The sequence below is a fragment of the Cygnus olor genome, chromosome 4 (assembly GCF_009769625.2).
Source record: "Cygnus olor isolate bCygOlo1 chromosome 4, bCygOlo1.pri.v2, whole genome shotgun sequence".
Classification (NCBI taxonomy): Eukaryota; Metazoa; Chordata; class Aves; order Anseriformes; family Anatidae; genus Cygnus; species Cygnus olor.
In genome coordinates, this window is record NC_049172.1 from 8,365,403 (window position 1) to 8,437,491 (window position 72,089).

The following is a 72,089-nucleotide window of genomic DNA, read 5'->3' on the forward strand; positions in this document are numbered from 1 at the left end:
TAAGTATCACTGAAAAGCCTACCTTGGGAATATTTCTTATGACTTTGGTACAGTCTGATAGTGGATATACTTGACTCATATAGAACTGAAGAAACCAGAAAGTCATCAATGAGATCCATAAACTTAAGTAGAGACCTTTTAGATACCTTGAAAAATAATTAGAGCATCTCATCACTAAAACCTATTTATTATTATTATTATTTTCATTTTTATTTTTTTTCACATGTACTAGAACCAGTCAGTTGCCTTGCTCAATATGGGATTTTGGAGTGATTTGTTTCTGAGTTTTGCAGTAAAAAATTATAAAATACAGTAGATTTCAATATGAAAATGGATATTTCATGAAAAAAAAATCTAATGAAATAACCAACATTTCAAATATGCAAAGAATTAAAACAACAACAACAATGCTTCAAGTGACTGATGTGGTACAAATCTTTCCATTGTTTTTACAGGACCATAAATTAATATTTTTTTTTTCTGAATAGATGTTTTTCCACACCTATTGAAAGCTGCAGTGTCATACAGGTGATGAGTTTCTATTTAGGTGAGCCACTGGTTTCTACAAAAGGGGTAAACATAAACACAGCCTGGTAACTCTTATTTGAAATCCCCCTCTATTTTACTATTCAATTAACAGTAACTATTTAGCATTAAGCAGACATGGTGACTAGCAGCCATCTACTGAGTACTGCATAATTCAGGTACAAGGGCCACATTTGTGATTCAGCCAAAGTGCCTCTCTATCACAGCACTAAAGAAAGCTGAGCAACTTAACAACAGAGAGACATCATTAAGAAGCTGGACGGGGGTTTAATAGCAGTAGAGCTGTTCTCACACTTAATAAATGGACTGCAGGTTTATATGCTACATGGCCACATTTGTTTCAGTGCTCAGAGTTGTGAAGTGTTTAGATCTATGGGATTATGTCAGCTTCACCACATAAATAAGTGAGACCCTAAAGAGCTGTGCACTTTTATAAGTTCTTGAAGAGTATGTAGCAAGAAAATATGAGCTACCCCAGCCCAGAAAAAAAAAACAAAAAACAACAACAAAAAAACTTTGCTCTAGCTAGTATTTCAAAAGGCAAGCATTTTTCTTTGCATTTACTTCTATCCCTGCAGCCATAATGAATTATTTAAGCAATATCTATATCATACAGGATTTGTGCTTTTATTTTATTTATTTGTCTATTTTATCACAGGCTACTTACAAGGGCAAGTGTGCTGAGTCAACACAGGTGTAAATCATTGCAGTTTTATTTTAATCAGTGGAAGTAGGCAGACTGACACCCATCACAAAGCTGACCCAATATATTTAGTGCAGAAGAGTTTTTTATTGGGTTATTTATAATGGACTTGTTTATTGCTATTTCTCAAGAAACAGCACTAGCAAGGTGCACTTTCCTTTTTTTTTTTTTTTTTTAGCTCTCTCATTTCTTTTTAATATCAACAGAAAACCAAGACATTTTCTGTGCATCTAACCAATCTTTAGTTTAGCAGACAGTGCACACCTTCAGAAAGGGCTCTCCAGGTAAGCCTAACACTGTGAAATGTGCTGCAATACAGAAATCTTGCAGCTAGTTCTGAATGACCTGATAGAGCTACATAGCAGGGCACTTCACAGTACAGAAACGTCAGCTTGGTTTTTAAAAGCAACAAAGTTGCATCAAGGCAGCCTTCTGCCAGGAATAACTGGGTCAACAAAGCAGCCCACCAAGACAGCCCTATGGTTACCAGTTCTAGAGATCATTGTTTTGGAGCTGGGTCCTGCCTCAGCGTACTGCTCTCTCTCTCACTTTAAGGTCTAGACCCTCAACCAATGACTCTATGCAGAGCTGAGAGATCCACTTTTGTTCAGTCTTACTTAGAATTTAAATCCATTTATGGGCAAAGATCTCTGAAGTCTATGTCTGAGTACATTTCTACTCTCATTTTCATTAGACCATAATGGGTTACAATAAGTTTAATGCTGTCAATTCCATGATAGAAATGTGCTAACATTTGAGAGAAACTCAACTGGAGGAAAAATAAAATAAAAAGCCACACTGCATTCTGCATTGACAAATCTGTACTACACTGGAAACAAAGCAGAGGAAAGGCTATCAAGATTGTATAAGTGGCTCATACACAAGAGTGTATAAGATTGTTTCTAAGATCTAAGGTAAATGGTGAATGACAGTGTTGGCTCATATCAATACTTTCTTGGCACTACGAGACAAAACGTGGTCGGGAGACAGATCATAAACCCAAGAGTCATTAAGTTTGAGTTAACTGGCAAGAAAAACTCATGAAACCTTAACTGGCTATTATTTTTTATAGCAGCACAAAGAATAGGGAAGCCACAAACATACAAATCATAGCAAGTAGTCTGGTCCCTTGCATTGTTTTGTGCTGTTTGGAAAAATGAATTAAACATTATTTGTAGAAATTAAACATCTATACAAATATATAGATCACCTCTGTGCCTCATCTCACTTCTGTGCCTGGCAATATCATAGAACAGATCCTCCCGGAAGCAATGCCAAGGCATATGCAAGACAAGGGGGTGATCTAAGATAGCCAGCATGGCTTCACCAAGGGCCTGACCGATCTTGTAGCCTTCTATGATGGAGTGACTGCATCAATCAACAAGGTAAAACAATGTCACCTACCTGGACTTCTGCAAGGCCTTTGACACAGTCTCCCATGCCATCCTGAGCTCCAAATTGGAAAGAGATGGATTTGAAGGGTGGACTATTAGATGGATAAGGAATTGGCTCGAAGGCTGCACCCAGAGTGGTGGTCAATGGCTCTGTGTCCGGATGGAGGCTGGTAACTAGTGGTGTCCCTCAGGGTCTGTCTTGGGACAGATGCTTTTCAGTATCTTCATTAATGACACAGACGATGGGATAGAGTGCACCCTCAGTGAGTTTGAAGATGACACCAAGCTGAGTGGTGCAGTTGATAACAAAGAAGGAAGAGATGACATCCAAAGGGATCTGGATAAGCCTGAGAACTGGGCCCACATGAACCAAATGAGGTTCAAGTCTAAGTGCAACGTACTGTGGCTGGGTCAGGGCAATCCCAGACATGAGTCCAGACTAGGAGAAGAACTCACTGAGAGCAGCCTTGCAGAGAAGGACTTGGGGGTTCTGGTAGAATAAAGGTTCAATGTAAGCCAGTGCATGCTTGTAGCCCAGAAGGCCAACTGTGTCCTGGGCTGCACCAACAGAGGGGTGGGAAGGTGGAGGGAGATGATTGTCCCCTTCTACTCTGCCCTTGTGAGGCCCCACCTGGAGTGCTGCGTCCAGGTCTGGTGCCCCCAGCACAAGAAGGATGTGGGCCTGTTAGAGCAAGTCCAGAGGAGGGCCATGAAGATGATCAGAGGGCTGGAGCACCTCTCCTATGAAGAAAGGTTGAGGGCATTGAATGGGGTTGTTCAGCCTGAAGAGAAGGCTTCAGGGAGACGTTGTTGCAGTATTACAGTACTTAAAGGTGGCTTATAAAAAAGATGGAGAACAACTTTTTGCTTGAACAGATAATGACAGGACAAGGGTGAATGGTTTTAAACTAAAAGAGGGGATATTTAGACTAGGTGTTAGGAGGAAATTCTTCACTCTAAAGGTGGTGAGGCACTGGAACAGGTTGGCCAGAGAAGTTGTGGATACCATGGAGGTATTCAAGGCCAGGTTGGATGAAGATCTGGGTAATGTGATCTAGTGGGTGGCATCCCTGCCTATGGCGGGGGGGGAGTGGAAATAGATGGTCTTTAATGTCCCTCCCTACACAAGCTGTTCTATGATTCTATGAAATGCATTAAAAATGTTAATGCAATAATACTCTTTTGCATAAAATTAATGACTGAAGGATCTGAGCCTAGATCAGTGTAATATAAAATATTTAGATCTCCAGGTACTATTAATAAATGAGAGCAAGGTGCATGACGTTATTTTACTGCCTTGCCATAGCTACCCTTCCCTTCCTTGCTGTAACACACGCAGGAGGTCAATAGCTTGTCTTTGGTTATTGCACATTAAATGAATCATAACTATCCTGCTGATATTTCCAAGTCTTTTGAGACATCTTTCCTTATGTTATGAGTTTTGGGGAGTGGAACTGTGATGCCATAATTGTCTAAGGTCAAATAAGGCTATGATTGTTGCCTAGGTATTGCTGCATTTATCCATAAACAAATTATGAATATGAATTCCAAGGTCCTTTGAAGTACGAATATGTGAGTTTTCTGCCTGTTTGCCAGTTTATCCACAATTTTCCAGTAATAACATGACACCCACAATGATTAATGCAGGTCTGCTAACAGATTCAGGTTTGTTGGCCAGAAATATCAGCAACTTATTGTAATGTTGCAGGATGTCTTAGCTTTGAGATGATGGAGCAGGAATTAGAGGTGGTTGGAAAGGTAGTCATGTCTTCATCCAAGCTAATCACTCTGATTTCAACTACTCTAGCTTATGTTGTTCACTAACAGTGAAAGTAGGATCAAAATCTACATATTTCATTTTAATACAGTGTATTTAAGGAAAGTTCAAGACAGTTGCCAAGTCATCATATTAGTGAAGTGTCTTTAACTGTAACAAGCAACAGGAGGTACCAGTGGAAGGGCAGAAAAGCAGGGGTGCCTATTAATTCCATGCTCTACATATGACGACATTTTCTAAAACATGGAACAAATCTTGAGTTCTAGTTATTCAGGACCTTGAGTCTTGAAGAAGCTTTTGGCACCTGAAGAGCATGGTCAGATCATGGTCACTGTAAGATGAAAATAGAGAAAAGCAGAAATTCTGCCAGCCAGTGTCTTTTCAGCTGCTGGGAAAGCAAACGGAGAAGCAGGGTTTTCGGCTACTAATATTAAGCCTAATATTATGTTGACTATGACTTTACATGTAGATACACAGGTACCTGCATATTCCATGACAGTGTTTTCACAGAGTATAGCTGGGTGCTTCAAACTAACATTCAGCTGAATTCAAGTCCAGTTATTCTGCAGCTCCTACAGCATTAGATTAAAACTAGATTTAGAGCAAGATCCCAGGGGCTACAAGAAATAGAGGCTTGTATGCTGCTGCTAAAACTAATACAGTCATAGTTTATTAATGTAGACAGTAATGCATAATGAAATGTCATTAATTCTCACATGTAATATTGGTTTCTAATTTGAGGAATTGTGTCCAATTATCTGTAGTTTAGTTATTCAGATTTATAACTTGGCAATTCAGAACAAGAAAGTGCTGAATTCTTCTCCATTACCTGAGAAGTCTGAAAAATAAAATACCTGCTCCTTATAAAGGCAGCCTGTATATTTCTCAAGTCTTTTTGTTCTTCTGGATTTATGATTCCATTCTCCAAAGCAGTCACTGAAAAAACATTTGATAACTTTCACTGCAGAGCTTATTCTAGATCTTTTTTCTTTATATTAAGATTTTTATCTGTGAAAAGGCATTTTATTTCAGTGCAAATCTTAGGAGCTAATTTTGCAGGGCAAAATAGCTTCTGAAAAGAAGCATTCCTGAAGAACTTTTGAAAAGAGGCACCTGCCAGAAAAATTAGTCAAGGGTGCTGTCAGCCATGCAGGTCACAGAGTTAACATTTAGATTCTCCAACCAGGCCTTTGTATCAAGCAACTAAGGATGTATCAACATTTTGTCAGCCAAGCTAATACTTGTTACTGTCAAAGATCCTTTCTTTTTTTTTTAAATAAAAATAAAAATGCCCACTGTCATTTCATATATTCTGCTCCCTACCTGAGCTCAGGGACACTCTGAAGCTTCTCACTGAAATGGCTCAAGAATTGGACCCTTTAAATAAAAATATAATTCCTTCTCCATAGAAAGCACAGCTGATCTCAGCTGCCAGGCTTCCTCAGCCTGCTCAGCAGGGAAGCATGAAGATGTCAGGTAAACATAATCATGCTATTTGTGGAAAGTGTGAGATGAGAAAGAGGGAGGGTAATGAAGCATAGACAGAGCAATTCAGTTTCCCAGCCTATTTAGGTAGATTGTCTTTCTCTAATTGTTTTTCTCCCTGGAGGTACAAACACAGAGAATTTCGATACCATAAAGTTAAGCTTTATTATTGCAGCTTTCAGTTCTTTCACAAAGAAATATGTACTGTATTATAGAGGAACCCAGTAGCAATGCTATAGTTAAGGATGCGTCAGCAAATGTGCTGCAGACCTCTATTTTTCCATGAGATGTAAAAACTAGTTTTAGGCTAAAATTAAGCATATAAGGTGGGTGTCTAGATTCATATCAGTTTATGGAAAATAAAAATAAAAATCTTAAGTTTGTTCTTTGGTAGTTACACATGATGACAGTCTTTCAAAAATAATAAAATACCTTGAGACAATATAATCTATACTATAAAAAGCTGGATAAATACAAGTTACAAGTGTCATTTTGGAAGTGTTTAAGAAACACTGCCCCTGTGGCGTTCAGTCTTTATCTATGAAATTAGTTTCTTCTCACTGTGGCAGAATATCTAAATTTTAATGGTCTTTGTCCAGCAGAATCTAATGCAACAAAGCACATATTTATCTCATTAACACTTAAATATGTGAACAGTTCATTTGAAATCATCAGGACAAACTGTTCATCACCTTGCAGGACTGAGTTCTGAGAAAACAAAATGCAGGCATATTTTAAAATTCAAACAGACATACTTAGGTTTTCCACTGCTGTATTTCATGGTAAAAACTAGCAACTTTAATGACTAAGGAGTTTATAAAAAGTCTTTAGGCAGGCAACAAATACTTGAAGAAAGTTTATTCTAAAAAGTAAGGTCAGTAAGCACATACTTATATACTACTTAGATACTAAGTATGCACTGACATCCAAAATTACAGCCACACAAATGAAAGATAACAGTAAATTACTAAACTTTAAAGTAACAGAAAACAAAGCAAGCCCCAAAGTTAGATATAATGAATGACAGGAAAGCAAATTAATAATGAAATAGACCTAGCTCTTACATTGTCTGCTTACGACTAGATCTCAGAGTGCTTTCCAAGCAATTTGATAACATTACATAAATTTCACAGAGAAGGAAAGCAAGGCATATGCAGAGCAAGAGATTCAGCCAAGGCCATCCATCAAGGCAATGACAAGAGTTAGGTGCCCAACAGACTTGGCACCAGTTGAATCACTACTCATATTATGTGGGTTTTTTTTTTTTTTTTTTTTTTTTTTTTTGGTGATAGTTGAGGCAGTTCAGCCTGCCTCTCAACCACAGACCACGTGCACAGCCATCCGAACAGGCCACCACCTAGCAATGACCTACCACTCTTCAGTTGCATCTTGCTTACCACCTGATCTTACCTACAATAAACAAGAGTCAGACTGAAACTCCTTGGCTACTTAACACTAAGTACACAAGGTAAAAGCCTGCACCCTGGAAGAAGTGATGCACAACAACTTGCTGTCCTGTGCTAAGTGGCACTAAGTGGTGTGCTCCCCTCAGTAAAGCTGGTGCCCCAAGCCTGGCACATCCCCAGCCCAGCCACTGCTTGCCAAGCACCTGGGTTAGGGTCAGGGCTTGCACACCTGCATGCAGACACAAGGCAGAAGAGGAGCGCAAGTCCAGGGAACGGAGCTGGGAGTGCTCAATAGGAGGGAAATGGGCACCTGATGGTCAGGCTCCTAGGGTGAAAGTGGTAATGCACTGTGAAAAGTACATTTAAGCTAAAATGATGGGTCTAGGTGCAACAGAATGAAAGCTGAAGGATGAAAGATATTGTGAGTTGCTGGCGGAGTGATGCAAGTATGGGCTAAGATGGTGTGCAGGAGGTAGTACAGTTGGAGAGTGTGTGATAGCATGGCACATCATGTCTGGAGAGAGTTACAAGGAAATAGCAGCAGGGAGCCTGTAGGGTCTCATCAAAATGCTAATAGATGCCGTTATTTAGAGGACTACAGTACAGACTATAGCGAAATACAAAACCTGGGCTCCTGAGTGTACAGCTGAGGGAGTCCTTTGGGTGAGCTGACCCTAGATCTCAGGAAAAGAGAGTAATGAAAAAGTGTCTCATTAGCGCTGCATGTCTTTGATGGTCTTTGTATTTGAATTACATAATCCTAGATCAGAGAATAATTTTAACAATTCTCTCCAAAACTATTGGCTTGGGAGGGAGAAGTACTTTTTTTTTTTTTTTTGGGGGGGGGGGGGTGGGGCGGACACAAAACAAAACAAAAAGCTCCAATGTCTAATAAGCACAGAAAAAGCTACCGAAGGTGTTCAGAGGAAAGAGAACAGATCAAACTGTTTCACTGTTGGAAGGACCTTGACATGAGGACTACACTGTTGCCAGTTCTGAGGTCCACATTATCTCGCAGTGCCAAAAAGTAGAGAGTAATGAGGAGCGCTCGGTATTCTACCCCATCAGAACAGGACATGCAGCATTGCTCTAGATATGCTGCCCAGCAACATTTTGCCATTGCTGTATTGCTCTGGCACCTACATCATGTAACTTTTTAAGACAATGATCTTTCAGCTTTTAAAACTGTGAAGCACTTGGAAACATAAGCAAAATCCACAAGTAGAACGGTGCAAATATATATATATATATGTTTTGTTTTGTTTTAAATTAACTTTGCTCAATAATTATTGTGATCTATGAACTATACTGAAAAAGCTTTTCAGTAAGATAACTATGTTCAACAAGGGTGTTTGCAGAGTGCAAATAACAGAGTCGAGATTTCTGCTATTTCTGATTTGTTCTTTCAGCTTTTGCCTCTCACATTCCCTTTCTCTTACAGCATCTCGTTCCCAACCACGAACAAACAAGTCACTCTGAACTGCATTCTCATTGGCAAAAGTGGCAGGGAGTAAAGAAGCCTTCTCACTCAAATACTTCTGTGGATTGCTAGGCTAAAAATATGCAGGATGCTATGCTGCAAATAGTATCATCCAAAAAGATGAAACTTCGTGATTTATGGCTTGCTTTCAACAAGAAGCACTGAACCCTTGCAGTTATGAACAGTATTTCAATCTGCTATGTATTTGGTATGCATGCATAGGTAAATATATGCCACACACATCCTACTACACATCTGAGAGAAAAAAATACAGAACAACAAACAAGTTAAAGAGCACCAGTCCCCCCACTATTCCCTGACTGACAGGAAAAACAATAAGCAGTTCAGCAGGTGGCATCATATGTATGGGGTGAAACAGAAATTTATGTAACGATCTGGTATGTCATAACTTTTTACTTACAGTTCACAGAGGAAACACTCAGTTTGCACAGCTAGTTGTCAATATTTGTCTGAATGTTTTGATGGAGTAACTTCATTCCCTGCAAGGCAGCGTGCACCAGTAGAGTTGTAGGGTTTGCATAATATCCGTTCCAGACCTGGAAGAAATAGAACATTTTTCTTGTGTTTCTACTACTTCCTATGCTTCTACAGAGGCAGTTTAGCACAAAGTATTTTGTATACCTCTGGAGCACATCTCCAGTCACTGTAAATAAGCACCATTCTCTGAAGTTATCAAAGGTGCACCTATGTATACTAGCTCATGACCAAGCATCTTCTATTGCTTTTTTAAAAAACATAATAAGAATTACTTCACAGATTAAAGAAATTGCTAAGAATTTTTATAGCGGATAACTTTACCAGTATACAACATTTTGAAATAGAACTGAATATTTAAAAAACATAATTAAAACATTACTCCAATTCCTTATCAATTCTATAAATTTTTGGGAAAAAAAAAAAGTCAATTAAAAAAAATTAGATAAGAGATATCATACTCAGTGAAGCATATTCCTTGGCGCATCACGGGACATACACACTCATGACAATGCCATAAATTAAAAGGGACTAATCTGAGATTCTCACATTGCGTGTGCACTACTGTCCTGGTTTTGGGTAGGATAGAGTTAATTTTCCTCCTAGTAGTTGATAGGGTGCCGCGTTTGGGATTTAGGATGAAAATAATGTTCATACCATGCTGATGTTTTAATTGTTGCAGAGCAGTGCTTACACCAAGGTAAGGACTTTTCAGCTTCTCACTCTGTCCTGCCAGCGGGCAGGCTGGGGGTGCAGCAGAAGCTGGAAGGGGATAGACGCAGGACAGCTGACCCAAACTGGCCAAAGGGATATTCCATACCATCTGACGTCATGCTGAACAATACATAGGGGTTGCTAGCCGGGGTGTGTGGGGGGGTGGCTGCTCGGGGATAGGCTGGGCATCGGTCAGTGGGTGGTGAGCAATTGCATTGTGCATCACTTGTTTCATACACATTATTATTAGTAGTACTATTATCATTATTATTTTCCTTTCTTTTCTGTCTTAATAAACTGTCTTTATCTCAACCCACAGGCTATCATTTTTTTTCTGATTCACAGCTGTGTGGTGCTTAGCTGCCGGATGGGTTAAACCACAAGTACCCTACATTTTAAAAATGAATATATACTCATTTTCTAATCCAAGTGATAGGGCACAGACCAAAAAACAAACAAACCAACACAACACACCAAACTAAGCCAAACCAACCAACCAGCCAAACAATAAGTATAATGTGGCTCTCTGCTCTGACTCTTCTGAATCCCCAAATCATATTAATATAATGGCAAAGCAATAGTTAAGGGAATAATGGACCAGCATATAGAAAAAGGGTTCTGATCCCTACCTAGTAGCCTCTACCTAGAGCTTTTGTAATCAGAAAGAATAATCAAAAGAAAACATCTTTTCTTTCATGTGCAGATTCTAATGTGTAACTTCCATTAGGCTGCATAGTGCTTGTCACATGTATAATTTTAGCAAGAAGACATTTTGACTCGTGGTTAAGAATATACAGTGCACTGTAAGAAACCAGACATTTGAATCCAGCAGTGGTAAGTATTGATTTTTTAACCAATGTGATTTCTTTCTATATTTAAAACAAAACAAAACAAACAAACAAAAAACTTTAGTAGGCTTTTTTCTTCATTAAGTCCATAGGAACTGAAATAGGAATTATGAAAAAAAAATGATAATTGTTAGGAAGTTAATTTCTTATCTTCCTCCATTTTCTTTTTTTTTTTTCCCTACTGTTTACAATTCTTTTAAAAAGCTTTTTCCACTCAGTACAAATTATTTGGTATGGTACTTTTCACCCTCAGGAAAGAGCCATGGGAGAATAGTGCAGTAATGAGCTGACACTGTCTCCTTCCTGTGTAAAGAACATTAGTGGAAATAAAAAGTGTAATTTGATTTTTAAGTCTTGAACATTGAGTTATAAGTGGCAGTGATTAAATACACTAGCATACACACTAAATGATACCATAATAATGGCCCAGCTTTGTAGCTTTTTTTTTTCTTTTTTTGCTACTCTTGTTATGTATGCTAGTTAGCATTCATTTTCATTTCCTATTGACGTGTATTTCTCATCATACTGGCTAAAAGCTTCAAACATGCATATCTTCTACATTTTAGTGATTGTTTCACTTAAAATTACCATCCTGGTTGCACCAAAAAAAAAAAAAAAGTTTATATATAATCCTGGAAACAAGATTTCTAAACAAAACTATAAGTAAAAGCAGGTAGAAACTCTGCAGGAATCCTATTTTTTGAAGCTGTTTTCAAACTATTCTTTCCATTTAATTAGTGAAGGTAAGGACCTGCATTTGCACAGATTTTATCTCCTCATGGAGACCACCAGCTTTGTTTCTTTTATTAGACAAAAGAAAGTTCCCTTTTTCTAACTTCTGTATTTGCTGTTGTTAGAAACCACATTTATTATGAGACTTCACAGAAGCCAAGGGTAAATTGGCTTCATTTATAAATTGAGAAATATCAGGAAGGGTCACAAAAGCCTGAGTAGTCTTTGCCTTCAGTAATTCAGGATTTTGCATCCTAAATCACATATATTAAAAAATGCTGATTCATCTTATTTTCAGTGTTTTCAAAAGACAGCACAAACTTTTCTGTGCCTTAATTTAGCAGATAAAAACAATATAACATTTCCTACCTACTTAAAATTCCCTGAATTTCCTGCTTTAAAAGTATAGTTGAACATAGAATGCAATAAAGAATATGAGACAGATTAATTCAAACATTCCAAAGTTGAAACTCATAAAATATTTAGAAAACTCAGAAACAAGAAGGAATAATACCTCTAATCTGACCTCTTATTTGGTATTAAATAGTGTTTAGTGTTACTGTTATTGCTCAGGTGCTTATACAATCATCACTACAGGAAATTGCTGAAGGAGGTCTGTATGAAAAATAAAGCCTTACTGTATTAAATACATTTAAATATACATCATTGATTAATACATACAAGTATGGTAATTTTATAGCTCTACATGCCATGATCTGAATACCCATACAGTAAGGCTGAGATGTAGTCTAAAACTTATAGTTCATTTCAAAAATGAACAATAAACATTTTAAAAATTAATGTAGTGAAAATGGTTTTATAGCTATTTATCCTGCACAGCAGTTCATATTATCATGAACATGGTAGGTACTTCAAAAAGACTGAAATGCGTTTTTTCCCAGTAATGGTTCAGAAATCGCACATTGTGTCAGCACCATCATTCAGTGTATCTCTGTCATGACCATATTTTAGTTTATATTTTATTCCTACAATCTGAAATTGCTGTTTTGCTTCCAAGACCATACAATGCTGTCTAGTTGATGCCCATTAGGAAAACTCAGCCTGTGGACATTATTTGTTACAAAACTATCAATACTGACAGCAAACAGTGTCCAAAGAAATAGCACAGGTTTAGTTAGTAAAATGGATGAATCCATTTCTCTTTAGCCTTAAACAGTTTGCAGTCATATATGATATAACATGAACTAGAAACAGGCATTGTGACCACAGTTTAAGACATTGCAGGAAATCATAAAAGTCATAAATCAGGCTGGCACGGCTTAGAAATTCTGTATAGGAGAGAAACGTTTCCAAAAGAGAGAAAGTTGTTACAAATATATATAGCACAGTAGAGTATAGTTTTTTATTGACTCAGTAGGATTTATGATGTCAAAACAGGCAATGATTTTAGCAGGGAGTAAAGTAGGTGTTGTGAAAGACACTAGGAACTTCAGTATCCACCTCTAGGTACTTCAGCTGGGCATCTAAAAATCACAAGTCATGGTTTTGAAAAATAAAGGAAAGCTATATACATTTACAAGGCCTGTCCTCAGAGCAGGTGATTTTTTTTCTGGTGCCAGCATAGATCAAATCCTGTTTTATAATTAATTACTTCATTTTCATATCCTTTTCCTCTATGTAAATATCATTAGCTTTCAAAATACTCTAAAATAGTGAAAAGCAGAGTAAGTGATTCTGTTTGGCAGTGCTAGGAGTAGGGAAAGGTGCATTTTCAATTGTCAGGTGAGATACTATGTTTCCTTACAAAAGCACCAACTCAGTTTTTTTTTTTTCTTAATATTTGTTCGCTTGTTATTTGAAGAAAAAATAGCGCTGAATGGATAAGCTCCCATTAATAAGATGATGTTAGTAATAATTTTCTATTAGTTTTAGTCTTTAATCCCTCTATAAATTTTTCTTTATCCATTCTGGTAAACCATTGTAAAAATTGTCACAATGGCTTCTAGACAGACAATGTACATCACCCAAAATTTAGACAGCCTCAGATACAGAAAAGTTACACCATTTGAAATTTTATATGAGGCTTAGATCATTTTTCCATAGCAGTTTTAGGACTGCTATACAATTGCCCATCAGATGCAATGAAAACGCTACAGTGCTGATGATAGTTCAGCTCTAGTATATGAGGTGTTACACTAAGGTCAGTGCCAAAGTAAAGCAATATAACATGAGCAGTGTTTCTTGTTTCACATGCGCTGTGTTTCAAAAAGGAAGTAGTAATCTATGTTTGAAATACAGATACAAATCAGCAATATACTCCCTTTGTTTTGTTTTGTTTTTCTGTGGTGTGCTGCATGTTTGGCCAACAGAGGAACTACTTTAAGATTTCATAACGTGACAAAATGAAAAATGTTCTGCTTTCTGTGGTTTCAGAGAAAAACAACATGAAATTCAATAACATGAATGCAAGATTTGGATTAGGCACTCAAGTAACCAAGGTATGGCAGAATTCATTTCATCAGTATAATGGTTAACTACTTCAGTAATAATCAAGCTCTGCATTTTGGGTAGCATCTGAACCTGAAAGTCACTCTGAACTAGACTCTCAACCAATGTGAGTCCCTTCAGACCAAAGAGTGTTGCAGAAAACTACCGGTAAAAGTTTTTAAGTGTGCAAAGTTTGGTTGTTAATTTACTAAACATTTGCATTATTGCACATTTTTCATCCAAAGGTAACAACCAGGCCTTCTGAAGCTGTATTCTTGGCTAGCAAATCTGCATGGGTTTATGACTTTCCCTCCAACTTACAGTACCTACATCAGCATAAATATGTCTGAGGTAGGTCTCACCTCCCCTCCAGTATATTTCATTGCTACCAGTCTCTCCTCTAAGCACAAGGACAAATGGCCCTACCCACATCTAGATCAACAACACTCCTACCTGCGACCATACGTCCTTTTTTCCTTTCTCTTTGCAGCTGACTATGGGGAAGATGAGTGTCCAATTACATTTCAAAGGGATTAAAGCTTAAATGGGAAAATCCCAGTCACAGAATCACAGAATCATCTAGGTTGGAAGAGACCTCCAAGATCATCTCTGAAGAAAGAACCGATGGTAAAGTACAGTGGACAATATGCTTCACAAGTGTAGTCCTTTAATTCTATTTGTGAATTTAGAAAAGTTTCTATTATTCATTTCACTTACTGTATATTTTAAATTGTTAACTTAATAGTTACTGTGAATAATTCTAGGACTACATTGTGGTAGATACAGGTATCAAGCCTTTTGATTTCTGTTCCTTATATTGTTCAAACTCTGTGTGAAAAATTCAAACCATTCTGGGCTATAGTAGGAAGGAATATCTCAAATTCAACCCAATATAAGTGAAATCTATGAGATTTCTATTTTCACCAAAACACTAAGCAAGCAGAATTTCATCCAGTTTTTGGAATGAAACATCCATTTAGATTTGCTGAGCATGATACAAATTGCTATGTTTGTCCATATATTTACTTTGCTATGTATTTGATTGTTTTGTAAAGAACTTTGGTACTCCATGGGCAGGAAAAATATATCATACAAGACTGAAATTAAATTGTCTGTTCTGCTGAAGATGAAACATTCTCTTAAGTGTTTATCCTGCTAGAGCCTCAGAGCTCTGTAGAGATAAGCGAGTGTTTTATAATTACTGAGCTTGAGTACTACTGTCAGTTTTATATGTTTAATAATATATCAAATATTAAGATCCATGGGGTGCCATATAAAGACAGAGAAATGAAACACAGACCTCATTAACCAGTGTTTTGTTCTTTACAGGGTCTTGTTACTACAGAACACTGAAACTTGCCCAAAGAGTTGAAATGGTACTTTGTCTGAGAAATCAGCATCTGCAATTGTGTCCGCTCTACTTTAAGCTTTGATTTTGAAAATCCTTCTCTGCTTCTGTAAATGCAATTGGAGATTCATAAGTTGAGAATAAATAATGAAATTGCAGCTACCCACATAATTTGAGAAAAGCTATTAAAAATATACCCAAGCATCAGCCTCTTTTTTCTTTCCATTAGCAATGACACTGCTTCTTGAGTCAGTGTCTCTCATAAGTGACCTTCATATGTCAGCAGCAGGAAAATAATGGATTTTGTCTACCTCAACGTATGGTAGTAGAAATACCAATTACAACTTCAGCAACTTCCTTAACGATTATTGTCACGTACTAATTTAGGGACATGCAGGGCAAATGAAACTCTCTTCAGACTTGCACAGCCATAATTTCATTCCCGGTATTCTTTGTTCCTTTCCTGTATCACCAAAAAGGTGTGGAGCACGCCTGCAGAGAAAAAGCTCATGGACTTGTTTTCTGTATGCTCTGATGGCAAACAGGCAAGTGAATTAACTACAGATGTTCAACTGTATGAATTATGAATTCAAGAACAGAAGAGAAGGCACCTCTCTGAATTTAGGATTATAGGATAACCCACCAAGATTCGCTGTACTTAATTTGCCTGCAGCACAATGGCTAATTAAGGGACAGGGAGACAAGACACAAATGGAGAAAGCATTACAGGAAAATGACAATTCCTTGCTATATAGAAAAACAGCTAAATAGCTAATTATTCTGTGAAAAAAAATTATATTGCAGCTGATGTTGGACAATACGGTTCATATGTTTTTCCATGAGGTTCACTTTTGTGATTTATTAGCAAGAACCCATATGACCTCAGTGAAGAGATGGGGCTCCTTCAGAATTGCCACATTAAATTCCTCACTGACTTCTGTTTCCTACAGTACTCTCAGGATACATTTCAAACATGCACCTTTCTCAAAGATTCAACCACTGTTTGGGCTCTGTTTCAATACTTATCCTTTTGTCAGAAACTTAAATGAATGGTTACTCTCCTGAACCATCCTCACTATAAAGAAAAGAAAATGCCATGATAAGTCCCTGGTGTGGCCAAAACAAAAAGGAGTTTTTCATGGACTCAGAATAACAAGGATAAAGATGGATAGCTACAGGTCAGTCATTAATTCAAAAACTGAAAGGAAGAGAGATACAATATTTGTTTCCCACTTACCTTCATCCAAAAATAGTATTCTGTGAAATGATTCATGAATTCAGTGAACATTCCAAAAGAGTCATGTCATGCAGAAATGCATCAATGTGTCCGGATTCAGAGAAAGTAAAATAAATGGGTCTTTGATAAGAGAACTTAATGAAAAAACTCATGTTTTGATTTTGCTGTCAGGAAGGAGGAACGCAACATGAGTTGATCATCACTTTCAGAAGTTACAAAAGTGACATACGGCTCTGATTATGACTGAAATTTAATTCATGAATCACAGTTGATGACTGAATTTTATAAAAGTGAGGTTATAACTAACACACCAAATGAGCGCAAGACTCCTGGCCAAAAAAAAAAAAAAAAGTAAACAGCAAAGACGATATTCTCCAAAGGGAAGAGTAAATTGCCATACATAATGCCTTTTGCAAGCATTGAGTTTGATGAAAGAAACATGCAATTCACAAGAGAGGTTTAGTATAAATATATTTTTTCTCAACTTATAGGTGTTACAAAAAGCATCCTGGGATCACACAGCCAAATGAACAAGAAGAGTATCTCCAGGCAAAGACATATATGCTACTTCCTGAGCTCTTTCTCTAGAAATATTTTCTGAAGTAGCTTTGAACAATTAAGAAGCATAAGAATACTGTCAAATTCTAAGTAAGTTTCAGGTGAATGAAAACACGATTTCTGAAGAACCTTTGAAGGGAGTACTAGCTCTAAGTGAGGCAGACCCAAGCTGGCATTCATTGACCCAGAGGAACATTATCTGGTTCATTTCTGTTATAGCTACTGTATCAACAAATAGATTTTTCATTGAGGAGGTCAGTTCAAGACACCTAGGCCAATCACAGATATTAGGTTCGTCAGCGTAAAATAGCTTATTGAAATACTATTAAAATGGATAAAGTATTTCCTTTGTCTTTAAAGACAAACATACCAAGGAATCCTTATAGATAATGTACCAAGGAAACCTGGATATTGTTGTGTTTCAGACTACACATCATCCAAGAATAGATACTGAGATATTCAAATACTCGGTAGTACAGAAGTGATTAGCATATTCTGAGGAGCTGGCGCAGACGCAGCGCCTGACCACAAGTTCAGGGGTATCTCAGGCCCTGGCCTCAGCAGGGGAGGCTCAGGACAGCAGCACGACCAGGCCGCACCTGCAAGCTCTCACGAGAGAGGGTGACTGGGAGTGGGCTTTGCCAGGGCCACAGCAAATGCACCCAGGCCCTCTGCCTAGAAAAAGCCTCCAGGAGGGCAGTGATGCGCGGTGCCCAGCATGAGCAGGCAGAGGCCAGCAGTGCATGCAAGAACCACCTGCAGTGTGCTGCACTGGTGGGTGTGAGAGCTCATCTGGCGAGGCACAGGAGTTCTGTCCCTCCTCCCTTTCAAGTCCATCCTATCTACTGGCAGTCTCTGTGACCACAGTTTCTGCCATGGTCTCCACTAGGCAGAGACCTTGCCCCAAAAACACTGTGGTGACCCAAACAGAGGGCCTATCCAGAACTGTTTCTATACAGGTCTCTGGATGCAGGGAGTACCAGAGCCTGCTGCTGCTAGGGGAGGGAGGCAGGTATTCCACTGCGTGAGGTGCGAGCAGGTGGAAGGTCTGCTCAGCGTGGTGGCAGAGCTGAAAGAGGAGGTTGAGAGACTGAGGGCCATCAGAGACTGTGAGCAGGAGATCGACTGGTGGAGTAGCTCCGTGGCGTGCCAGAGGGAAAGGCACCAGGGAAATACCCCACAATGGTGGTGGACCCCCTGCCCTGTCGGGCAGAGGAGGGGGACCTGAGAGATGGGGAGGGTTGGGAGAGGGTTCCTGCTCAGCATCGTGGGCGAACTCCCCTCTCCCCCCTGCTTCCCTCGCATCCCTAGGTCCTCCTAAGCGATAGGTTTATAGCACTGGAAAGTGAAGGGGAGGTAAGTGGGGAAGCATGGGAGGGTTCCCCAAAGAAGTTACCAAGGACGAGGCAGTTGACTCCATGCCTTCAGGCTGCCTCAGCCAGGAAAGAAAGAAGGGTGGTCGTGGTAGGTGACTCCCTTCTCAGAGGAACGGAGGGCCCCATTTGCAGATCAGACGAGCCGTAGGGAAGTGTGCTGCCTACCTAGGTCCGAGACATAAGTAGAAAACTCCCAGAGCTGGTTCACCCCACTGATTACTACCCATTACTCATAGTTCAGGTGGGCAGTGATGAAGTCACTCAGAGAAGCCTGTGAACTATGAAAAGAGATTTCAGGGGCTTAGGGCAAATAGTTCAATAATTTACACTCTGACCTGGAAGTCTCCTGTGATTCAGGTAGATAATCACCCCCTGTGATCCAGGAAGAGACAGTTAGACATCTGCTTCTCCATCTGGAATGTCACAAGTCCATGGGACCAGATGGGCTCCACCCTAGGGTGCTGAGGGAGCTGGCAGAGGTGATTGCCAAGCCACTTTCCACCATCTACCAGTGTTCCTGGTTGTCTGAAAAAGCCCCAGAGGACTGGAGGCTTGCCGACGTGACTCCCATCTACAAGAAGGGCCGTAAACAGGACCTGGGGAACTACAGGTCTGTCAGCCTGACCTTCATTCCAGGGAAAATTATGGAGCAAATCATCTTGGGTGAGATCACATGGCATGTGTGTGGCATCCAAGGGATCAGGCCCAGCCAACATGGGTTCACTAAAGGCAGGTTGTGCTTGTCCAACCTCACCTCCTTCTATGACCATGTGACCAGACTGGTAGATGAGGGAAAGGCTGTTGATGTAGTCTCCTTAGACTTCAGCAAAGCCTTTGACACAGTCTTCCACAGTATTCTCCTGGGGAAACTGGCTGCCTGTGGCCTGGACAGGTATACTTTTCCCTGGGTCAAGAACTGGCTGGAGGGTCGGTACTAGGGCCTATCTTGTTTAATATCTTTATTGATGACCTAGATGAGGGGATTGAGTGTACCCTCAGTAAGTTTGCATTATGACACCAAGTTGGGAGGTAGTATCAATCTGCCTGAGGGTAGGGTGGCCCTTCAGAGGGATCTGGATAGGCTGGACTGCAGTGAATGGGATGAGGTTTTACAAGGCCAAGTGCCTGGTCCTGCACTTTGGCCACAACAACCGCATGCAGCGTTATGGGCTTGGGGCGGAGTGGCTAGAAGACTGTGAAGAGGAAAGGGACCTGGGGGTGTTGATTTATGCTTGGCTGAACATGAGCCGGCACTGTGCCCACGTGGCCAAGAAGGCCAATGACATCCTGGCCTGTATTAGAAGTAGTGTAGCCAGCAGGAGCAGGGAGGTGATCGTCCCCCTGTACTCTGCTCTGGTGAGGCCACACCTCAAGTACTGTGTTCAGCTTTGGGCCCCTCACTACAAGGAAGGCATTGAGGCCCTGGAGCATGTCCAGAGAAGGGCAACAAAACTGGTGAGGGGTCTGGAGCGCAACTCTTATGCGGAGCGGCTGAGGGAGCTGGGAATGTTTAGTCTGGAGAAGAGGAGGCTCAGGGGAGACCTCATTGCACTCTACAACTTCCTGAAGGGAGGTTGTGATGAGGAGGGGGTCGGCCTCTTCTCCCAGATAACTAATGATAGGACTTGACGAAATGGCCACAAGTTGTGCCTGGGGAGATTTAGATTAGATACCAGGAAAAACTTTTTCTCTCAAATTGTGGTCAGGCACTGGAATGGCCTGCCCAGAGAGGTGGTGGAGTCACCATCCCTCACAATGTTCAGGAAGCACCTGGATAAGGTGCTACAAGATATGATTTAGTAGCTTAGTGGGTAGTATTGGTGATAGGAAGAGGGTTGGACTAGATGATCTTGTAGGTCCTTTCCATCCCTGTGTTTCTATGATTCTATGATCCCCTTTTAGCTAGCTCAGAAGGGTTTGCATTCAATAGCCAGAAAGTGTTATACCTTATTCAGCATTCTGAGAAGAAAAGTGATGTGTTTCTTTTCCATGCTAAGAAATGTCACGCTTCTTGCAGGATTTCAGCTAAAACTTTCACCACATGCTGCAATTCCATATATTATGTATTTTTATATAAGAATAAAACCATTGCATACGATGCTTTAAAACATATTTCAGAATGTTAACAAAGTAATAGTCCACTGGACAAATATTTCTCCTTGATTAAACTTAACACTTAGATGGATCAATAAATCTAGTGGTCAAATGCTGTCCGTAGCTAGCTCAGAATAATCCATTAAAGCCAACACAGCCACTTCATATTTCCTTCTTTACAGAATGTCAAAGAACAAGTTTAATTAATGATTGCTTTAGTGAGAGCTGTATGGGAAACAACTGCAACAAGTAAGAATACACTCTTATTGTTCTCATCTCTCACCCATGATTCTCAGTTTTAATGGTGGATATTGACAGGGGAAGTGGTAACTGAGGACAAAATGTGGCCTGTGAAGAACTGTAAGGTATTTCATTCCATAAATTTAATAAGTTCCCCAACACCTGTCACAATATCTAACAGGTCTGCTTGATGTTACTCCATCCAACAGACCTTGGATACTGAGCTACTATACTGGGACTCAGGTATCTGAATGTACATAATAGCTCTGTGCGAGAATGATTGTTTTAAAGTACTGCTTTAGAGTTGACAGTTCTGAAACTTCATGAAAAAAAAAAAAGAGGGATTGGAAAAAAATAGGAAAGATCTGCATAGGGTCTACAGTGTTACCAGTAGGTGTTCTTACTTGCCAACACCCTAACTAGGTGCCTGTACACCCTAACTGGTTATCTGTTTCCAAGACTTCCTGTAAGATTGTAAGCAAGAGCGTGGCTCTAAAGTATTGTGCATATACAAGCTTTGAACGATTTTTTTCCCCCTCCACAAGAAAATTTCAGTCTAATACGGTGACCTAGAAAACTGAGCAGCATTCAGATGACAGGGAGATATTTAAAAAACAAAAACTTAGCAGTATACTAGCAATGGTCTAAATGGAGCATGAGAGAGATTAATGAAGGATAATTTGCCTTCCTTAGAAAAAAGGAAAAATCACTACCATCAGGACTGGAGAGTACCGTATAATGGGTTACATACATAATACATATTACAGTCTCACAGCCAAACAGAATAAATCTTTCCAATTGACAAGAGCCATTTCAGTGGAGTATCTTGCATAGTCAAGCCTTAACTTCCTTGAACACACAGTGAAAAAGTCTTTCACTTCCAGAAGAGGACATGATTTTTTTTTTTTTAATATTTTTTACATACATACACACCAGCATGAAGAGCTTTGTTTTAGCAACATGATTTCAAATTCAAGTGAACTATATTCAACAGATAGGGTAATATATGAAAGCATTCTGAAAAAAAAATCAAGACCATCTGAGCCTACTCCTCATTAAAGCTGACTTGCTGTCAGCCAGCTGGCAAAGCCTTCAAACTCTGTGTGCCCCAGTTTACCTACCTATAAATTGGATTTTAATAATACTGTTCTACTGCACACAATGAGACCTAGTGAATTAGCATGTGTAATGTGGAAAGAAATAAATGATAAATCATTACATAAAGACTAAGTGTTACTATTCTGAATGTGTACAGTGATAACTTGATTTTATAGACTAGTAAAATCATGAGATCATAGGAATAAATTCAGATTATCACGTGTCAGAGGGTTATGGAAGACTAGATAAGGTGACTTTCAGGCTTAATCTTCTAAAATGCATTTTTGCATAACAGAATCTGTTTTAGAAGTGTTTTAAAATAAATGGAATGTACTTCTGTCCAGATTATGTAAAGTCCTGCTGAAAACAGTTCTACCTGAAAAAGTCATAATTTCCAATATCAATTATTCATATTTTTGAATATAGCTCAGAAACCTCAATAAACTTTGAAGCACAGAATTAAAGACTCTTTACAAGGCTATGCAAATGGGAAAGTTTTCTTTCTTTATGTAAAGAATCAGTTAAGCTGTCTTTAATTTACTACCAATTCTTCAGAAGAATATAAACTCAAAGATCTTTCCTCATTAATGCACACTGTAGAACACTTTCATTCAAAAACTGTGTTAACATAGTGCAACAGAGCGACATGATCACAAGTGGGACTTTGATGTAATATCCTCCAGATATTAGAAAAAAATGACACGGTATGGAGAGAATGGAAGGAATCTTGTAAGGAAAGAAAGTACTGTTCAGTGAAGACATCATTTTTGGCCAGACACGCTTGTGCAAAACAGCTGCAGATCCCATGTAAAACTGACATATTAAAGAAATTACTGGGATTTCAGCAAAAGGCCACTACGCTTTGAGTAAGGCTGCAGTAATAGTCTAACACTCAAAGAAAAGTGATGTCAAAGACTCCCTGTCTCTTGGCCAGAGGGGAAGATCCAGAAGATGTGCTTCTACTGATTCAGGATGGGCACATGGATGGGTAACTACTCTACTGCAGCAACATTCAACTCCACATTGCTAACAAAGGGACAAAAAGTCCCGCTTGATTCTGAATGACCATCTGTCACAGCAACACTACTCCAGTGTATGTCTATGCATATGTATATCCTCACTTGCAGATCTGTAAGCCTGTCCACCCTTGCAATTACATTCAGTGTAGGAATTTAACACCACAGGTCTCTTTTCCTGAATACTTGCAATTCAATTAAATATGTTTCTCATTAGGGTTCTGCTTGATACTTTGATTTCCTTTTCTCATTAGGGAAAAAATCTTTGCTTGGCCATGTCTAATTATCAAGAAACAAAGTCACCAGCTTAAAACACTGCTACTTTTATTGAGTAAGGCACAGTACATCTTTTCAGATATTGACATTTTCCCCTGTCTACTAGTTTTATAACATTTCCATTCAGTAAACAAGATGAAAATGAAGACTGTGTTGATAATGGCTTTTGCTTTGGTTTTATATTAAAAAAAAAAAACACCAGTAAGCAACTAGTAACAATCTTCACAACAGAGGAAGTAGTATTATTTCATGTCTTTTGGACATAGATGAACTCAATTCTTACTTTAAACCCTATCATGAAGAAGTGATATTGCAAAGTTAATTTCCAGTTTGGCAAAAACTCTCACTCTAACTTTAACCCAAAAGTTCAGTTACCACTGTTCTTCTGTGTATCTTATAGAGGGATTTATTAGAGTAGGGAGAAGAGATTCACTTATAGTCCTTGCTATGTACAAAAATTGGCCATATCAAAAAAAAAAAGTTATAACATAGCATACTAATAGAAGTTAGTTTTTTGTTTGTTTTTATAAGATAAGGGGTGTCTAGGAGGAAAACAGAACATGTGAGCTGAAAAAACAAAACCCATAAGCAGTACAGAATAAATGGAGGCAATACAACACAGAGAAGATAACAGTACAAAAAAAAAGGATACATAATTCCAAGGCAAATACAAATGCCCCATATAAAAATGTTGTAAAAGCAATAGCACAAGAAAGAAAAAGCAATAGAAGAAAAACAGGGCAAACAACCACACTTTGTTGCTTTTCCGCTCTCTCTGAATAAACAACAAAAAAGCAGGTGTAGACTTACCATGCAGTAAAATAACTTCTACTGCTTTAAAGTATTTTTTTTTTTTTTTTTTATCTACAGGAATACAAAAACATCAAAAGAAATGTATAAGAATCAAGAAGACGTTAACTGTTTACTGGTTTGATATCAAAAATGATACCAGCAAACAAATGGCTCCTCTATATAGTAGTCTGTTGACAAGCATTTAAACTCTTAAAATAATGAGTGTTAAAAATTTTACCTTCAAATTTTCTGTGAGGATTTAGGTAAGGTGATCTGAATCATTTTTAATATTCATATTGATAATTCGCTACTAAGATCTGAAATATATCAAGCTATAATATAAATACACTGATTTGAAAACAGTAAAGGGTTATTTTTCTGCAATATTTTTCTTTTTTATTATTATTTTATTTTCAAACTAACATGGAGAGAACTCTGTCAAACCCTCTTATGTCCTTGCATTCTCTTCCCCAATTTTATTTTACAGAAAGGGTAAGATGAAGAGTATCTACATCAACGATGTGCGACTTCTCATTACTGATATAAAAATCTATATTATTTTTTTCCCAAGCATTTCAAGAGGTTCTAGAAAGGAAGAGAGAGTGAGAGAAAAACAAAGCAATGACAAAAAATCCTAAAATGGCACAAAATCATTTCTCCAGGAGGAGGTCATACACAACGAACATTTATAGTTAATAAAACTGTAGTCCATCAGAATAGTATCATAGTTCATAACAAGCACACAAAAGTAGTTGTAAAGGAGATTTACTGAATAGAATAGCGTCACTTAAAATAGGTTATGACTGAAGAAAATTCTAGGCACACTACTGATGAAGTCAATAACGGCTGCAGTGGATCTCTCCTGACATATACGTAGGTAAGATTGGTCTACATTTAAGGAATAAGATCATCTACGTATTGGAATGCATAACACTTTAAAATAATTTGCAAAGTTTTCAGAGAATATTCTTTCCCAGTTAGAAAGATAGAGAACTGAAGGATATGAGAATATCTGATGTTAATCAGTGCTTACCCAATAAGGCAATTATTAGATACATTATGATCTTTAACAGCGATTTCTTGAAAAATAAAAATGTAATTTTTTTGTTTGGTATGAAGTTCTGAAAATGTACAAGCAATTTAAGTCAAATTGCATTCAAGTCTCTTTGTTTCTTATATTATGTAGTACTAGTGAAAACAGGGAAATTTACTGCAACCATAAATGATGTTTGGACCAGACTGTTTATTTGACTAGCAAATAACAGACTTACAAAATGCAACTTCCCTATATATATATATATATACACACACACATATATGTATGCATACCTACACACACACACACTTTGTTATTCTCACTCCTTTATCAGACTGAATGATAATTTCGGTTTTGTATATTTCAGTTTTGCATTCAGTAATAGTGACCTAGTTTTCAGAAAGTTTTACAATTTGTCTCTGAAATAATAAACAGTACGTAAGCCATTTCAGGTATTACAAACGGTCAGGTATAATGGTGTGCTCCAATGCCACTTGCTTTCAACAGACACTCACTTTTCCTTCATCGTGAAGTGGATTAGGCCATTCTATTATACAATTAAGAAAGAATCCACTCCAAATCTTCCACCCAGGGTACTACCAAAGATGCCAAAACACACTGTATTTCAAATTGCAGAGGTCTTTTCAGAAATATTTACTCAGCCAGTGATATAGAAATAATTGAGAAGTATCTATGATCTTCCAGGAAGTACCTTAAGAGAATCAGTGTTAATAATAACAAATACCGCATCTTGTTAACCTAGAGAGGAAAATCTCCACCAACAGAAGTGTAACAGTAAGCATTTAAACCTCAAGTTATTCCAGATAGATTTTTTTTTTCATGTGTTGCTCCATGTTTCACTGAATGTGAAGGATAAGTTTGTAACCCAGATATATTTATTTTGGTTCAGTCCAGCCCTTGGAAATTAGGGCTTCAAAAGTAAGCACTCTCTTACAGGAAAAAAAGATTGCCATACGTTCAAGATTTTGAGTGAAGTGGGAAGAGTTGTTGAAGGATACTGTCAAAACACTGATATACAGTATGCAAGTCTCATTAACTTCTACAAATATTTTATCAAAGAATTATTTAAAAACCTCACATTTAGAGATAAGAAAATACCTTTTCCATACATTTATGTAAAACTTTGTAACTCCATGCTTGCCAAATAGCAACCCATATAGAAAAAGTTGCTTTCATTATTTTTATTATTGTTGTATTTCTTTGTCCAAAATTCTAGATAGAAAGATCTGCAAGAACTTCACTGAACATTCCCGGGAACATTAGACATGAGCCAGTATGCATTTCTTTTCTGTTAAGCCTTTAAGAGATACATCATTACCTAAAGGAAATTATCTTAAAGGTTGCCCCCTACCACTCACATTTTTCTGATTAAATTCTCCCACTCCCCAAGCTGATTTGTTTCATAGGTGTTTTCAGTTTTCTAAAACTGGCTACTCTAAAGCATATACTTACATCTAAAACAGTCTATTTAGTTTCTAGTCTTAGCTTCGTAATGTTTTTGTACTATTACTTAACTGGTGTTCAGTGTATTCATAAAGGAGCTATATATATTATAGGTTGCTAAATGATGTTCTACGTACTATTCCTACTTCCCTGATAACACAGTCACAGATTTCTAGAATTACTGAAATTGAAAGGTACTTATGAAGTTTAACAATATGCAAGAAACTAATGGAGAACATGTGCACACAGACACACCTCAAGAAGCCAGAAAAAAAAAGAAACAAAAAAAACAAAAAAAACAGAAATGATCAAACTAGTGAAGGTTGAGAATCTTCATTCATAATGAAGATTCTTCATTGTTTAGACACACGAGAAGAAAGATTTTTAGTAGTAGCCAGCAACAATCAAAATCTACAGGAAATAGATTCAGTTCATTGACTACAGCTTCCAAAAAAACTAAACTCATTTTTTGTCCTCATAGAAGTTCACAAAAAAAAAAGTAATAATAATTAAAAATTATATATATATACACACACACACAAGGATAGATGTTGGATGCCAGTGTATGCATTCATGGAAAACAAGCAGGAAGAACTTCCTGATCACAATACAAACACCTGCTGAATATTTTGACCATGAGAAAGAGTGCCATCAAATGTACAAGTGGGGAAGCACTACACTGAAGTAGTTTGCATGCTTGTAAGAACATGAGATGCGTTCCAATTAAAAGAAAACACATCTGTGTATCTCATAGCAACAATGACAACAAAAGAGGGGGCAAGGAGGGAGGAGAAAGGAAGGAATCAATACCTTCAACAAAGAAAAAGCACAATAATTTAATGATTCAGAGAGTAAATTAAGATTTTCAAACAAAATGTCAATGCATTAGTTGGAATTCTCCTCGCTAATTCTGTTGCTAAAATAAGTCTGAAAACTCTCATCCATGACAAAGTGTTTCTAGAACTTGATTGAGGGGGTAGAGGGGAGGAGAAGGAAATTATGAGCACACATTTAATCCCCACTTCGTGCTGCACAGGGCTAGAGACATAAATTTAGGCCACCGCAGAGATGTGGTGGGAAACAGAGTTTTAAACAGATGCTAAAGGTCAATCCATTCAGGAAATTTATGGAAAATTTGATAAAACTGAACTACCCCAACCAGTCCCTCATGTTTGGGTCAAATTTCAATTATTGAGAGACCTTTATGTCAGGGGAAAATAATTTCCAGCATTGATAGCATATTCCCTGTCAACATAAATCAGGAAAAACTAGATATAGATGCATCCATCTGCACTTCTCAGGTCTGCAGTTAGAAATCTCTGCGTGTATCTTACTCTACTTAAATGGATTAAGAAATGTCCTTGATCCTCCTGTCCAGCCATGTTAGTTTTACTTGCTCTCTGGACATTTGACAGAAGACTGTACACTTCTGTCCTTCTGCAAAACCTCTTACTTCCGTAATGAAATTATGCAAGGTTTGCTTCAGGTCTGTAAGGCAGCTATTTTTTGAACAGAAAAACGTAGCCTCCCTGATAGCCTAATTTGCACAGAGCTCAATGACATGCAGCTTTCTTGGTTTCTCTTCCTTCTTTTCCCCAGGTCCTGAACAGTTTTATTTCATGAAAGAATCAGAAAAGGAAGGGTGCACCTCATGGATACAGAAATTCATGCAGAGGTTTGGTATGCATAACATTTATGTAACTTAAATGTAAGAAAATCAAACTTAAAGAAGAATTACTATGGATACAGTTTTTCTGTTTTATATTTAGTGTTAAATGTGCCTTAACAGGACATATTAGAAACACATCCCAGGAAATGCAAAATGACAAGCCTTGTTTATCACACCTGGCTAAAGAGCACATGCTGCGTGTTGGAGGCATTGTAAAGAGAGGAAAATTAATTCCAGGTTGATTTTCTGTATAAAGAAAAGCCAAATGGATGTTGCATCCATGTCAAAAAGCCTACCTGACAAACAGTGCAGTCACGAGGCTACTATGCCACTTTCCTTTCAGTCACACCTTACCACAGGTGCAAGAAGTACTATCCCCGCTCTCTTGGGAAGATCTTTTAATGCTGAAGCAGAGGTCTCCTGGCTGCGGTACTTGCTTTCACTCTAATGTCAGCTGGTGATGGAATGGGAAGTAGCAGCAACAGGGGAGAACAAGAGCTATAGCCTACGCGACTGACCTTTCAGATAAGTGTTTGACAGAGCCATCATGTTACTTAGGGGAAATACTGCTGGTGTTCTGGTACGAGAACGCACAAAGACCTTCCACCATAAATGTCAATTAGAAAGTCACATCTGTCACATTTGTGTCCATTTTCACTCCATTTATAGATAGGTCTAATGACTAGCATCAGAGAAAGGAAATATACTGATTTCACAGCAGAGAAAGTCTGTATTAGAGAAAAAAAAGTACATTCCCATTAGAATCATAATTACAATAAGAGAGATACTTGGGACATCACCATCTAAACTCCAAACATCTTTGACATAAAGCAAATGGCAATTGATCACCACAACATGCTGCTTCTCAGCAGCGCCCAGAATTCCTGTTCTATATGCATAAAACCTCCAACCGTGATGCCCTGTAGATGTGATACAAGGTCTAGTTTTAAAACCATTAGCTGAAATCAGATGCAAAGGATCCAGACAAAATTTGCAGAGTTGCACAGTTCTATGTAGTCTGAACTTTAATATTAAATAACAAAGACAATGGAGGAAACATGTAGTTACTACAGGCATTACATATCATTCCTTACAGGCCAAGGTGCAAAGCTACCTCTTAACATCAACTGGTTTGGACAGTTCAAACCTATAATCAAGTGCAACTGCATGTCACAGCCTAACTTTGGCTGTATGAAACTAAAAGATATGGAACAATCTTTATAAGCCAGATTTTCACACTGCAGCGTGAGTAGTTTCTCACATGTGAGAAAATGAAGGTGAAACTAACTTTCTAAATTGCTAAGAACTGACAAAATACGATGTTTGCAGGAGACGTTTGTCTTTGATGCGATTTTCTACTTCATTGAATAGCTTCCCTGGATCTTATTTATGAATGGCTTATCAGAACAGACTCCTACAGACAAAGTTGGCCCTGAGGACCAGTGCAGGAAGTGCCAGTCACATTCAGAAGCGCGTGTTACAATCTGCAGCAGAGCAGGGCTCTGGTCTGGTTCAAGTCTGTCTGCATTTTGCCAGGCCCTAGAAAAGTTTCTTCCCTACATCACAGCTGAGCTCCAAAGGTGGATGCCAGTGGTGGGAATGTCTGAAGTATTAGCTTTCTTATTACTGGAATAAGAAATAACTTTTTGAGTTTTCTTTTAATTTATCTTCTGGTTGGAAAATATAAATATTCTATAATCGAAGAGGCACTGATCAGAACTACTGGACTAGCCATTCAAGGTATGAAATCCAGAGATTAGATGCAGATACTGGTTAGTCTCTTATAAGTACTGTGTGACAAAGCACAGAATATTCATAAGGAGTTCATTCTCTAGGTGAAGAAAAATCAAATTCTATTTCAGCTTGACATGGATAGAGAACTGCATAGAAACTGTTTTTTTCCGCTGGAGTGATCTGCTGTAGGAGTTAGCCATATGCTTTAAATGTGACTGACATGTCTCTGAATTCAATGTGTCACCTGCTGAGTTCAGGATCTGCTGTCTATCTCTCAATGTGTAAAAAATGAATTGCTTCAAAATGATTTATTGCCAGCAAAATAGAATGTGAAAACAACAATAGAAACAGTGCTGTAAAGGCATCCTAAATTTAATAGCACTATTTGATGAGTAAATTTTTTACAAATATAATCAAACACTCTTAGTGTGAAGATTCAGCCTTGATAAAGCTATTGCACAGTCTAGTATCTGGTTTCCTAATTCATTAAGAGTTAATGCCATTAAGAACATGGCAAAATATACTAGTAACAGCCTGGGTTCCATTACAGCTTGTAACTCAGTGTGGAAAATATAGGGTTATAATTTCAATCTGTGGAATTAATCTCACAACTTTTATTTTTTCTTGTAAAGTATCTACAGAAGCATCTTTAATAAAGGATTTTCAATTTCTATTTCTTTTCTACAAACAGGTTACTTACTTTAAAAAGCTCATCTGTGTACATGCTAGCAAAGGCTTGCTACATAGAACTATTTTGAAAATACAGGTTACTCTTCAGAAATTTTGAAATAGATTGGTGTTGATGTTTAGTCTATTTAATATATTAACCTTAGAACGATTAACATAAATGATTAAATTAAGTGACAAATACTGGAGGTAAAAGCTTCAATTCATCAAGATATTTAAGTATAAATACAATTGTCAGGTGAATGCTTCTACTATATAAACAGGATTGCTTCTATGCTTAAAAGTAAGCTTTAAAAATAATAAAAATAAAAATATAATAAATCATAAGGCATACTCAGCTTCTAGAAGAAGTACCCATAAAGTATATTTCCCATCCTTAAAAAAAAATAAAAAAATCAAAGCATAGGGGCTTAGCTCCCTTTAAAGCCAGTATCCATGTCATCCACACTAAGTCACCTGCCAGAGCCATTCCTAGAGCACAAACAGAAGATACTCAAATAGAACTACCATCTTTGTTTCCTGTCGAGCATCTGACCAAAAACCAACCATCAATAACAAAAACAAGTGCTGCTTATTAGGTGTTCCTTGGCTGCCCATATAGGCTATTTTGGTTAATTTTTCTGAGGCCAAATCACTCTCTGATTATTAGGTTGGTAATGACTCTTGCTTATAGCCAACACTGTCAAAGGATCCCACAACTTTCCCTTTAGGTTCTTGCTGTCTCAGATTTGGGACTATAATCTCTAAGATTAGCAAAACGTGGTCAGGCTGTAAGCAGTCAGATGAGTGACACATAACAGGACAGGAACGAGAACAAAGAGTTTTGGCTTTTTTTCCTTCTAGTTATTACTGATGCTTACTTTTTGTTTTCTTGTAGTAATTACTAAAGATTTGGGGAAAAAAACCAATTATTTTCTCTGCGTAAGGCTGATTTTGCATGAGATGGTTTGTTGCTGTTTGGTTTTACAAGAAACAGAAGTAAAGAATGTAAATGACAGTGGTAGCTTGCCAAGTCATGGTAGGTTATTTTAACCACTGATAAGACCTCATTTCTTGCCAGCACTTAAATTTATGCGCTGCCTCTCAGCATACATTTTCTACTGTTTTGTGAATGTTTCCACATTATGCTAACTGCAGAGGAACACTGACATTTTAAAGACTATTAGTCACAGAAATGGAACCAGCAAGCAGGGAGAAGTAAGGATCTACTTTGTGCAGTCTTTCTCCCTTTTGTTAAATAGGTGTAGAACTAGGAGGGAGCCAACTGCTGGGCTTGTTGTTGGTTAGTTGATCTGTGTATGTTTTGTTGGTTTTTGGATATTTCTTAAACTAGTAACTCCTGTGGATAAAACAGATGCTTATGTCCCAGTATTAGTTAAGACTTCAAAGAACAACTGGAATCCCATTGTGGTTCATGGCACATCACAGTTGTCAAAGTTCACTCTGGAAGACTTCCAGTACAGAGAGGTCTTGGAAACAAAAATGCACCACCCCTCCTCCTGATCCACCCCCCCCCCCCCCAAAAGAAAAAAAAAAGAAAGAAAGAAAGAGTGAAGCCACTTGCCCATAGTTATTCTTAAAATTAATTGCGGACTTGACCTGTCAGTGTTGGACTGAAAACCTGACTTGTTTAGCAGATGTAAGGCACTGCCCAGACTAGCCACCCCAGTCAGAGCCCACCAGAGGTATGTGTGTTCCTGAGCAGAAGTATGCGTGCTATATGCTGTGATAAACTACAACATGGAGGTACAGCTGATGTTACAACTACCTTTCTATATGACACAGACAGGAGCGAACGTCACATTTTCTCATTAAAAGGGAGAGGGACTGGAAAAAGTACAGAGGATTTCTTTCCAAATACACTCACAAAGGTGCAAGGCTGCCTCTATCAAAAATTTGATTTGGATTTCCACTGAGCACCGTTGTACCACCTAGCACACAACAGCAGTGGCTAGCACGTGCATATCTTCGCCACAGAGATGACAAAACAGATGACGATGGGATCCCCAACACATTTGTCAGTATCAGTGTCTGCACATATCATTGCCCAGTGACATGAACTTGCATACACAAAATAGACAGCAGTATTGTACTACAACAATACTTTTATACCTAAGCTACTTCCTCAAATACATGAATAACAGATTAAACACAGGAGTTGAAATCAGGTTTTTAGCTTTAAAAGTACATCTGTTCTTTTCCCAGCTTCTTTTCTATAGGTGAGACTCCAGAGCCTTTGACAACAGTTAAGTTTTTCCTAGTGATTGTAATTTTGTCATCTCCCTTCTTTGCTGCATTATGTTTAGCTCTGAAATCAAAACATTTCATCTTGCTTTAGTGTATTTTAACCATATCAACAAAAATAAAAAAAAAATAAAATAAAAAGTAAGAATAAAGCTATATTGCCATTCCAGGAGACTTTGATGGTCTGGACAGATAAATCTTTTGCTTATCACTGAAAGCGGGCAACATGCTATATTACAGATATGAAGGCACTGAAGTTTTACAGATCTGAAATAACTTTTGTGTTTGTTTCTAACTTCCATCACAAAACAGACTGTATTAATGCAGTGCTTCAGCTTATAGAAATCTTGAAAATACAGTGAATGTCATAGCAAATAGCAGTAACAGATTTTTAGTGGCTTAATACTCATAGACGAAAAAAATCCCAAGAGATGTGTTACTGCATGGGTATTTAACAGTATTAATCTTAGAAAGAACAGTAATGTGTAACTTCTTCACAAGATCTCTAACATAAAATGATTTTAAGCAATAATAAAGAAATTGATTTTCTAGAGTGACTTAAGAACAAATTTTGATACATGTAAAAATGCAAGGACATATTGAAATGAAGGGATGGGTAGGTAGATGGGTAGGTTTTCTACACAGGAAAACCACATTCTCCCAGAAATGAGCAGCCAGATTCTGGGATTGCAGTCAGGTATAGGATTATAAGTAAATTTTGTCTCCTAATATTCAAACATGCATACTAGACCTTACATAATTAGAGTTATGTATTTTCAAGGCATACAAGTAAATAAAGGAATTTCCCAGCTTTGCTTTGCAGAAAGGTATCCAGACTAATTACTAATGCATTTTTGACAAAGGGAAGAGAAACATTTATAAAATTACCTGTTGCTTCTCCCCAAAGGTATACTCAACCACAGTTCCAGTCCCCTCCAGTCCCACCTTCCTTGCTGGGGGAAGTTTTCTCAGATCAGCATGGGATGGAGCCACCCAAGCAGGGCTACTGTCTAATAGGAGGACAACCCAGAGCAGAGGGCACCCCATGGAAGGTCAAGAAGAGACCTCTTCAGCCAGAGCACATCTACAAGTACCTAAGCAAGACAAGTGGTGCAACACTGGAGAGAGAGACCAGATCCCACCAAGCACTGAGAACATAATGCAATATTAGGGTCACAAAGAGGTCCAGATGGAAGTCAACCCACAGGTGGAGGTCTGGCTCAAGGCAGGCTGGGGACTCACCAGGTACAGCTGTGGCAGGGACCAGCTGCCCCCAGGCTGAGCTCAGGTGGCCCTGGGTGTTTGGAGACACAGGTGAGGCAGTCAGGGTCATTGAAACTTATTAAGGCATTCAGGACTCTGACAGAACGTTTCACAGGGTGAAAAAAAAAAAAAAAAAAAAAAAAAGGGATTTGCAAGCATTATACTGATATGAAGTATGATATGGTACCTATGTTTTATATTATTATGGGGGCAGATCCCTCCATAAACTACAGAATATGTTAACTCCTTTTCTAAAAAGGTCTTTTTCTGCAGAAGGGGAATTGGAAGATCTGTACAGACTCAGTTTTTGCCACAGTGGTTGTGGCTAACTTGTGGGTGGTATTTTAGCAAAGGAAAATGCATTTTGTTAGAGATACAAAATATGTCATGCTGTGACATCTACCCATACAATGACAGAGGTTAAAGATGGAAAAATGTATTAATTCAGTTACTCCCCATTTGGATATAAAATTGTGGACATAGTAATCCATAAGAAATGATACTAATACATGTCACATAGGGTGAATTTGTACATTTGCTAGAAAATGATGGAGCAAGATACCATTCTTTGACTAGTGGATAAAGAAACATCAAAGTGGAAATTATTAGAAAAAAAACTGAAAGTAGACTAAAAATATTTTCTCTATTAGTTTTACCGATATTAACCATTCACACTCTCCCAGTTACTGTCAACTGTTTTTTCAAAGAGGAACAAGAATTTTGCCGTGTTTCTTTACAGCAGTAAATTACATTAATTCTGTATCGCTTAAATATTCTCACAAACAAATATGAGATGAAAAACTCCAAATCAATGAATTAAAGAATCTATGAGATATTTACTGATAAATAGAAATAAGAGCAATACTTCAGAATGACATGCTTCTGTATGTAGTTTAATAGGCATAAGATTTCTGATAAATGTTATGAAGTCTAATCATCATATCCATGCCAGATGCTGGATTGTACAGGAAAAGGTTGGTTTGAATGTGCTGTTATGTTAGACATTCTTGCCAATATTAAACAGACTGTGACTACTATCAGTACATTTGTCTCTCTCTAGGGCATTTTTAAGATTTTTTTAATTAGCTTTTGTTTCCAAGCAGTGCTTTCATTTTTCTTGATAAAGCTTTTGTTTTTCCAGGTTTTATTGAATTCAGATTAGGTTCCACATTTCCTATATTCATTACAAAAGGAATATGAAGCTTTTAATAATATATGAAAACTAGCAATGATAAGTATCTTACAGTGTTTTCAAATTCAGTTAAGAATGAAATAGTTTAATGGTTACTTCCTTTTATTGTTTTAATTTTGGCACAATATTGTAGAAACATGGTTTCTCATTAGAAAATTCAAATAACGGAAGGCTATGAAAAATGAATGAGGGGTTGAGCCATGGTGATAGAAAGCACACTCCTTAACATAGGTGCTACTTGTAAGAAGCTCCCATCTGCGTCTTGCCATCTCATAAGTCTTGGATCTTAACCAAGTTACTCTGTGTTTCCTGGTCAAAGTAGAAAGCACTTGCCCAAAAGCTCTGTTTGTTTAACCTTTACTGTATTTGTTGCTATTTGTGGGTAAATGTATGCACAGTAGGTTAAACTAAGAGAGAGCATATTCCATATGCTGCAAAGAGGATGTAAATCTAAGTATGGCCAGAAAATAGGTTAGCATGATTTATATTTTCTTTGCACCCAGAGAGACAGTTGTGGTTCTCTGAGTCTACTGTGTAAGCTTTACAATTCTAGACACCTTTGAGATCGAATCTACCAGTCTGTACCTATTTATCTATTTTTTTTTTTTCTTTTTTTTTCTTTTTCAATTGACTCCAATTAGGGCAACAGATTCTATGATATAATTTTAAACCTATTGTTTTGTACTAGCACTCAGATTTAAGTAAGTGGTTATGAACCAACACAATTTTCCACAAATTAAAGTAACCAAGCAATAATCATTTACCTTTACAGATATTAATAGTGCATTTACCAAGTGACAATATTCACTATTACGTTATAAAAAATGATGTTTATTAATGGTGTCTCATCACCTTTCACAGCAGGGCTTCTCATCTTATTTTGGCGTAATGACTGAGCCAGCATCAGATTTTAAGAATGAATATTATCATTATTCACTACAGTACCACACCGAAGCTTCACTAGAAAGCAATAAAGAACAAAATGTATATTTTAAAGACTCTCATTTTCTCCTAAATGCTTGAATTAAGTTGCAGACTGTGGTGTTCTGAGAATTGAGTTATGTCCTAAAGCAATGCTTCTGAAGAAGTGCATCATGCCTGGAAATTGGGCTCTGATTAGCCTCTGAGTTTTCTAATACAGACTACTGATTTTCTGCTACTGTAGCTGACATTTTTGTATTCTGGCACGGGGATTCTTTCTGTCGCATGAAAGAATGATGAATAGTTGTCTGAGTAGCTCCAAGCACATACTTATTTCCTCTCCAATAAGAACAACAGTCAATATCATTTAGTCACAGAAAAGCATCGCTACAACACAACAAATCTAAGGAATGCTTTCTTTTTATTCCTGATTCTAACTACTAAATTGTAGCTCTTTCACAAGCTTATTCGTATTGCTGTTCTGCTCCAATGAGCAAGTATTGCTAAAAACAAGGATGGGCCTTCAAACTCTCTAAAAAGCTAAAGCATTAATTCAAAAAGGGGCACGGTATGTAAGGTATCTGTGTAACAGCAGCAGTCCTGGCACTTAATCACTTTCACTCATATTTAAATCTCATTTTAACGACAACAACCTGGAAGTCATACCAGCAGAATTCAGAAGAAAAAAAAAAAGTCAAGGTATCAGAACTACGGAATTTGTAGATCTCAACACATTTAATAAAGTTCACGACTTGAAACTTTTATTTGTCTGGAGACAGAATTTCAAATTGGTAAACTATCCTGTTCTTACATTTTCAAGAAAAAAAAAAGAAAAAAGGAAGGCTAATTATTAGATGAACATTTTCTTTCAAGGTACAAACAAGCAGAAATATTCTTAAGACAAAAAAAAAAAAAGGAAGAAAGTTTAAAATTAAATTCTTTGCAATGGCCTAAATGAAATATTTTTATTTTTGAGTTACAGAAATCTGTGAGATGTTTAATGACTTTATTGTTGATATCCCACTGTGAATTACAGGAGAAAAACAAACCAACACTTAACATTTCTCGAAGACTCCATGTCTCTAAAGAGGCATTACTAAGAAATGTGTTTACAGACTTTCATCATATTGGTAAGGTTTACTGTGTTCTTTAATTACAACACATTAGTAAGGCTTTCTTGTTAGTCACCTAAGCCCTGATCCCATTGTCACTGAAGTCTAAGAAAGAACCCAAGGGCAAAGGGATTAATGAAGCCCAGAATACCACATACAGTAGCCTAAATACGGTCACAGTTATAGGACAAGTAAATTAAATACTACGAGTATCAGACAAAAGTAAAACTCAGTGACCAGTTTCAAATTTTCTATATTCTGACCATTCTGGAATGGAAATCACTAGCCAATGTCTCACAGAATTTAGTGGTTCAGGATCAGCCACATTGTTGCCAAACCGGTACAAAAATAATTTTCATCTGTGCAGCTAACTGCAGGGTATGACATGGAGTGCAATTGCCCTACACTGAGCTGATGATGGTTCCATGCTGCTCAGTATTTCCTTGCATGGTGCACAGGCTTCTCACCAGCTTTGCCCACCTGGAGTGGAGATGAGAAACTACTGCTCTCGTACAGTACAATATTTATACTGGGAAAAAAAAATAGTAATAAAAAAAATGTTTTAAAATAATGTAACATCCATATGATGGTCACAGAATAATGGTATGCAGGACAAACCCCCTCAGCCTGCACAAGAGTAACATCCACCTGTAGCCTCTGCTATTCAGGTCATGACCCAGATCTGGGCACCAACAGACCTGGCTTCCTCTGCCTGGATCCCTTTTCCTCATTTTTTAGAGCAAGGCAGCTTTGCCTGGGCTGTGCTGAGCCTGCATGGCAAAGCAGCACACAGACAGCATTGTTTTGGGTACTACAGCAATAAACAGACAAAAATGCAAAAAGACCAAGAGCTTTACGTACCTGTCAAAACCTACTTGAGGGCTCTGCCTTCTGTTCAAAACTGGATAACAGCTAGGGCTGAGTAAATAAGGTATACATTTTCTGTTAATATTGATCTGATTGTTTAAATAAACCCACTCTGGCTGCTGTCACACCTGTGTAGCAGTAACTGGAGCCAGTGCCTTCTGAACCAGAGGGGTGAGATAAAAATTTAACTCTCTCGAGTCCTCTGTCCTTTAAAACAAGGCCTGGAAACTAAGGTCTGTTTTTCAAAGCATCTCCCTGTCCCTTGTATACTAAAAAATCCTTTTATTTTCACTAGCCACTGATATTCCATTATCAGAATGTTGTTATACCACTGCCATTTACATCTAGGTATTAAGTAGTTTGTAACAATACTAGTTACTGAATTTCTAATAAGCAATTAAACATGTATTCTCTGATGGATGCTTTTTGAACAAAGAAAGAGAGAAAACAGGTATAAAAAATAAAAAGGGTGAAAAGGAAGAAAGGATCAGATGCCTGACCTACATCCTCTGTTTAAAAAGAGTGTATTGGTAAGCTAATTAATATGAGTTCCAATTTGGGATTAGGTACCTGTATAATTTGGGATCTGAGGAAAGACAGCACACTGTAGATACAAGTCAGTACAGAGCAGCTGAGAAACAGAGCCCTTCAGCAGGGGTGCAGGAAGCAGTTTCTGAGCATCTGGGAACCTACAGGCTGCATACTGCCAAAACAATGCTCCTTTGTCAGGGCACATTAATCTTCTCCGTTCCCATTCCCCTGCACAGCCATGCAGATTGCTGCATGTTGTACCCAGAGATTCAAGGAGCAGACTCAAAGCCCTGCGTCTCGCACGTTCCTTGCTTTCTTTGCTGGGAGGCTGGCAGAGGCCTGGGTACAGCAGGGCTCTCTGCGATGTAGCCCAGCCCTGGCTGCAGGCTTCAGGCAGCAGCATCGTTCTCCCATACATACATGATAGTCAGGAAGTGGGAAAGATTCTGCTTCTTCAGAATTGCCCTGCACCCACGACTAAAGGCCAGGGAGATCTCAGCAGGGCAGGTGATTCTTTTTTAGGTCATACCTTTCCAGGCTTCGTTTGTTTTGTTTTCTCTTGGAAAGCTCTCCCGCATGCATATCTAGTGCAGCATTTCAGAAGCAGAAAATATGCTCTTGACATGAAGCAAACTTTACACTATCCTTTGATATGTCAAATTGTATCAGTGAATATCAACAGTATTCTCCGAAATACAGCATGTTTTTAATGCTCAAAATTCCTGGCAGAAGTGTGCCAAAGTTGCTATGAACAACTTGCTAAAAAATAAAATCATTAAAAGAAGGAGTTTTGCAGATGTTTTTTCCAGGTCTGCAAAAGTTCCCAGTAAATTATATCCGTACGTGAGTTGTTAGGTTACTGGAAGTAAAACTCCCTCAGCAAACCTAAATCAGTAAGTCACAGAAAAGAAAAAAACAGGTATTTTCTTTCAGGACCGAGGAAAATATAGGTCAGCAAAAGTTTTATTTAATTTCTCCTCCCAGTGGGACCTGCACTGTTTGGGAAGGTGAGCTGGTACAGATACACTGAATTATCTGAATATTAAGCCTGGGCAGATTGCCATGATTTGATGAGTTTCTGCTAGAGAGCCTAACTGTAAGAAATGATGTCATGCTATTCACTGTTCAGTTCCAGGGTTTGTATTAACATTGATTCACCTTCTACACTGGACAAAGTATTCAAAAACAGGGAGTTCTTAGTTACGACTTTCTTAAGGGTTTGCTACTTCTTGCTTCATTGGTTGCCACCAAATGATCCCTCATTTGATCCTTCTGTTTATTATGAAATGATTGACAGGACAGAAGGCAGAAGCGTGGCACCCTTGTTCACCTATTTCCACATCAATAACAATAGTCAATATCCTCTGTTAAAATGCAGGGGTGACAGTGACAAGTCAATCGAGCTAATTTAAAATTTTTAGACGACACCTACATAGTTTAAGATAAAAGGGAGTCTGTGCTTCTCAGATTTCCTATGATTTTTTTTCTTGTTAATGAATATATTTGCACTGGGAAGATTAATGGATTATATTTTGACACATAATGAAAAGAACTCTCATAGTACAGAAGTTTGGAGCTCATCAAGCGACAATAATATTTAATTAGTACCTAAGATGTCTAAAATGTAGAACTTGAATTTCTATTTAAAAAATAATAATAAAATAAAATCCCCCAAAACCTAGCATCTACCCTAACAGAAGTGCATATGACTTAGCTGATTCTTAATGCAGTGAATTGGAAGACTGTTTCCAGCTCATACATTGAGATGCTTCACAGACAAAGTTCATTAACTTCAGACAAGTATAAGTTGGAAAAAACTAGCAGGATTTCCTTCCGACCAGTCTCACTACAACAGAGCCTAAAGCCTAGCCTCCCATATGATATAGACCTAGTGATAAACTGCCTTTTATTCTTTCTACACATACAAAGAGGATGTAAATCACTAAGAAATCCAAAGACAAGATTTATTTATTTATTTATTTATTTTGATGTACTCTACAGCAATATATATGGATAGCTACCATGTGCAACAGCACTGCGAGAAGCAGGGTCAAAATATAGCAACGCATTGCTACAGCTAAGCTGAGAACACAGAAACTAAGCTCATTTACTCCGCTTGCAAATTTGGTCTACATATTACATTAACCTAGAGATATTTCAAACCTGTGTTCAAAAAAATCAAGTTAATCTTGTAGTTTTTCTCATTTTCTATGTTACAGGGAACTCTTGCTACCCTTTCATGAACTTTGAGTTGTTTTCTTTCTTAGTACTATTTTCTTTGTTATCATACTCCCTGATTTATTTCATCAAGAAATGGGAGTTCAAAAGTCTACAAGATAGGCTGTTGTATCAATAGTTCTGGCCTAAAAGGAATTAGGAAGTGATAGGATCTTGCCACAAATTCAGTTTCGAGTCTGAGGAGCTCCCAGTGTTGCTGCGTTCCTCTGCATGCTACAGGGGAAAACAAAGAGGCCCGAGAGAGAGAAATTCATCAGACAACACAGAAAATCATACCTGTACTACATGCTGGCTTTCAGCAACAGACAGCCAAGATCTATGCAGATGAATCCAAGACTGAATCTAAGGAGCTTTAGCTTTCCTGGGCTCTTTCTCTACTTCTCCATTTGAGAATATGTCTAGATTTTGCTCCTTTCTTGACATGTTTGTCTGGCAATTAAGTATATAGCACCCTGTGAAACGTGTTTAGAAGTATATTCTTAAAAAGACTACAGTATAACAGGGCAGAAAATGTCTTGCTAGGACCAATAATAGCATTTCCACCATCATAAGCACTGACACTGGCCATTATTACACCTATGTACAAGAGAGTTTCATATTTTAAAGAATGATGAAATCACACATTATCTTTTCTCCGCCCCTTCATTCTTGCTTCCATGGCTGGATGTTTTTAATAATTTTTCTACAAGTTGCTGAGAATGGCACCATAGTTAACGTCTGCAGAACAGTGCTTTAGAAAATATTATATGAAATATATTCATGTATCTGCTGCAGTGACTCACTGGTGCCAGAGTACCTAACAGTGCTTGCTAGAAAGAACATTTTTTGAATCTGGGGGGGGGGGGGGGGGGGGGGGGGGGGGGAAGTGGTGTGCTAGTGGTTCGACATGTAGTTAAAGGGACACTTTTATTCTGTCTCTAGACAGATTCATATAAATTAATATCAACCCTTTCTCTTCCAGGCAGAAGTTCCTTACTCGCATCAAAGAGCACAAAAGTTGTGACTGACACTTTCTATTGCTTTTCTGCAATGAGTTTCTGGTACAGAATAAATAGAATAAACTTATTCCAGATCTTCCTTCTTATTTAGTCAGGAACACATGCAGAAACACTTTCCTCTGCTGCCCAGAGACCTGTTAGACATCTGCATGACACACAACCTCAGTTAAAGAAATACACTGCTTAGAGCAAAACTCTTAAAATCTGCCTCAGTTGTATTTGTGAGATCCTGAAAAGGTTTAGGGCTTTTTTTTATTATTATTTATTTATTTATTTATTTACAGGAGGGAAGTCACTTGTTTTCAATATAATATTGACAGAGGGGAAGAAACTGTTTATAAACGTGTTAGAAGGAAGCTGCTGTGTTTGAATTGACATCCATTAATAGTTCAAGTTAACCACGATAAAATATTCTGTGGTTACTGTTTAATGCATGAAAAGGTCAAAAATTCTCTTTATAAACCTGTAGTGGCTTAAATAAAAATTTAGCAAGAAAGATCAAGAGTCTGATAAAAGCCTTAAGAGCTGTTAGCTGGGGACTTAATAAAGACCTGCCTCCTGATCTTATTGTTCTGTAAACAGTGTTCATCACACTGTGGCCTTTCGTTTGGCAGGATAAGCAATGACAGTCAACATCACTTGCAAAGGTTTTTTATTTATAGGCATCTCTGACTATTAACATCTAAAACCATCATGCACTGTGTCATATTCTTCCACCTTATGCAAGTATAAAACAAACAGGCCCATTGTTGAGATAAAAGCCACTGTGTGGTATCTGCACAAGGTTTTCCTAAAATAAGTGGCATTACTTAAATGAATTAAAAATGCAATTAATGTCTCCATAGACATATTTGGCAATGGCTGTATAAATGCAGAAAAACTGTAACAAGCCATGAAAGCCATAAGTTAAGTACAAAAAGAGGCAAAATGAGAGACTGGATGCTGTATAATGGGCAAAAGAAAAATGCAAGGGATGATTTATTTTAACAGCTGTGTTTTGTAAGTGCTATGGAGCAAGCTGTACTTACTGCAGATAGCCCTGGAAGACCTTAGGCTTTCTGTGAAGGTCTGTCATTTCTTGTGATTCTTTACCCCTTTTTTATTGGTAAGGCTTGTTTTAATTTTAAAACCAAAACACAAATAAATGGATTCTCCCCCAAACTGGATGCACCATTGGATAAATATAATAACAACAGCAAAAATAAATATAGGCAAGTAGTAAGCTGAACAACAGTATTATGCAAAGAAACACATTTTTCAATAAAAAATATGTGACAAAAAGATATGCAAGTGTACTGTTTAAACTCTGAATATTTGCTGCTAATAAAATGTGCATATGCCTAATTTAGGAACTGGATTTGGCTCTTCAGGTTTACGTACAACTCTCAGAGTCAGGGCATCTCACAGGCATAACATGATGCAGGTTCCCTTCAGACCAAAAAGTGCCACCAAAAATTCTGATACTGTAAAATTTGTTTCAACAACCCAAAATTTCTTGAATGGAGTTTCTAGTCTACACTGCAGTGTTCTGGATGTGAAACTTTTCTTATAGACCAAGCATAAGCAAAGCAAATTAGGTGGGAATTTCCAAAGGAAATAATCAGTACTTCTCTTTGGTAAGTCTGTGTTTTATCGTCCAGTGATACTTACCTGAACTCTAGCCACTTCAGAAAAGTAATGCTCTGCCTCTATTCTGTATAAGAGCCAGGGCATTAAAAGCCTTCTGAGGCAATGCTTGACTTCAGCCCAGCACAGACACACACTGCACATGAAGGATGTTCTCATTATTAAAGAGCTATAGGTCATGTCACTGTCATCACCCTATTTTTGCACTGTGAGGTTAAGCAGAGACAGGCGTTCTCTTTCCTTGCTTCCTTTCATCTCCTCTTTCCGATGCATGAGAGATTGCCTAATGCAAGATTTTTTTCTTTTTTTTTCTTTTCTTTTCTTTTCTTTTCTTTTCTTTTCTTTTCTTTTCTTTTCTTTTCTTTTCTTTTCTTTTCTTTTCTTTTCTTTTCTTTTCTTTTCTTTTCTTTTCTTTTCTTTTTTCCTTTCCTTTCCTTTCCTTCCTTTCCTTTTCCTTTCCTTTCCTTTCCTTTCCTTTCCTTTCCTTTCCTTTCCTTCCTTTCCTTCCTTTCCTTTCCTTTCCTTTCCTTCCTTCTCCTTTCCTTCCTTTTCCTTTCCTTTCCTTTTCCCTTTCCTTTCCTTTCTTTTCTTTTCTAACATCAAAACATCTTCCATGAAGGTTTCAATACTTCAGTTAATTTGGGTTCAGTTGATAACTGCACTGGAACTCAGGTAGGCCGAAAACATTGCTTAGACACTCATATACTTTGCTTCTGGTCTCTGCTTGGGACTTAAATCTTGCTCTTCAGAGGACCCCCACAAATATAAACCAACGATTTGAGAGGGCCTGGGTCAGTGCCTGCATGAATTCTAACAGCAGTGTATTGAATAAAAGGGGACAGGGAGAGGTTCTTAGGTAAGAATGAAAGCAACCTGAGCACAGGTGAATATAGGTGACATATGTGTAGCACATAAAATCTAGTGATGTAAAAACAAAGTCAGACAAGGTCAACTAGTCAGTACAAATGCTTTTCATGTGCTATTAACAACTTGTAGAGAAGGAAAAGGGAACATTCTGCTCCATTTACCTTCAGCAATATTATCTTTAAAAGAATGGTTAAAACTGCTCTAATGGTAACATAAAGTAGTCATCGATTTGCAATCTAAACTCATCTCCCAGAGCCCAAAATGCTGCCTACTTCTTCATGTCTTCCACTCCCCAGATGCCACAGCACAGCTCACTATTGCCTTGCCTACACAGCGTGGGTCACCAGCGGGATGCCTACTGAAGTGACTGCACAAATCTAATGCAGCAGTGAAGGGTGTAACGTAAATAAATAAACAAATGACAGTGCCTTCAAATCAGCTGCAACTTTCTGTCAACACCGATCTTTTCATCTGTTTATTATCAGTTTGGAGAAAATTCAGGGCATAAGGTAAAGCTTAATCTCTTCACCCACTGCTTCGCAGAAATGGAAGAAGTAATATGGGTTATTTTGTGTTTTAGTTAAGTGGTATGAAATGGTTAAAGACAGATGAAAATCACAGGATAAGTGGTAAATTACAATGTCACCTGCATCAGTTTACTTACTGCATCTTATACTGCAGTCATCATCACCGAATTGTGAAATTCTGAGTAGTGATCTACAAGCAGTTTTGAATAAACTCGTAGCAAAAAAACTGAGACACAAAACTGCTTGCAGCATAATACAATATTTATTTAATCTCTCATCTATGAAATCCATTCCTTGCTCAACAGATAATGGTTTTGGATAATTTTATTTTGAAGGAAAGTGACTTATCAGTGAATAAAGCCTTCATCCTCTTTTTATTGGTTTCAGTCACAGCTGCTATCAAATCTGACCCCTGGAGCCCCTTCTGTACCTACAGCAGAATGCTACCTTAAATTGGATATCAGGAGATTACAGAATTATAGCTTTTGTGAATCAAGTTTAAATTGTTTGATTTTTTTTTCCTGAGCTAAGCAGAACTAAGGCAAAACAAAACAACAAAAACCCCCAAACACACGATGTTCAGAAACAACAGCTCTGAAAACAGCACAAATTCTTGTGTTTAAGCAGTGTTGTAGTTCTTGTTTTCTGTAACGTTAGCCCTAAGATGATGGCAAGAAATTTTACTTGTAGCCAGCAGTGATATTATATTAATACTCTAAAGAATCTGGCAAGTATGAGGAAGACCATTTGGGGCAATGCTAACAACTTCTGCCAAAGCTCACAAGCATCCCAGGAAGCATCCCTAGGGTTAAAGAGAGTGGAAAGACTTTTGATGATTCCCTGGGGCTTTGAAGTTAAACCACACAGAACAGGTTGTGTGTGTTCTCTTCTTTAATGATCCCCAGGAAAATGTTTTTCCCACAAACTTTCAGGGCAGTTGCTGAGACTATCTTGTATGGCAACTTTACAAATAAAAATTAAAATGAAAACCATGACAATGACATTAATAAGATGCTGCAGAAGACAAAATCCAGAAACCTGTGCACACACTGGGGAACATGCTGTTCAGAGAACAGTTTCATTGGAAAAAGAAAATCCACATAAGCCTTTGTCAAGTGAGGTACAATCACAGTACGAATCAGAGTGGGAGATGTCATTGAGTTAAGTGTTCAGTCCTGCCCAGGACAGACACAAAGAGTTGTGCATAAAAGCATGGTAAAATAGCAATGAGCCAGACTAATAACACATGATTTCCCTTTCTCCTGACAAATGGCAAAAATAAGCCAAATCTCTTTATAATATTTTCTCTGTTCATACTGTCCCTTTCTGTTACCCTGGTTTCCAGTCTCAGAGGGCTTATGTGATCACGTTCATCATGTGTCTACGCATGTGTGTGCCTGTCTGCATTTGTATGTGTGCATTTTGAACTTGCAGACCAATTTCAGCTCAGCTGGACAGAACGTGAAAGGTCTCAAGGATAAATGAAATTGCACAAGTTTAATTTTGATAGGCAGCTGCATGGAAGAAGCAGGGGAAGGATGACTTCCCCCCTGGCAGGGAAAGGATGACTGCATGACCTTGAGCTCACTGGCCTTTAAGTATTCCAATATAGGAGAAAAATTTGGTATGTGCCCAATCCCCTTATTATACCAACTTTACTTATTTATGAACACACAGTAAAACCAGGTTTCTCTGGTTCAAGTCTTGTCAAAGTAACTTGATCTCTTACTTCACAGAGTAACCTGAATAAGGCCTGATATCCAACATTAACGATCGTATGATTCTACGATTCTGTATTCACTGTTGCCTAGTATGGGGGACTACAACTCACCCTTGAGAGTGCAAACCATGACCACTTATAAGAACAAGGAGTTTGGCTCTAGGGTATTATTAAATTTTGATAAATCTCTGCTAAGGTAAAGAAGGAGCTGAATAATCTGGCCATCATTTAATTTCTTTTATGCATGATTGTTGCCCTCATATACTTGCCTTAGAGCAAAACAATTTGCATTTCATTAAGGATTAAAAGTTCTGGCCCCACTGAAAATCCTAGCAAAATTTCCTGTGATTTGAATTTTATCGAATGAATCTGAAGGATACTATCAACATACAAAAAATGTTTCCTATTTCTTACAAGTGTTACTACTCTTGATGCATCCAAGAAAATAATATCAGGTTGTAGGGAAGAAAAAAAAAAACACAACAAATTAAAGTTTTTAATTCTGAGCTGGGGATTATTTGATGTCAAACGCAAATTATAGTTGTACAGATTTAGATGACAAATATCGTGCTACTGGATAACAATGAATTCATTTCTATCTCAATGAGATTCCATCTGAATTAAAAGCTAGCTTCAAAACAACGCAATAAGGAGATGATCTAGAAAAGAAAGAAAGAAAGAAAGAAAGAAAGAAAGAAAGAAAGAAAGAAAGGAAGGAAGGAAGGAAGGAAGGAAGGAAGGAAGGAAGTAGCTCTTCAGATCATTTTTTTCTGCTGATTATTGTAGACTTATATGCCAAACTTAGAAAGTAGGAAGGCTGCAATGAGGTCTCCCTGGAGCCTTCTCTTCTCCAAGCTAAACAAGCCCAGTTCCCTCAACCTTTCTGCATAGGAGAGGTGCTCCAGCCCTCTGATCATCTTAGTGGCCCTCCTCTGGACCCATTCCAAGAGCCCCACATCCTTCTTGTGCTGGGGGCCCCAGGCCTGCACGCAGCACTCCGGGTGGGGCCTCACAAGAGCAGAGTAGAGGGGGAAAATCACCTCCCTCTCCCTGCTGACCACCCCTTTATTAATATCAAATGGTTTGAATGATTAGGCCAGGTGCCAGACTGGGATCTTAGGAGATTTATGTCTTTTCCTTGCCTACAAAGAGGACGAGTTTATGCAGCCACCCCCTTATACCAACCCATTCATTTGTCTCCACAAATGTGGCCAAGAGGCTTCTTCCGAGAGAGGGAACATAGTTCACACTAAACTCACATTTGACAGTGGCCCTCTCAGATGTTCTGATGAACAAGAGTACTTGTCATGATCATGGGTCTTGATTAAAAGCAATTCAACATTAAGAACAAAGCTGACAGCACTAATTTGTTCCATACAAGTTATCTTGAAGCTTATCTTCAATTTCTGCCATGCTGTGCCAGACTTAAATGGGCAACAAAACAAGAAATGTCTACACTTTGAAGTACCAAAGCCATGCAACTCTATATTGATGAATATATATATATATTAATTATTTATTTTTAAAAACAAAACCTAAAAATTCTGAAACACTATTCTCTTTCCCCTAATCCATTTTCTAGTTTCTGACAGCACAGTGTCTTTAAAGCAGTTCAGATAGGAAAAGAATACTTTTTTTTTTTTTTTTAATCTAGTCATAAAGTCAGGAGTTCTAATAATCACATGCTAGATGCAAAATAATTAGGCTTATGTCTGTAAGCTGGGGGATAACTGAAGCAATGACAACAAAAAGCTCTTCAATTATATGAAAAAGGTGGACATATCAATTCAGAGAGGACTGGATCTTGTGCTAGACTGAATATCATTTTGGCATTTTCATATGACCTAAGGAATTCACCTTCAGCTACCAGCACAGTATCTACATGGTTAGAAGAGGTTTAGTCAGAAAAACTAATCATTTCCGTATGTGTACTGGGTAAAAGATGCCATAAAGGAACTTGAAAACCCAAGCAAAACAATTATCAGGTGAAAGAAAATAAGAATCTCTTTACTATAAAAATAAAATGACACCAGCAGAATCATTTGGTACTAGTGGAATCCATCAAGCTTCCCTATAATATTTGTCTTCATTCTCAAGCTTGCACCTATAGTCCTTGCAAGAGCCCCAAGTTTTCAGAAAATTAACTCATTTCAACATTTCCTTTAGGAAGGCTGTTTTCCCTAAGGCTCTACTGAATCCTTTCACTCTACCTCCCCCCTGCTCCCTCTTCTATGTAGCTACTAGTTCCCTGCCTTATTCTCTACTGCACTTATGGGATTCCCTACCCTTACTTCAAAACTAATCACAAACACTAAGTTACTCCTAACAATCTCCCAGTCCATTAAGGTCATTCCTGATGTCATTAAGATAGTGCTTCTTTATTACTGCCCTCAAAGCATCAGTGCTGATAAAACAGAGCCAAAGGAGGCATAAAGTGATTCCTCCAGTTCATGTTAGAAGTGATTGGCAAGGGAACAGAATTACAGTCAGGGCACAGCTGCCTGGCCTGGGATGCTGAAAATAGGAAAAGAGGCTTTTTTCCCTCCTGGCCCTTGTGCTGCCTGAACCTCAATGGTGTAATTAGCAAGGAGAGAGGGGAAAAAAACACCTAAAAATGTTCCTCTTTAAACCAAAGAAAATTAACATGAAACATAAGTAACTTTATCTGTGCAAAGAAATTAAGTCTGATCACTCAATTAAAAATAAATCAGATAAAGCACTCCAGACTGATTCCAATGAATTAGTACTCAGGAGTTTCCGATTAATTACTGCCAGCCAGCCAGAAAACATAACTCCTGTGTAGTGTTAATTTTTGTTCAAAAAGAAAATTACACTTCCAAGGAAAACATTTCTTGTGTCTTTAGTGCAGTTATCGGAAGTGTCTTATTACACAAGGTTAAAAGAACTGGCATTTTGCACTGCAGAGACAGATCAGATGAGTGAGAGGAGTTGTAGAATAAGGAAGTGAAAAGCTGTCTCCTTATCTTGGTTGTAAACCATAAAAAGCAATTGAAACTTTAATCATGTCAACTTTCAAAAAAATATGAGGGAGGATCTTTAAGAGGAGTAAATTATTCTTTTTTTTTTTTTCTTATAATAGATATTACATATTTATTATATCTATGAGTGGGTGATATTGTTGGTAAGTGTATGGTTGGACCAGATAATCTCGAAGGTCTTTTCCAACCTTAATGATTCTATGGTTCTATAAATGATGTGCTTGGATGCACTTAATGAAAAAAGACACACACAAAAACACAGAATTTTACCAAACTTTACAAATACAGCTACAGCCTGCAAACTTGTTACATTTGTCTATGGGATCATGCTGATAAGCATTCAGTAGTCAATGAGGACTCTCCCTAGTCAGAAGAAGTGGCCTGACCAAAAGTAAAGGCACAAACAGAGAAGAACCTATAAGATCTTAATAATTCTGTGGTAGCTATGAAACCACTTATAGAAAACAGCCTGTCTTTTTGGCAACACTTCTGTAAGTAGTCAGATCCACCTTTGTATTGACTGTCCTGGCAAGAAAAGAATTCCTCTGGTGGAAGAAAACAAAATCATTTCTATTATTTCTTTAATGATAACAATACATTGTACTGTTATATTGCATTATTCTGTCTTGTAAGATTAGCTAATTCAGAAGCTTGTCCATTGTCACACAACCAACTCCTGCAGCAGTGTGGCTGAATTGCACGAAAGGGATAATCTCCTAGTAGCGCTAGTACTTCTATCTCCAAATATTTCTTCACTGTATAATCAAAATATGGTGTATATTCATTATAGAATATATTTATATATATACACTCAGGCATAATATAGAAAATGTATATTATATAATAATCTATTTCATAACCAAAATAAGTCACCCCCAGTCCAGTGACAAAAGCTTGCCTTTGACTCATACCGATCCACAGACGCAGAATAGGCAAGCCATTTTTTGCTAGACATACTCCTTACCTTGCAAATGTACATATCTCATATAAAGATGCACAGAAACATTTGTGACAAACACTGTGTGCAAATGCAAACTACCCTATACTGCACATGTACAAACAATATTTTTGTCAAACCTCTGTGTGCAAAAATAAAGTCCCACGAAGAGAGCTCATGCATGGTGCATTTGGGATTTAAAATCAACCTGTACTCAGGTTATTGTACACCCCAACCCCCTTTGTGCAACTTCAAGAAAGGGTTTTGGATTCCCTTCCCATCTGTTCCTTGTGCGGTGCAGAGGAGTGAGCCACAGATTTGACAAGTGGCCATGGGTGCTGGGTATCAGAAAGATCATGTCAAATCACCAGGACTTTGAAAGGATAATCATAGTTCACCCTGGTTCTCAAGTTAGGAGATAGGTTCTGAAAATGTGAGAGTGAAAGAAAACAAAAACAAAACAAAACAACAACAACAAAACAACAACAACAAAAATGACCAAAAAAAATACATCCTCTATCAAAGCTTTAAATTGATACTTCTGACCAGTCACAATCTCTTCAATCACTGTTGGAAGATAAAACATTTTTTGAAAACAACACAGTAATAGGCCCTTCCCTCTCTTTTTTTTCCTCCAATTCCTTCTTCTCTGTTCCTCCTACTTATAATTTTTAGGAAGGAGAAAAGCAATTTTGAAAACTGCCACAGGTCTTCCTGGTTAAAACAAAGGAAGAAAGACGCAGAGAATTTGCATTTGTAATGGAAGTTGAACTCGTGAACTCAGTACTGTCAGACTGGAAGACAACCTTTGCTTCAATGTGTTTACTGCAGATTTACATTAGAGTAAGCAACAAAAAGTGTGCTCAAACATGGACGCAGAGAAAAAGAACAAGTTTGTTCCTGTGTCAGCTTTGTACCTTAGCTTTTACTCTAAAGTGAATGCACCAGTCTGCCCAGTGCTTCAAAGGCACTAATTCAGACACCAGAAAGGATCCATAGTTTCCAATTCCTCCTCAAACACTCAGCTATCAAACTCAAGTCACTCATTCTATTCAAAGTCAGTGTTTTTCCATGTTAGACAAACATATTTCAATACATATATATCTCTAGGACCCACATACACCTACACTTCACCAGCAAGCAACAAAAGCAGAGAAAAAAAATCTGTGTTATCAATGAAAGAAGCTATTTATTATGTAATTTATAAAAGAATAATTATTTAAAATAATTGAAATAATTTTAATCTGGAAAATATAAACATTTATAAAAATCTGCAAATATTTGAAGATATGTAGTGTTGGCAGAAGATTGCTTAATGCGTTTCAGTTGCTTGTTTCATTGAATGAAGCATTCCAGTCAATTAAAGAAATGCCTAAGAAATCTCACCCATCTCATAAACAACCACAGATGATAAAAAGAGCTTCAAGGCAAATCTCACATTTTTTATGCATGATCCTCACATGCAGATCCAGTTGCCGATAGTGGAAAGCAATTCTACAGCTTTTTTGCTATGTTCTATATAATTCATTGTCAATATCGTTGGAAAGGGATACTTGGATTTTAGTTATGAGGTTTTAGGTTTTCAACAAAGCATTTGATAGGCATGTTTAATAATGAAGTCATCATAAACTTGCAAGTTGTTAGCTGAGAATTAAACACATGAGAATTTTGTTCTTATGTGATTGGACAGCTCTCCTTTCTTAAGGAATTTTAACGTATTTTCCCAGTTCTTATGTTGAAAACAGGCATTCCAGCTTTTACCCTTGTTATCTCTAGATACAGAGCCTATCTCTAGCCTATAGAGCTCCAGGCATCATATAATATCCAGCAGAAAATGTTAGCTTTGGTCAAATTATTATGTCTATACATACAGTTTACAAGACATTAAAGTGGATCTTATCAGTTAGTAAAGCAACAACCCCAGAGGCTCAAGATTACTGGGAATATATTTGCAAATGTTTATGTAGGGCTCAAAGCGGGATCCTGAAGAATCAAAGACAGATGTTCTCCTGCCTAAAAGCCAACAGAGAAAGCCAACGGAGACACCAAATTACTGACAGATGACATCCTTGAAAGACATGGTAAATAAGTGACAACTGTTCGTCAGGAGTGCAGCAGCTAGAGGAAACAGGTTAACTAGTTCACACATCAGTCAGTCTTAAAAGTGCTATCTAGTAACTTTTGTGACTAAATTCAGACACTTTTCAATGAACGTGACATTTCTGAACACTTAATTTCAACACTGAAGATTTCCTAAAATACTTTTGGAAATATACATATTGTTCAAAAAGGCCATGCTATAAGGCAGAGCAGTGAGGTAACTGGATCTGTGGTTTGTGAAAAGAAGCTGTGCTGCTTCATACACTCAGGTGCTCTCCATAACAAGATTTCTTCAGAAGAAAAGTAAAATGAAACTTTAGTAGAATTTTGCATAAATATAACACTTCTGGTATTTTGTTTTGTATCAGAAGTATCTTCAGGAGAGGAAAAAAAAAGTTCTAACTTAACTGCTTATTAGTTATGAGAAAATACAAAAAGGTCAGAATTTCAGCCATGGTTTTTGGCTGTCTGGGCAGACATGTTGATGCTGCAGGCTGCATTGTAATTCCAGAGAGAGATAAAACGAGTTACTGAGCTAGTTTGGACATCAAAAACAATCTATCCAGAGCAACAAAGAGCTCAGCGTGATCTCAATTACTCTGTCCTCCTTTGTTTCTAATATGTGTGTTTGATGTTTTTTACAGTATTCAAAGGAGCACCATAATAATGAGAAAATAATATCCCATAGCCTTTTTTCTCCTCATGCTGACATTTTAAAGAACACACTGATAATATTGTGTTATAATCACAGAACCATTAGGCCCAGTTCTGAAGTTCTTACTTGGTTTCTGGTCAGGAAAACAGAGCAATTTCTGAAGTCTGAGGTATAATGAATTCAATCTGGCATTTTACATATATATATATGTATTTAAAATATTCAGAACACAAAACCAACAACAAAAAATGTTGTGTTGCAGAAAGTTAGCACAGAACTTCATTCCTCTCTCCAGGAATATACATTAAAACATATGCAAAAGCACTTGCAAGTGACTCATTTATTCCAGAATCTTTGCTATTTATTTGACTCATCTGGAATCACTAACATGAGGGAAAACTTAGTTTAAAACAGTGCTTTCTTTCTTTTCACTCTTTTCACATATCCCTTCTGCCAAAAGAACAGATACTGGTGCTCTCCTGGGTGCCACTGAAAAGCCCAGTTTGGCAGAAATCCTGCTTTCCAGAAGCAGGGATTCTTCTCCTTTAACTAACAGTCTGCGCTTGAATATCTGTTCAATAAGCCAGCAGAGAAAAGAAACAGCCTCAGTCAGGATATGACTTTGGTAGTGTATGATATGGAACAGCAGAAGTTTCTCTTGTAGGAGGAAGATGGTTCTGCAGTTTGAGCTTTAGCTAAAGATTTGGGAGACTTAGGTCTAATTACCTGTTCTAACTATTCAAGATAGTACCCCTAAATTACTGGAACCTTAGTTTTCTGGTAACTCAATTCTTCATTTGCACATTGAAAATTATAGTACTACCTTACCTCACAGGAGCGTTATGAAGGGCAAATGCGCTGAATGTTCAATGTTCAGCGATGCATCAGTTCTCAGTGCGATGATGAGGGCCGCATAAATATCAAACACCAAGGTCAGTGAAGAAGGAGGGCAGGAGGTGCTCTGGGCACCAGCAGCAGTTCCCCTGCGGCCTGTGGAGAGGCCCCTGGTGGAGCAGGCTGTCCCCCTGCAGCCCATGGGTCCCACATGGAGCAGATCTCCACGCTGCAGCCCATGGAGGAGCCCCCGGTGGAGCAGGTGGATGTGGCCTGGAGGAGGCTGAGGCCCATGGAGAGCCCCCGCAGGAGCAGGCCCCGGGCCGGAGCTGCAGCCCGTGGAGAGGAGCCCACGCAGGAGCAGGGGGTCTGGGGGAGCTGCCGCCCGTGGGGGACCCGTGCTGGAGCAGTTTGCTCCTGGGGGATGGACCCCGTGGTACGGAGCCGTGTGGGAGCAGTTCTTGAGGAGCTGCTGCCTGTGGGAAGCCCACACAGGATCAATTCGGGAAGGACGGCATCCCGTGGGAGGGACCCCACGTGGAGCAGGGGCAGGGAGTGACCATGAGGGAGCAGTGGACATGAAGTGCTATAGACTGACTGCAACCCCCATTCTCTGTTCCCTTGCACTTCTCAGGGGGAGGAGGTGGAAGAGAGTGCATAGGTGTTCTTGGTTTCTTTCCTCTGTTTCTCACTTCTCTAGCTTGTTACTAATAGGTAATAAATGTTATCTCCCTACTCTGAGTCTGTTTTGCCTATCACAAGAATTGTTGAGCAATATCCCCATCCTTATCTCAACCCTTGAGCCCTTTGTATCGTATTTTCTCCCCCTTTCCCTTTGAGTGGGGGAGTGAGAGAGCAGCTGAAGTGGAGCTCAGCTGCCTACCTGAGGAAAACACCACAGAGATGTGGACAGGCTTGAGAGGTGGGCCTGTACAAACCCCATGAAGTTCAACAAGGCCAAGTGCAAGGTCCTGCATCTGGGTCGGGGCAACCCCAAGCACAAACACAGGTAGGGCAGAGGATGGATTGAGAACAGCCCTGAGGAGAAGGACCTGGGGGTGTAGATTGATGAGAAGCTCAACATGGGCCTGCAATGTGTGCTTGCAGCCCAGAAAGCCAAACGTATCCTGGCCTGCATCCAAAGAAGCGTGGTCAGCAGGTCGGGGAAGGTGATTCTCCCCCTCTGCTCTGCTCTTGTGTGACCCCATCTGGAGTGCTGAGTTCAGCTCTGGGGGCCCAGCAGAAGAAGGACATGGACATACTTGAATGAGTTCAGAGGAGGGCCACAAGGATGATCAAAGGGCTGAAGTACCTCTCCTACAAAGACAGGCTGAGGGAGTTGGGGCTGTTCAGCATGGAGAAGAGAAGGCTCCGGAAAGACCTTATAGTGGCCTTCCAGTACCTAAAGGAAGCCTCCAGGAGAGCTGGGGAGGGACTCTTTGTCAGGGAGTGGAGCGACAGGACAAGGACTCATGGCTCTAAACTAAAAGAGAGGAGATTTAAATTAGATATAAGGAAGAAATTCTTTACTCTGAGGAAGGGAAAGCACCAGAACAGGCTGCCCAGAGAAGCTGTGGATTCCCCACCCCTGGAGGTGTTCAAGGCCAGACTGGATGGCTTTTTGAGCAACCTGGTCTAGTGGGAGGTGTCCCTGCCCATGGCAGGGGGGTTGGAATTGGATGATCTTTAAGGTCCCTTCCAGCCAAAACCATGCCATACATCTATGACATAGGCCTGTCAATTCCCCTTGAATCAAACTCTCTACTCTTCAATACTTCCTCAGATCTTCAAGTCTCTGTACACTCTGACATCTACAATCCAAAACTTTCAACAGCATTTAGATGTTTATTAATTGCAGAGAAATTATCACAGAATTTTCAAATGCTTATAAAAAGATAATGAGCTAAATCCTACTTGAACCTGTATTTACATTCTAGGCAATTCCTAACCACATAGTTGCATAGCTCAGTGGTGTTAAAAACCAGACCTTCTGCCATCTAGGTGCACTGCAAAGTTTTACGCAAGTCCTTATCATATGATTTAATTAGTGCCTCCCTTATCAGTAACAGATGAGCAACTACTGAAGGAATTTCATACGAGTCATCTGGAAGTACTTTGGTGTGGGTTTTACTAATAATAAAATTATTAACAATAAAATTATTATTAATAAAAATTATTGATTAAATAATAATTAAATATTTGAAAATTATTCCTTCTGACATTTATTTGTTTAAGTGGTAATGCATGTCTATACATTATCAAAAATGAGATACTTTATATATTTTTTTTTTCCTTCAAGTCACAGTGGTTGATCTACTTTATTAGAGAAAACTGCAGATTATCTGTTCCATCAGGAAGAACTTCCACCAACCCATTACATCTTTACTTGAAAGCCACCTGACTGCTGTACCAAATTGTAAAAATACTTTCAAAAAAGAGATGAAAAGTAATAGCTATTGGTCTTAATACATCTGATGCATGATCTTAAAGAGACAATATAAAATGTTACATAGATGAGAAAAGCTTGGTACACTGTCCAAAAGAAATTGCTGATTTGGGAAGGTAATTCCCTCCACACTGGAAGGACAGTATAAAGATTATCGATGCCACTAAATGAAACTCTATGTTAATGATCTGTGTGAGACCAAGGTGAGGGTCAAGCCTATCATTTCTGCAAATTTAAGTCTCCTTTTAACTAGATCTGTCTTTACAGAAAGTGGGGCATCCATTCCATTATCAAGTTGCTGTAAGATGCTTATGGTTCATGTGCTTGGCAAGCAAAATGATTTGTAACAGGAAAAAAGAGGACATGAAACTCAAGAGAAAATGCAGAGCTGAGAGATTCATTCACAGGCTGTTTTTATGACACTTTTTTCACATTCATTTCCTACTTAATCAGGAGAAGCATGTATTACTGAGCAGCAGCTATGATCAGCATGTCTGGGAAGAATCACCTAGGAAGTCTTACGGTGAATGATATTCTAGGTCAAATTAGAGGAAAGCATTAGGTGTCGTCATTATAATTGAAATGTTTCACATCAGATATACATATTGCCAAAAAAAAGACAAAGCTCAGGGAGCAAAAATACAAATGCTTATTATTTAAATGTGCAAATCTATCAGTTAAATGCGCAAATCACTGTTTAGTTAGATATTGCTACTTTGTTGTTTTGCAGATGAATATGTAAATGAGATCATTTTCTTCTGGACAAATCTCAGTGATTCTGCATCTTGGAGACAGAGATTATTGCCCATTTTCTCAGTATTGACTCATAGAAGCCGAGAACTGAGAAGTATCAAATTTTCTACTGTCATGGTATGTTTTTTCTTTTTCATAACTAACACTGGGGCCCAAATTGAGGTTTTTAGTGTCATCTCAGAATTGAGAATAAGCTTAAATCAGTATGTTTTTCAGAATGTTACCAAAAATCCAGTTATTAATGCTCTTTATATGTATATTTGACTTTGTGAAGGGAAATCATACCTTCCCAGAATCTATCCAGGCTGTTTGCCAAGGACTGTACAGACATCACAGACTGCATAGCTCAAGAAGTACATTCAGTAGCTAAGAACTCTCAGAAACAATGTTTAGATTCTAAGTGAATTAAAGTTTCTCTTAAGACAAAAATCTTCCCACAGACTTAGCCCATCAGTCACTGCCATATCAGTTAACTAGAGAAGAGGAAAATGTATTTATGTTTGGAATTCATATTGATTTTCTTGCAATGTATGGGATTTTCTGGTATACAAAACCATAATGACAAAATTCAGCAACACATGTCATAAATCAAGAGAAAGAATTAGCAATCTCCAAAATGACTTCGAAGTCACCAGAATGAATAGAAGCCTATTCCATACATCAGGAATTTCAATTTAGCTAAAGAAAAAAATTAAAAATAAAAATTCCAGTAATATTCATATTCTGTTTGGGAGATTCCCAAAGCAGACTGATGTATACTTTCTTTTTCTCACAGAATCAAAGAATGTGAAGACAGAAAATACTAATCATTTTACATGCTCATGCCTGTCTCAGTCATGTTAGATTGATCATTCCTTGGTGTACCGGTGCAGCGTGGTTTTAAAACTCGAACAGCATCTTTTAGCAGCTGATATTATAAGGTCTGCTCTGAGATACACTTATCATGTAAATCTCAGGAGACGATTTATCTTAAGGGGAAATACTCAGTAAGCTTGGTAGTTTAAAATGTCAAATTTACAGTAGTTGTTTTGAACAAGTATCTCACAATCTATAGTATGTGACCTTTTTTTTTTTTATTATATTGTACTAATGATGTCGCTCCATGAATCTTCAGTAGCTCATAATACATACAAATAAGCTTTGGACAAAGATCTAGCATTATGTACCTTAAAAAGTTAACAAAAATCACTAGGGTTCTCATTGAAAGTATTTTATTGGAGACTTATCCATAGCTTTCCTCATCTTTAGAACTTGCATTGTTTCAGCTATTTATCAAATAATTTCACTGGGCAATTTTACTGTCATTCCTCAGAGCCTCTTGAGTTCTTTCCTTTGCATTTCGAACAGCCATTTGCAAAGACTGGCTTGACAAGCAAGGGCCAAATTCTGCAGTGGTTTTCAACCAGCTCTCTGTTTGTGCATTGCCAACTTCAATTTAAAGACTGGTAATGTGGACAGTTTTATAAATTAACTTAGTGCATTGGGTTAAATACATACATGCAAGCCCTATATATATATATATATATATATATATATATATATATATATATATATATAAATGTATGATGAGTATTATGAGATTTAATTAATGGTCAAACTGAAAACATAAGTAATGGTACTTTGAAGTGGTAGGGCAGAGACAGAAAGTGCCATTTAAACATTTAATATCTACTGTCACTTGCAGAAGTGCTTTCCTAGGAAGGCGAAGGATTCGGACTGTTTCATTCATGTATTTTATTCCCTCTAATCATAACAAGATATTGCTGAAATGATTAATGTGCTTTATTCAGAAAAAAAAAGCGATGTATTCCTATTATACCAAGAACTTTATTTTCCCTCTGTTTTCCTCAATGACTTTTCAAGAATAAAACCCCAGGGCCTGTTATCAGAAGGGCTGAACACTTACAACTCCCACCGACTTCAGCTACAATTCTGTTTTGAACACTTCTGAAAATCAGGCCTGCAGCACAGTGGTTCTTGCTCCTTATGAAATGCACAAAGGAGTTTCTAGTATTCACACAAAATCTCAGATTTTACAGTGTCGATCCTAAAGATTCACACAAGAAATCTGTTTATTATAATATTTCCTCTCTCTTAAAAGATGAGACTATGCTACTCACATTTGAGTCTATCCCTCTGAGGAGTTTATGAGTTTCATGTCAGAGGTGGAGATAATAATGCTAGGTTTAGAGATATAACAGCAAATAGAAAAAAGTGAATCATATGCACTTAATAGTACTGATGCAATTAAAAATAAAAAATAAAAAAATACTCCTCTCCCATTCAGCAACAATAATATAAGCAATTGGACTCAGCTTCTGGGGTTTGGAAAATGCACATCAGAACATTCTCCCTTTTGTTCTCTGAAGCATACTCACTCACTTAACCTATTAATTTTCCGCCTATTTCCAGAAAGCTGTTAAATATCAGATGTAAGTTTGAATTGCCTCATTTCAATGCATGGCTGTATTTATAGGACAGTTGAAGAGGTATCTCAGTGAGAGTGTGAAGACATGTGTGTGGGGAAAGCAAGAGAAGACAGAGATGTTCAGTGTAAATTGCGTCTGCCTGTTTGTGTCTTCCAGAAACAATTAAAATAAACAATGTAAAGAAAAATATCTCTAGGGAAATACTTCTGTCCTGAAAAGCTGTTTAAGCATAAAGGACTGTTCTTTCTTCCCTTGCTCTTTCTTTCCTCAGACTCGTGCTGCCTATTAAACTAATAGAGCTATAAAATGAAGTGATTGTGTTTGAACAGGTTGTATGTGCTTAAAGCTATGGACTGCAGAGTACACGCTGCCATCACACCGCACTGAATCTGCCTCCGCATGGAACAGAGCAGCGTGCTCCCCTCCTCACATTTCTCCCACATGACTTGTCATGCAGGAGAGAAACTGGCAAATTCTGAGAGTGGAAAAGTCATAATTACACAATGAAGTAATTAGATTAGGATGATTACCACAAAATGATTGTTTTGAAAGGGAAGACAATGAAAATTGCGGGGAAAAAATATTTGAATCAATATAATGGCTTTTAAAATGTAATATGTTGGTACCTCTTTGAGCAGTTGAACCACTACATTCATTCCTGCCTCTGATGTCTGCACATCCAGATTACCCAGAAGCCCTCGCTGCCTTTATTTTTGGCAGCAATTCTACACCAGTCAGGTGTTTTTAACTTTAAGAGGCTTATATTTTGTTTCGGCTGTGATTAGACTCTATCATACTGTATCACATGTTTGTCGTGTTGCTGCACTCTTGGCAAGCTGAGGATGCTGCCATTTAGCTGGTTCCTAATAAGTAGTAAACCTTCTAAAACTTTTTATTCCCTGCTTGACAATTTACATGAAATTATCATGTAGCAGTTCTGTAACACTGTTTTAAACCTATTTTAATGCAAATTAGAGCTATTACCTAATACCTAGACACTTGCAACTTAAATAGTTTCATTCAGATTACAGATTTGATTGTCATGTTTATTATCTACCTTTCATTGCTAGGCCTGTGTATATTTTCATTTGACCTCTTTTTTTTTTTTTTTTTTCCATTTGTTACTGGACTTAAGGGAAAAATATCACCTTTAATTATGTGGATGGATTTATTATTATTAATAGTGTCTTTGTGGTGAGCTAATAGAAAGTACTCACTCACATGAGGCTCGCTGTGGAAGTGGCACCCTCTTTCTTTAGCACTCTAGCAAATTTCACCTTTACTTACTAAAACAAATAGTATATAAAAACAGAATAACTGAAACGCTCTTTGTTTTGAATGCTTCATTCTATTTGGCCAGCTACATGTTTTTATGTGGAGTTGCATTTTCTTGCTCACACTCAGAAACACACTGCTGACCTCACAGAATATTTCAATACCATTTAGAAAAATGATAAACGTGGTTTTCAGTGGAATAACAAGCACCTGGAAAAATGTCTATTTAACAAAACTGACATGTAGGCCCTCAGCCACTTTACATTGTCTCTTTAACAACTAAGCTTCACAACAGAGAAACTGTATAATTACTCCAGTTAATGGATAAATTGTCCTCATTAAGAATCAGGATTTCTAGCATTAAAGCCAGCTAAATAGAAACACGAAGTTGAGGCTTATTGGCTGTGACACAGAACAGTCATTACCATTTCACTATACAGCCATCAGAGCAGCAGCCCCGGCGAGGATCTCTCGCAGCAGTGATTTCTGGAGGGTTGGATCGCATGCTTTCAGAGCAGTAACAGAGTCTAAAGAATTGTGCAGCTATTGGTTCCACACTGAAAAATCATTTTTTAGGGTCATAAACATTTCCTGTACTAGCAATTAATCTGAAGTGGTGTTATCTGAGAAAAGAAGTTCTACCCAAGGATGATTAATATGTAGAGCCATCTATCTCCACACGAATAGTTTCATGTGAGTTTTATAGTGTAATGAGTTGAATCAGTGTGTGATTTTAATCTACAAACTTCTGCTGTTACAGAGTCCTGGTTAACTCCTTGTAAGACCGAAAAGCAAACAACCCCTTTCCAATTCCTTCTGGAACATTTCTCTAAAGGACATCTCATTCTATTAAGCCAACTTGGCAGAGGCATAGATATTGTTGAGCATTTATTAAAGTGCCTCCTACATTGCTATAGCTGTGCAAAATCTAATTAGAATGGAAGCCAATGTATATAGACTTATAAATAAAATAAAGTCTTGCAGTAGAGACCTGCTGGCTTTGCACATAATCAGAGTGATCATCTATAGAGCAGATGGCTACTCAGCCAGTTGGCTAAGGGTTACAGTACATTTACAGTTATAAAAATGGCTGAGAGTTTGTTGAAATCCTTTCAAATCACTCATTTTCCATGATGTACTTGCCCAACACCATAACTTTAAAGACAGTTTATTGGCTAATTAAAAAGATCAAAATGAAAATCAAACTGCCTAATTAAGGGGCTGTTGTAATAACACCTTTTTATCTGTTTCCATTTAATATTCCTTGATTTTTACTATCCTGAAAAAATAATGACACTTCAGTGAACATAAAGCCTAACTGCACTGCTGTTCTGGATAATCTTCCAGACATTTAACAGCTTTTTAGCCATATGGACAATGCATATACAGTTAGAAAACAGTTTTATCCAGATACATATGAATTTACAGGGAAATAAAAAGGAAATACATATCTTGTGAAGTTAAGGGCAAGCATCTGGCAGTCCCAGAAAATATGTAAGTGTGTATTTGTAAAACACGCATGCTCAAAGTTCTCTTCAAATAACAACAGTAAAGAATAAGGCTGAGCATAGATTCTTTCTATACGTTTATATTCTCACCCTATATAAAAACACACAGAGTACAGGAAGTTTGTGGATGGCTCTATAATGAACTGGTTTTGGTACTGCAGCTAAGAGGGATCCAATCTTTTGATATGCATGAAAATTGCAATTTCTCCTTCTGAAAATTACCACACTGACTCATTATGAAATGAATTTGTATAGAATTAATCAGAAATCTGTTAATTCTTTTAGGAATTACAATCAATTAAAATTTATTCATTTAAGATACTTCACACACAATGGCAGACTAATCTTAATAGCAAGAATGCAGAAGCTTCAGGCTTCTGATACAGTTAAAATAGTGAAATGTTATTTATAGGCTACATTGCAATTTTTCAGGGTTAGGGTCATTCTTACTTCCATTCTTTGTCACTCATTGTAACAAAAATTTCTTTATTCACTGCACTCTAAAAGATAAAGAATAGAATAGAATAGAATAGAATAGAATAGAATAGAATAAATTCAGTTGGAAGGGACCTTCGAAGATCATCTAGTCCAACTGCCTGACCTTTTCAGGGCTAATCAGAAGTTGGCGCGTATTATTGTGGGCATTATCCTCTTGAACACTGACAGGCATGGGGCATGAACCGTCTCTCTTGGAAGTCTGTTTGTCTTTGAGCACCTTCATGCTTTTCTCACCCACAAGAAATTTTTCCTAATATCCAGCTGGAAGCTTCACTGGCCAAGCTTTGTGCCACTCCCACGCCTCCTCTCATTTTATACCAGGGAACAGAGAGTAGCATCTCCCTCTCCGCTTCCCCTCCTCAGAAAGCAGTGGAGAGCAATGAGCTCACCTCTCAGCCTCCTTTTCTCCAGACTAGACAACTCAAGTGTCCTCTGCCTCTCCTCATAGGACTTGCCTTCCAGCCCTTTTAACAGCTTTGTTGACCTCCTCTGGACACTTTCAAGTAACGTAACATCCCAGATCTGCACACATTACTCAAGGTGAGGCTGCACCAACGATAACTATAGCAGGAGAATCGCCTCTTTTGACCAGCCTGCGATGCTGTGTTCCCTGCACCCCAAAATGTGCTTTGCCCTCCTGGCTGCCAGGGCACACTACTGGCACATGCTGAGCCTGCTGTCACCAGCACCCCTATGGCCCTTTCTGCTGAGCTGCTCCCCAGCCTCTCGTCTCCCAGTCTGTGCTTGTGTCCAGCTCTGGTCCGTCCCAGCTGCAGCACCCAGCATCTACCTTTGTTGAATGATAGCCCAATGCTCCAATGCATCTAGGTCCCTCTGCAAGGGGAATCCAAGGAGTCAGCAGCACTCCCAGTTTACTGTCATCAGCAAACTTGTTGAGAGTGGATTCCAATCCTGCATCCAGATCATTGATAAAAATGATAAACTATTGACTCCAAAACATTTCATGAAGAACAGCCTCTTCTAAAGTGACTGCCATCACTTATTCTTCCCCAGCAGGACTGAAACCAAAGCTGACACTGCTCTGGGTGCTCTGAGAAAGACCAGATGGCAGCCTCCACACCCCAATAGCAGAGCAGACCGCTGTGTTCCCTACATCAGTCTAACTTATTATTAAATTCACATTGTGCTTTCAGCTCAGCATCACAACTGTGTTAAACCCAAGACAGCACAGAAAAAAAAATGTACAAGGTATAAGTAGTATATCTCCTAGTTACCTCCACTTTTGAACACAGAGGGCACACTTATAGGAGTGAGTCCTTGGCCTGAAACTACAGTGTATATTTTAAATTGCTTTGTAATACCGTGCTGTGGCAAACGTGCAGCATGTAAGATTTAGATTTCTTTCTTGGAAGGTCTTGGAGCTGTGTGCAGCTGTGTGCTGTGCTCTGGGTAGACTGTCATGCTTGTCAGGCAGTGGGGTGAGGTATGCGGATGCACAGCGTGTAGATTATGCACCACACCATGCCTTAGATTGCTCTTGGCCTGTGCTCCACTGAACAGTACAGATACAGCTTTTGACAACACAAGGCACTGCTGATTGATCACTCTGAAAGGAGTTCTTTCTTGTGCAAAGAACCATTTTTGAGATGATAACTGCAAAAAAGGGCCATTCATTTCAAATCCGTGATTTCTCAATAGCTGTCCACTGAACCTTATTATCACGAGATGCAGTCTGGGGTGGAAGAGGGGAAGAGGACAGTGTACGTACACATGCAAAAATGAATGAAGCAGGTGAGAGATGCAGGAGAACGTTTGCACAGGAAATTCAGGGGCACAAGAAATGGTGTACATTTGTGGAGATATGGTTGCACTTGCATATACATGTTCAGGTATACAAATTAAAGAAAGTCAGAAGGGGCCTGAAATGAGAGCATTTTAAAGCACATGAGAAAGTGAGAAACTGGCCTGGCAAAATACAAAATCTCTCAACACAGCTGAAACAACTAGCTTGCACTGGCAGCTTTATGCAGGGATAAAAAATTAGAATGTACTGTAAAACCCATGATGCTAAAAAGTTGTTGAAAGGTTGCTACTTCTTATTCCAAATTATCGTGTTATTTTGTGCTTAATCTCTTCCTAGATTTTAAATTTCTCTCTCAGACACATGGTCTGATTTTTGGGTGGTCCCGTGCAAAGCCAGGATTCAGACTCAATGATTCTGGTGGGTCCCTTCCAACTATGATTCTATGATTCTGTGATTATTTGATTAATCTATGAAAAAAACAAAAGATATTCACTTCAAGAAACTGTGCTAAAGTGAAAGGTGGGGGGAGTATTCATGTCTATGATTTGGGGTAAAATACACTACTGGGTTGTTGCAAGTATCCTTAAACATGCATTATGACCCTCAAAAATTCATCATTAAGACTAATCTTTGTAGCACTACAAACAGACCAAGTCAGAAATATGCTGTATATGATCTGAAATGCCTTGGTCATATCACAGTTTCTTCAAATGAAGAAGAATGGAGAATTTGTGATTCTTCACAAGTGAATGATGAAATTCTTCATCAATGAAACCTGGACAAAAGGAACATTTGAATACTGCTTTATGACTACATTATATGTTTCCTTATTTATTTTTTCACTGTATATATTATTTTTCTTTCAATAGACACATTTATGTCTTGCTGATGCTACCCTTTTGGATATTTGAGAATGGAGAAGATTAGCACACTTACCTGTATGGGGACGAGAACTTTCATCTTTTCTAAGGCAAATAAAGTTGTAATAAAATTAAAATATTTTTCCCTTAAATTCCAGCTGATTTTTTTTTTTTTGAACTCAATCTGTTCTTTTTTATGATCTAAAATACTTGAATACCTTCCTTCCTCTGCCTATAAGCCTAAAACAGGCATTTGTTTTGGAACTAGGTCAGGAACTGACAAAATAACACTGATAGAATTACTTTTTTGGCAGCGTCAGCTCAAATACTTTAAAGCTTGTGGGGATCCTTCTGTGCTGATGGCTACTGCACAGGCCACATGTACTTCCAGTTTCTGTGTGCAGTGGTTCCCGGAAGCGTGCTGGTTTGAGAGCCATGGCCAGCCTTGCTTAGTGCAGGAGGAAAACAACTCTGAGAGCTGTTGCTGAGGTGATGCTTTAAGTGCTGGTGCAACTTGATGGAAGCGCTTTCCAATGGAAGAGTTGCTCTTCCCCTGTAGTATTTCCAGATGGCAGCAAGTGAAAATACTGGGAATTCCAAAATAAAACCTAAGCAAGCATCTTCCCTCCCTCAAATTAAGCTTTCCACGAATACCTACCTCAAACCAAACTATCTTCTAAACCACTTTTTCACATCTTCCCTCGTTATTTCTAAAGGCATTCCTTGCTTCTGACAATTCCACTTGAGATCAAATTGAGTATCATGATGTCCTGGTTTCAGTTAGGACAGAGTTAATTTTCCTCCTAGTAGCTGGCAGGGTGCTATGTTTTGGATTAGGATGAGAAGAGCACTGATAACATGCTGATGTTTTAGTTGTTGTAGAGCAGTGCTTACACCAAGCCAAGGACTTTTCAGCTTCTCACTCTGTCCTGCTAGCGAGCAGGCTAGGGATGCAGCAGGAGCTGGGAGGGGACAGACCCAGGACAGCTGACCCAAACTGGCCAAAGGGATATTCCATACCATCTGGCGTCATGCTGAACAATATATAGGGGTGGCTAGCCAGGGTGGGGGGCCGGCTGCTCGGGGATAGGCTGGGCATCGGTCAGTGGGTGGTGAGCAATTGCATTGTGCATCACTTGTTTCATACACATTATTATTAGTAGTACTATTATCATTATTATTATTATTATTATTGTTGTTGTTATTATTTTCCTGTCTTAATAAACTGTCTTTATCTGAACTCACAGGCTTCACTTTCCCGTTTCTCTCCCCCATCCCGGAGAGGGAGGGGGGAGGGTGAGCGAACGGCTGTGTGGTGTTTGGCTGCCAGCCGGGCTAAACCACAACAGTCCATTTGGCGCCCAACGTGGGGCTCGAAGGGTTGAGATATCGACAGATTTGACCAGAGTGTGTTAAACTAAAATTGGTATAAGTATTCGACCTGCTTAATAGTTGCTAGTCACAATGTTGATTGCCTTAATCTCAAGTCTGCTGTGCCTGTTTCCCAAATTGAGTTTTATAGCACGTTACTTTCTGTATGTGCTCCCTGTCGTGCTGTTTATCCTTTCCGGGCCCTGGTTTAAGATTGTTATGGTACTGTGTGGTGTAACGATGGCTTATGAAATGATGAGATTTCTGGTCATGACTCTAACCTGGTATTTGTACTCAGCACTGTCGTCGACTCTATACTTCAGAAACCATATCTCAGAAACTATTAGCAATTACACCTATTGCCTTTTTTCATCAGGGAGTCAATCTGTGGAGGGGACAGGGGAAGATATTTTTTCCTACCTGTTCACTCTCCCTTCCTCCTTCACCACCCTCTTATCCCCCGAGCTAGTTACGGTAGCTCTCCAAGATGTTGAATATCCTTGGGACACTCAGACCAGCATGGTCTTGTTGTTATGTCTCCTGAATGCGCTTCAGGTTTTGTTTAAGGTTAAACAACTACTTAGGAATCTCATCTGGAGATCTGTCTTGAGGCGGGATAGTTGCGAGTGGCAGGGAGTGTGGGAGGATATGGGCAGGTTTCTAGAGCAGTGGGCACCTCCAGTGTTTTGGACATTCACCCCTGAACAACCGCAAAATCCTAAAAAACTGGTAGAATGCTTGAAAAAAAGGTGTCATGACTCTGGCAGTTCCAAAGTGACACAAATCACTGTGGCGTGCTGGGGTCTGGCTTGTGCCTATCGAGCTGCAATTGATGCTACTATCAACCTAGTGACAGACCCTGCGGCCGTTCCAGTCCCGGCTCCTGCAGCCACTCCAGCTCCAGCTCCCGCAGCCGTTCCAGCTCCAGCTCCCGCAGCCGCTCCAGCTCCCGCAGCCGTTCCAGCCCCTGCAGCTACTCCAGCTCCTGCAGCCGCTCCCACTCCTGTGGCTGGGTCGGAGAAACGAACTGTAGCAGTGCAAGTTGTCCCTGCAGAGGGTATTCCAACCCCTGTGGCAGACCCTGTAGCTGGGTCAGAGAAGCGAGCTGTAGCAGTGCAAGTTGCCCCTGTAGACAAGGTGAAAAAATGGTATAGAAACTCAGGTCGTTTAGAACGCAGAAAGTCTTCTGCTAAGTCTGGGTGTGGAGAAGACGGGGCTGGGCCATCAAATGTGCAGGAGGATGAAGATGAGGATGAGGATGTCGAAAAATCAACAGTAACTACCCGAACCCTATACCAGCGTGAGCTACGAGATGTGCGAAAAGATTTTGGTCGCTGTATAGGTGAACAGCTTGTCACCTGGCTGCTCCGGTGCTGGGACACTGGAGCCAATTGTGTGGAATTAGAGGGCAGGGAAGCCAGGCGGTTGGGATCCCTTGCTAGAGATGCAAGCATTGACAAAGCAATTGGAGACAGAGCACGATCTCACAGCCTCTGGAGGTGTCTCCTGTTAGCTGTGAAGGAAAGGTATCCCTTCAAGGAAGAACTTGTATGTCTACCAGTCAAGTGGACCACCATGGAGAAGGGAATTCAGTACCTGAGGGAATTAGCCGTACGGGAAGTAATTTATAAGGACCTAGACGACGCACAAATATCCACAGATCCAGATGAAGTCCAGTGTACTCGACCCATGTGGTGGAAGTTTGTACGGAGTGCACCATCATCATGGGCCAGCTCATTGACAATAATAACCTGGAAAGACGGTGAAGATCCCACAGTGGGTGACATGGCTAAACAACTCCGGGAGTACGAAGGAAATCTCTCCTCTTCCCTACAGGCCTGCGTCTCGGCTGTGGAGAAACTCTGAAGAGTTCCACCAACTTAAAGAGAATTTATGTTCCCCCCCACCTGAACGAACCAGTGGCCACCAACAAAAAGAGAATACTTTGGAGAAACTTTTTGAAGAGGTCCACCAACTTAAAGAGAGTTTATTTTCTTCCCCACCTGTACAAACCAGTGTCTCGGCTATTAGGGGTAAATGTTCATCCGTGCAAAGAAGACAATATGGTGGGTACACACCCCGCGCCACCCTGTGGTTTTACCTACGTGACCATGGAGAGGACATGAGAAAATGGGATGGAAAATCTACTGAGACCCTAGAGGCACGGGTACGTGAGTTGCAAAAGAAAACAATCGGGAGAAAGGGGTTCTCTGAAAAGTTTGCTGCTCCAACTTCCAGCAGACAGTCCTTTAAACACAGAAACGAAGATTCTGACCAGGACTAGAGGGGCCCTGCCTCCAGCCAGGGGGAGGAAAGGGACAATCGAGTTTATTGGACTGTGTGGATTCGGGGGATACAGAGGATCTGAGGCCCGCTATACTCCAACCGAAAAGGAGATATTGGCAGCATATGAGGGAGTTCGATCTGCTTCGGAAGTGGTCGGTACTGAAGCGCAGCTCCTCCTGGCACCCCGACTGCCGGTACTGGGTTGGATGTTCAAAGGAAGGGTCCCCTCTACACATCATGCAACTGATGCTACATGGAGCAAGTGGGTTGCACTGATTACTCAGCGGGCTTGAATAGGAAACCCCAGTCGCCCAGGAATCTTGGAAGTGATTATGGACTGGCCAGAAGGCAAGTACTTTGGGATATCATCAGAGGAGGAGGTGGTCCGTGCTGAAGAAGCCCTACTGTACAACAAGCTACCAGAAAATGAGAAGAAATATGCCCTGTTCACTGATGGGTCCTGTCGTATTGTGGGAAAGCATCGGAGATGGAAAGCTGCTGTATGGAGTCCTACACGACGAGTTGCAGAAGCTGCTGAGGGAGAAGGTGAATCGAGTCAGTTTGCAGAAGTGAAAGCCATTCAGCTGGCCTTAGATATTGCTGAACAAGAAAAGTGGCCAGTTCTCTATCTCTATACTGATTCATGGATGGTAGCAAGTGCCCTGTGGGGGTGGTTACAGCAATGGAAGCAGAACAACTGGGAACGCCGGGGCAAACCCATCTGGGCTGCTGCATTGTGGCAAGATATTGCTGCCCGGGTAGAGAACCTGGTTGTAAAGGTACGCCATGTAGATGCTCATGTGCCCAAGAATCGGGCTACTGAAGAACATCAAAACAACCAGCAGGTGGATCAGGCTGCTAAGACTGAAGTGGCTCAGGTGGACCTGGACTGGCAACATAAAGGTGAATTATTTATAGCCCGATGGGCCCATGACACCTCAAGCCATCAAGGTAGAGATGCAACATACAGATGGGCTCGTGACCGAGGGGTGGATCTGACCATGGACACTATAGCACAGGTTATTCATGATTGTGAAACATGTGCTGCAGTTAAACAAACCAAACGGTCAAAGCCTCTTTGGTATGGAGGACGATGGCTGAAATACAAATATGGAGAGGCCTGGCAGATTGATTACATCACACTCCCCCAAACCCGCAACGGCAAGCGCCACGTACTTACGATGGTGGAAGCAACCACCGGATGGCTGGAAACATATCCTGCGCCCCATGCCACCGCCCGGAACACTATCCTGGGCCTTGAAAAGCAAGTCCTATGGCGACATGGCACCCCAGAAAGAATTGAGTCAGACAATGGGACTCATTTCCGAAACAACCTTATAGACAGTTGGGCCAAAGAACATGGTATTGAGTGGGTGTATCACATCCCTTATCATGCACCAGCCTCCGGGAAAGTTGAACGATACAATGGACTGTTAAAGACTACACTGAAAGCAATGGGTGCTGGGACATTCAAAAATTGGGATACACATTTGGCAAAGGCCACCTGGTTAGTCAATACTAGAGGATCTGCCAACCGAGCTGGACCTGCCCAATCAAACCTGTTACGCACTGTAGAAGGGGATAAAGTTCCTGTACTGCATGTAAGAAACATGTTGGGTAAGACAGTCTGGGCTACTCCTGCCTCACGAAAAGGCAAACCCATTCGTGGGATTGCTTTTGCTCAGGGACCTGGATGCACTTGGTGGGTAATGCAAAAGAATGGGGAGGTCCGGTGTGTACCTCAAGGGGACCTAATACTGGGTGAGAATAGCCCATGAGTTGAATTGTAGTATGTTAATTATCATATAACACTGTATGTCATCACTACCATGGTTGCTATATATCATAGATGAAAATGGTGATTAATTAGAAGGTATTGGAAAGAGTGTAACCTGAGCATGACATAAATGGTATGGAATAAGGGGTGGATATCTGTCCTGGTTTCAGTTAGGACAGAGTTAATTTTCCTCCTAGTAGCTGGCAGGGTGCTATGTTTTGGATTAGGATGAGAAGAGCACTGATACCATGCTGATGTTTTAATTGTTGTAGAGCAGTGCTTACACCAAGCCAAGGACTTTTCAGCTTCTCACTCTGTCCTGCTAGCGAGCAGGCTAGGGATGCAGCAGGAGCTGGGAGGGAACAGACCCAGGACAGCTGACCCAAACTGGCCAAAGGGGTATTCCATACCATCTGACGTCATGCTGAACAATATATAGGGGTGGCTAGCCGGGGGGGGGGGGGGGCGGCTGCTCGGGGATAGGCTGGGCATCGGTCAACGGGTGGTGAGCAATTGCATTGTGCATCACTTATTTCGTACACATTATTACTATTAATACTATTATTATTATTATTATTATTTTTCCTGTCTTAATAAACTGTCTTTATCTGAACTCACAGGCTTCACTTTCCCGTTTCTCTCCCCCATCCCGGAGAGGGAGGGGGGAGGGTGAGCGAACGGCTGTGTGGTGTTTGGCTGCCAGCCGGGCTAAACCACAACACATGATCATGATTCTGAAGAATGATCTTCCTTTACCTGCTTTCTTCAGTTCTGGGGTACTTTCTAAAGTAAATAACTATATTTAGTAAATACCAGTTATTGCTGGAAAATGAAGTA

The 72,089-nt window shown here is 38.9% G+C and overlaps 1 long non-coding RNA gene across 1 annotated transcript; it reads right to left on the reverse strand.

Annotated features, from left to right (window-relative positions):
* Positions 1 to 4,520: 4,520 nt before the first annotated feature.
* Positions 4,521 to 34,210, reverse strand: LOC121069817. Its single transcript, XR_005819635.1, has 3 exons — positions 33,786 to 34,210; positions 9,213 to 9,348; positions 4,521 to 4,751 (listed from the first exon to the last, which is right to left on the reverse strand). It is a non-coding gene; the product is annotated as an uncharacterized LOC121069817 (long non-coding RNA).
* Positions 34,211 to 72,089: the final 37,879 nt, after the last annotated feature.